The 72,089-nt window shown below is 37.3% G+C and overlaps 2 protein-coding genes and 1 long non-coding RNA gene across 4 annotated transcripts; 2 read left to right on the top strand and 1 right to left on the bottom strand.

Moving 5' to 3' along the window:
* Positions 1 to 14,891: 14,891 nt before the first annotated feature.
* On the bottom strand, positions 14,892 to 16,289 carry LOC145791546 (uncharacterized). The gene is made up of 3 exons (XM_082871905.1): positions 16,201 to 16,289; positions 15,577 to 15,655; positions 14,892 to 15,470 (listed from the first exon to the last, which is right to left on the bottom strand). The coding sequence occupies exons 1-3, from the start codon at positions 16,287 to 16,289 to the stop codon at positions 14,892 to 14,894; spliced, it is 747 nt and encodes a 248-aa protein (XP_082728031.1).
* A 7,945-nt stretch (positions 16,290 to 24,234) lies between these two features.
* On the top strand, positions 24,235 to 26,119 carry LOC145790156 (uncharacterized). Its single transcript, XR_014328802.1, has 3 exons — positions 24,235 to 24,718; positions 25,037 to 25,421; positions 25,776 to 26,119. It is a non-coding gene; the product is annotated as an uncharacterized LOC145790156 (long non-coding RNA).
* Positions 26,120 to 28,168: 2,049 nt separating this feature from the next.
* On the top strand, positions 28,169 to 58,532 carry LOC114295098 (serine/threonine-protein kinase BSK2). 2 transcript variants are annotated; one of them, XM_028239288.2, is made up of 10 exons: positions 28,169 to 28,662; positions 28,768 to 28,994; positions 34,044 to 34,179; positions 35,362 to 35,495; positions 41,425 to 41,530; positions 55,389 to 55,474; positions 55,708 to 55,896; positions 56,390 to 56,548; positions 56,891 to 57,004; positions 57,849 to 58,532. In XM_028239288.2, the coding sequence occupies exons 1-10, from the start codon at positions 28,581 to 28,583 to the stop codon at positions 58,098 to 58,100; spliced, it is 1,485 nt and encodes a 494-aa protein (XP_028095089.2). In that variant the 5' UTR covers positions 28,169 to 28,580; the 3' UTR covers positions 58,101 to 58,532. The 2 variants fall into 2 exon arrangements, with proteins under 2 accessions (XP_028095089.2, XP_028095090.2); XM_028239289.2 differs by having other exon boundaries at positions 28,247 to 28,662; positions 28,771 to 28,994.
* Positions 58,533 to 72,089: the final 13,557 nt, after the last annotated feature.

Genomic DNA, 72,089 nt, shown 5'->3' on the forward strand with positions numbered 1-72,089 from the left:
ATCCATTTCCATCCTGTTAGAGAAGATGTCCAACATAGTTCTTTTATCAAATAATTTGTCGCATATGTTGCTGCAACTGTTGCCGCCGTTGCTAAGAGCATGTTATTATTTTGTCGGGTTTGCGATGTGCTGCCTTCATCTTCAGTATCTTCATCATCATGATCATCATTCCATTCATCGTCACCACTGTTACTCATCTCCAAAATACCTACCCATTTAAAGGCTTCTTATTTACTATTACAATAATGAAATGAACACACAATAGTACAACTATATTTGAAGCAAGAGAGATGAAAAATTGGTGAACCATATGTTGAGCTTGTATATTATGCATACTAATTTTATTTATATTTTAGTTTTGTTTATGAATGTATTGTAGTTTTGTTTATGAATGTATTGTAGTTGTACACTAATTTTGTTTATGAATGTATTTGATTTATATTCATTGGTTCCATAGATTTTTTTTTTTTTTTAATAACATATAAATTAGAACCAACAACAACAACATGCAGCTGATTACACCAATCTAAGCCTGAATTTGGAACTGTTTAGTCAGATTTAATAAGTATCTTATTAACTTTTGTTATTTAAGGAACAGTAATTATGGAAAAAGAAGTGATATACAAAATTGTCATAGGTGTATTGCCAATACCATAGATTCCAAACTCTATAACTAAATAAGATATCTTCACACATAATTGGTCACCAAATTACATCTGGGCAACAAACCAATACTTGAAAAATATGAAAAATTACAAACATAACTCAGAGCTTAAAAATGCCAAAGCACATTGAAATACATAACTAATGCACTATTAGAATGCAGAGAAACTAATAAAAATTTAAAGGAAAAAGATTATACCTTGAACTTCAAAATTTGAACTAACTTGTGAAGCCAATGCTCCACATATGAACACAACGAACCTAAGCTGTGGGAGAGTCGGAGCTGTAAAAGAGAGAACTTGAGCTTTGGGAACTTTGGGCTTGGCACCAATTCGAAGATGACTTATTCACAAGTGTATCTTGAACAAATGATACCAAAAAAGAGATGAAACACCTATACATATAAATATACTTAAAGCCACTGTAGACGTCCCCGAACGCCCCGAGAGGGAAATCTCGTTTTGTTCATATGAGCTCGCTACCGTTCGTACTCAAATTGTCATGGTTCTTAATCTGATCTCACAATGTGCGATGTGAGATTTGATAAATCACCAAAGAGTCCAAATCTGGCAAATCGTTTTTGAAAACAGATTTTTTTTGAAAGAAGTGTCAAACATGGACTGCTTTGCCAGATACAGAGTCGCCACCTAAATATTTTATTTTGGGGAATTTAGGAAACCCTGACTCGTGCTAAGGCCACGTGTCCGTCATCACCAAAGTTGCCTCGGCTCGGGAACTTGGGTACGATTGGGGAAGGTCACTTCGTGAGCATCCCCGCTCACCCGATCAAAGATCGGCCTCTAATAACCATGATATCGAGTTTTGAAAACATTATGTGCTCTTATTCCGGTTATTAGCCTAGATTTACTACGTGATGCGCACAGCACACAAGTATAGACTGGATTGCCTGAATTAGAACAACACATCTCATGTTTGTTTATTTTGAAAATGGTTTGATGGTGCTACCCGCAAGTAGGCTAAGACGTGGATTTGCCACCCTCGGGTGGGCTTAGAAATCGTGATGGTTTGCCACTCTCAAGTGGGCTTAAAACTCACAGTCAATGCATTATTCCAATTTAGATAATCCAACCTTCACCCACAGGCATTCAGGAAGATATATCACATAAGCAGTTAGCCTCATGGTAAACATGCTATCATGGTAGTCACTCACACGCATGCAAGGATGCTAAAGCATAAACACTTACCGAGTACTCCGAGCCAAAACAGAAACTAGTTAGTAATCAATGCATGATCCTAGTTCATGTTAAGATGGCTAATGCAACACATGCAAAATGCAACTAGAAATAGGTTCGACTATCCTAAGAATGGCATATGAGATGCTACAGCTAAGACGTGTTCAACTTGGAATTGGAATACAATGTAGTTAGTATGATGCGCCGAGCCCGGTGCATGCAATACAGATGAATAATGCAAACATGCAAGCATAAGTATGCTAATTGAAACATGCCCTAATCTAACCATCATAAGCTGGTAAATAAAAGGGAGAAAGACGTGGGGTTGGAAGACATACATCACACACATGCACACTTATTATAATGGTGCCCTCGCTCGGAGGGTCTGAATAAATAATACAGTCCGAATAAATAATTAATTGCTCTAGCTAATTAAATATTACAAAACCCTAATTAATTAACAAATTAACTAGGAAAACGAATAAACTAGCATGCAAGCTATAAAATGGATTGCCTCAGCTCTTGTTCCGAATGACAAAAGATGCATGCATACTCTGGTCGCCTTGTCGGGAAATTCCATCGCGACGCCTCATCTCGTCTCGCCTCGCCTTTGTTTGCAATTGATCTCAGAAACTTGCACAAAGCTCCAGAAGGCTGAAACTCCACCTTAGGAAGGCCACCGACCAGTTATTAGCATGGGAGACCACCTGCCGACCACCCTTTGTGGTGGAGACCAAAGAGGGTGGTCGGCCTGCCAGAAAATCTGGTCGGCCGACCAGTTTCCACCTCTGGTTTCTGGTTTTTCTGCAACAAAGGCAAGAGAGAGAAAAGGCAATGTATTTTTAACAAATGTGTGCATGACCACTCTCCCCGTCCTTGCACAAGCTTAAAGGAGTGTAGTCCTCGATCCTCGTGCCACCAATCACGCATCTCGATGCATGATGGCCGAGAAGTCGAATTGCACGACTCAATGTGAAATGAATGCACATATAAACACAACAAGGCCTAAACTCCATCATGGGTAATCCGGAGTGTCGGCGACCGAAAATTGAGACACGTTTCGTCACTTTGAGTACGAAACACCCCTCGTTTCCCATGTTTGGACTAACACTACTCCAAACACAATGCAATGAGATGGCATACACAATGCGACTAACGTGCAACCCTAAATGCAATGCAACCTAATCATGCTGGCATGCGAGGGATGATATGCACACATGCAACCTAGCATACACAATGCTATGGACTAAAATGGCATACACAATGCACATAAGCTATATGGCATACACAATGCACACATACGAAGATGGACATACACAAAGGCATAATCAAAGCATACACAATGCGATGGTCAAACATGCAACAACATGAACCAAATGGCATACACAATGCAAGGTGGACTTAAACCAATATGAGTGGACCTCAGCCACACTCAAATCAGTGGCCATGTGATGAAAATGAGACAACCGAAATACATGTAAACATGCACGGATGCAAAGGATCGACCCTGAGGCACAACATGTAACTCTAACAAAGCATGGAAAGGGATGACATATGGCATATAATGACACAATTCCAGCTTTGAAATAGCATATAAAATGGTCCCGAAACATGCAAACGACTCACACAATGCATGTTAGATGGCTCGGATACCGAAACTAGTGAAGTGCGTTACACTAGAGGTACACCAAGCAATGCACAAATGGCAAAACCACCCCCAAACAGAGCCTAGGCAGGTCCAAGACAGTGGGAAAATGGCCTAAAATGATGGCTCAAAGTGCATGGAAATGAAGCTCATTCAATGGTCCGAAAACGAGGCATTTATGCACAACTCTCAAACGCATTTAAAGAGTGGAAAACATGACAATATGGCATGCATGTAGGCTCTGAAATATGATGTGCAATGGCCCCAAAACATGAAAACACCTCAGCATATGCATGTAATAGACCTTGAAACTCAAAGCTAAGCATGGATATTGAACTACAAGCATGCAAAATAAGCATCATTCGACCATGAGACCCAAAAACAGAGCTAAGGCAGTCCAAAACATGCATGAAATTAGTTTAAGGCAAGGCCAAAATATGCTAGGAAAGGCCTCCAAAACATCATGCAAAACAAGTTAGTGAACCATGACTTACACTACAATTATATGAAGCATGTGAAGGACTACCAAACCAGTCCAAAACAGAAACATGGCATGCCAAAATATGACCAAAAACCCACTGGAACTCAGTCAACACATGCTAGAATGAGGTGCTCCTTTGAAAGGCTATGCAAGGGTTTACTCTACACATGCAAGACAGACATTCAATATGACAAAACCACTTTTGGACAGAGGTTATGAAGGCCCTAAAACTCACTGAAAAGGGCCTGAAATGAGGCTAGGAAGCATGCAAGTAAAGGCTCCTTTGAAAGTCCTTGAAGAGGATTACTCTACACATGCATAATAGAAATTCAACATGGCAAAAAGGGCTTTGGACAGAGCCTATGAAGGTCACAAAAATCACAAAAAGTGGCCTGAAACATGGCTTTGAAACATGCAAATAGGGGCTCCTTTGTAAGGCCAACAAAGCTAGTAAACAAAACAAGGGGTGAGAGGGTCACCCCTCTCTGATTTTGAAGCTCAAAAACACATGTTAGCCACTGAAAATCCGCTGAATTTTAGTGGCTAAAAGGCCAAACCAAGGCCAACACAAATGCTCTAATGCATAGCTCAAAACAAGAGGAAATGAAGCATGCAAGGGGGTAGATGACCCCCAACAGAAAAATGGCCTTAAACAAACATGTTTAGAAGCTCAAAACAAGACTTTTTTTTAGTTTATGACAAAGCCTAAATATGCTTGCAAACTAGGCTAAGATATGGATCAAAATAATGCTCAAAAGAGGGAAAAATGATTACCCTTGGAGACCAGCAAAAACTAGCAGCCTCTGGACCCAAAAACCCAACCTTGAACCTCTGAAAATACCCTCCAAGGGTCTTAGGTTGATGATGGAAGGGTTAGGCTATGGAGTTGTGTGCAAAGGGGCCAAGGACCAAGCAATTTAGAGCTCAAGAGAGAGATATAAAGAGAGATATATTGTTTAGCCCTAACAAAAATCTGAACCCTTGCAAGTGAAGAGGGGCCTTTCCTTTATAGAGGTGAGGGGCTAAAGCTTCTCTTAGAAGCTTAGAACCTAGGTTAAACATCCTCCATACACGTGTATGGAGGATGCAGCAAATGCCTTCCAGCTGGCACAACTGGAACACACTCACTGAGACAAACAAGGAGAGAGCTGGCCGACCAGTTCAGGTGGTCGGCCGACCATTCCCCCTGGTCGGCCGACCAGGTTCAAAAGGGTCAAGCTCAAAAGGTGGTCGGCTAGCCCATATTGGTGGCCTCCCAGGTGAATGCAACTCAGTGGTGGTATGGGAGACCAGAAAATGTGGCTCAAAAGTAAGGGAGACCACCTACCTGTCAAGAAAAACCGGCCGACCGGGAAAGGTGGTCTCCAAGAAGAAAAGGTGGTCTCCCATCCTACTACCACCTTCCTAACAATGAAACTAGGGTCCATGCCAAAAATGAACCCACACCGATGAGAAATGAAGGTTCGGGGGCCAAAACGCGCAGCCAGGGGCCCTGAAAACTGACTATTAAGCATCGAAAGTGGCGTGCGACCACAAAGGTGGTCTCCCGGGTCACAGTGTCCCTCTAAGAAGAGGAAACAAGGTGTGTGCCAAAAACCGGAGCAAACGAAGGTAGTTAAGCGGTCCCGAACCGAGGCACACGGCCGACGGCTCCGAAAATCAGAAACTGGTCTCCAAACGGGAAAAATGGCCTACGACCACGAAACGTAGCCTACGGCCTTTGAGAGATGGTCTACGAGACCTCTCCCTCTCTTCAGGAAGAGAAAACAGAGAAAACAGGACTTGGTTCACAAACCGAGGCAAGGCACCAAAAGGTTCCGAAGCCCGGAGACAAGGCTCTCAGCCGAGACAAGGCTCTCAACCGAGGGCTTAGTTGGTGACGTCTGAGTCTTAAGGTCGGTTAAAAATGGGGTGTCTACAGCCATCTACCATTCGTCTTCAGCATTCAAATGAATGTGACCTGTGAGGCCCCTAAAAATCTTATTTTCTTTTAAAGTCCCTTACTTTTAAATTATTTCGTTGAAGTCCCTCATTCTCTTAATTAATTTCAATTTTAACCCTAGTTTCCGGTAATCGTCGTTTTAGCTCGGTATCTCGCCTTTTGTTGCGAATCGCCATTCACGTGACCCGAATTACTTTTCCTATCATTAATTTATTAAATTTATGACTCAAATATATGTTTTATTTCAAAATTTCAGATTTGTACCCTCTACTTTCCTTATTATTGCATTTTGGCCCTAAAAATCCTAATATTTTATTCAATAAGAGTACAACTAATATTTTATTGATTTATACATAATATCTACCATATTTTATTCAAAAGAAATCAAATTCTCACATGTGGAATGGTGGCGGGTTGTGAATAGAGGAGAAGGACCAAAAAATTATTTTTTATAGCAAATCTTGAATTTAATATTCAAGAAAATATTTGAAAACATGAAGAAATGGGGAACAATAAATGAAATGTACTCTTGTCTCCCAATTAACTAATAAATAGGATTAATTTTTCTTAATCAAAATTAATTAACACTAATCCTAATTGGATCCAATTACAAACCAACCAAACTAGATCAATTCTAGTGAAATTCAACCAAACCATTCAACCATTTTCTCTCTCCTCCTTGGCCTATAAATACAAGCCTTACTAGCTCATTTTTTTTTCACCCCATACACACACAACCCACGGCTGAAAAGAGGAGGAAAGGGAGAGCAAGTGAGTTTGAGAAAAAGAGAAGAAAAAGAGAGATACAAGTAGGAAAAAAATCTAGCTAGCTAAGGTAAACCTCATTTACCTCTTCTCTCCATGAATACCATCATGTTTTTCCCTTTCATAATGCATGTTAGAAACATATTTTATATGTTACTTGGAGTTACTACACTTGTTGGATGATGCATGGTTTGAAAAAGTGGTGTTCATCTTCTCCTTTAAAATTTTCAGCATGGTTTTTTTCTCAAGTTTGTGATTTTGTTTCCATAGCAAACCTTCATGAACTCAAGATCTATTTCAAAGGGGTATTATTTGACATACAGAGAGTGTGTGGGAGTTTTTTTAAGGGTCATGGGTGTGTTTTTGTGGCTCATTTCATTTTTCTAATGGTTGTTGCAAAGAACCGGTTAAATCAGTGGGATTTAAGGAATTCTAGAAAAATGTAGAAAAATATTCTGGACCTTAATTTTATGGCAAAATCTTCCTTAGGGAGTTATCTTTCAAGGAAAATTGGTTTCATTGAAAAAGAGTGAGTGGTTTGTGCAAAAATCTGATTTTCATAATGGTTGACGAATTTGGACAGAGCTAGAGTATTTCTGAAATAACTAAAAATATGGAAAAGATATTCCATTTTCGAAAAATGTTCTGAAAACTAGATAAAATTCTCTATGAACCATAGAAAGGCCGGATTTCAAAAAAATCTGAAATAGTTCTTTTAATCTTGATCTTTAAGTGACTCTGAATCTGGAAATTCTGTTTACTTTGATGTTTTGTGCTCTTGACTTTATGAATGTGCTTACTTATATATGATCATGTCTTGGTATGATATTATATATTTCATAGTTATGTATTTTCTTGTCCTTTGATGATGCCTACACGTATGCAAATTTATTTTCTTTCTCGCTTGTACTAACTAATTACAATGATTAATCTAACGGAAAACTTAATGGGGGGCTAAAAGGGTTTCAATCACTCGATTATTATTATGAGAAGAAATTATTGATTAGTGGGATGTGTTCCCTTTGATAATTTAAGTCTTGAGCAAGTGGTTATTTCGGAACCCTTGAATGGAGCAGTTGTATTCGGACCCTAGGTAATTCGGTGCAATGAGGGATTTTGGCAAGGTCCATCGTTACAGTCTCTTTTGAGGCTCTATGGTTGGCACTACGCGGTATATAACTGTTGGTAGGCATCCGAGGTAAGGTCTGCAACAAAGCAGCAAAAGAGGGGACATACCGAATAATCCGCGTCCAATTCTTGGAATTGAGAGGATGAAATCTCTTTGGCGGATTTCTAGACTACTAACTACTAATCATAAAATCTGTGCTATGAACTTAAATGCCATGACCCTTTCCTCAGTTTTTTGTTTGTAAATGTTGTTGTGTATTGAACTAGAAAAAAATGGATGGGGTGTGTGTACGTTTACTGGGCATTCAAAGCTCACGGTATATCATGCCAGGTGTCGAAGAGGAGCACGCAGCAGAAGACGACGAACTGGAAGCCTTTGAGGACTTTTGGCTATCCTAGAAAATTAGGATTTTCTTTTGTTGTTTTGTAAGGTCCATATGAAACTTTAAATTTTCGTTTGGATGTAATGTTAATGGTTTGAGCTTTTGTAATTAAGGATATTTGTAATTATTCTACTATTATGTATTTTTATTCCAACACCAATATAATCCCCTACGTTGCTTATGAGACCTTATGTCAATGCCACTTAAGATCTGTCAAAAGGGTAGTGCGCTACCTAAGAAAGCTGGACTTAGAAGGGAGGCTAATTTGACTCTTCCGGCGATCTAGGATCTTACTTGGTTATTGGCCATAGGACTCATTTGTGACTTTCCCTTGACTATAACCTTTAGTGTAGATTGGAGGCGTCACACCACCAACCATTCAAACGACAGCCAACTAATAAAAATTACATATGAGAATAGTAACTAAAAAAACTAGAAATCCGCTAGATATTGATTTGTGATTATGTATCAATTTAAAGCAATAAAACAATCCCAATCAAACAATCAAGACAAATCGACACACCGATTTTAACGTGGAAAAACCACAATTGAAGCACCTCCAATTGTGATAAAAAAACCACGGGCAACAGCCACAAAACAATTCACTAAGAAGATATAAAGGAATTACACAGGTATACTCTCAATTACCTAGCGAGTCCACGCCCGAATTGAACCAACCCCTATGTGTCTCTTCCAACCCCGTCTTCACCTCGGAATTATCTTGACGATGAGCCACTTTAGGATCCACCAAAGCTTCAGGCTCGAATTCTTCAAAATCCACCGAAGAACAACTTTCTCTTTTGTGTAGAACAAACAAATAATCCTTTGATGTATGCTCTTTAAACCATGAGTTGAATACTCAATCAAAACATCAAAGAAAACTAGCAAAATATCTCCAGATATAAACCTTAATATCCAAAAAGAAGATCTGGAGCAGTAATCCTAGTTTTGGACTAAAACAAATACTTATAGAAATCTGGGACTGCAAAGCTTGCTCGAGCGAGGAACCAAAAACGCATGTTTTCCATAAGCGGCTTCGCTCGAGCTAAACAACCTACGCTCGAGCGTAAAATCATCCTTCTCAGGATTTTTGCCAGACCCAGCCTTCGCTCGAGCAAGAACTCCTTCGCTTGAGTGAGCAAGGGCGGACATGCAACTTTGAATGCAATTTTGCATTTTGCTTCGGGGGCGCTACCCCTCGACCCTGCCTGGGCGCTGTCCCGGACCCACCAAGGGGCGCTGCTCCCTGGACCCCCACGAGCTAACCGAGCAGCTCGATCCCCGTCATAATCAGCGAAGTGGCAATCTTGAAAGTATTAACATCACAAACTTCTCTGCAAGTGTGGACGTCCCCAAATGTCCTAGGAGGGAATCTCGTTTTGTTCATTTGGGCTCACTACAGTTCAGGACTCAATGTCACGGTCCTGTATCTAATCTCGCAGAGTGCAATGCAAGACCAGTGAATCATCAAAGAGTCCAAATTCGGCAAATCATTTTGAAAAACTGATTTTTAGAAAGAAGTGCCAAATATGACTGTTTTGCCAGATATAGAGTCGCCACCTAAATATTTTATTTTAGGGAGATTTAGGAAATCCTGACTTGTTGCCTAAGGCCACATGTCCATCATCACCAAAGTTGCTTCGGCTCGGGAACTTGGGTACGATTGGGGAAGGTCACTTCGTGAGCACCCCCGCTCACCCGATCAAAGATCGACCTCTACTAACCATAATATCGAGTTTTTGAAAACACATGTGCACTTATTCCGGTTATTTACCCTAGAATTACTATGTGATGCACACAGCAAAACAAGTATAGACTAGATTGCCTAAGTTGGAACAAAGCATCACATATTCGTTTGTTTTTGAAAATGGATTGAAGTTTGCTACTCGCAAGTAGGCTAAAACACGGGTTTCGATGAATTATTCCAACTCAAGCAACCCGACCTTCACCCACAGGCATTCAGGCAGTTATATCACGTAAGCACATAGCCTCATGGTAAGCATGCTATCATGGCAGTCACTCACACGCATGCAAGGATGCTAAAGCATAAACACTTACCGAGTACTCCGAGCCAAAGAAAGAAGCTAATTAGAAAACATGCATGAATCCTAACTATGCTGAGATGGCTAATGCAACGCATGCAAAATGCAACTAGAATAGGCTCGGCCAAGCTAAGAATGGCATGTGGAATGCGACAACTCGATACACGTATTCAAGTTGGAACTGAAATACTTATGCAGTTAGTATGATGCGCCGAGCCCGGTGCATGCGATACAGATGAATTATGCAAACATGCGAGCATAAGTATGCTAATTGAAACATGCCCTAAACTAACCATCAAAAGCTAATAAATAAAAGGGAGAAAGACGTGAGGTTGGAAGACATTCACACAAGCACGCACACTAATTACAACATCGCCCTTTCGACGGAGGGTCCGAAAGAATAATACAAACCAAATAAATAATTAACTACTCTAGCTAATTAATTATTACAGACCCTTAATTAATTAACAAACTAATTACAAAATAAACTAAGTATGAAATTCAAAAGGCCGCCGCAGCTCTGCCTCAAAATGATTGGATGATGCATGCTCGATTCGTCTTGCTCGGAAACCCGTTGCCATGCCTCTGTTGCCTCTGTTTGCACTGTTCTGCACCTCTGATAATTATGAAAATCCTAAGGTTGCTTCTGAACCACTCCCTGGACACTTTGGGATGCCACCGGCCGAGAGAAAACACCACCGGCCATGGAAATATGGTCATCAACCAAAAATGGGACCACCGGCTGGGTATTGATAGTCGGCCGGCACTGAAAGTTGTCGATCGGCCATTTCTTCCTGCAAAACACTGGTTTTGCTGCAACAGAGGACAAACAGTGCATGGCATGGAATTTTCAAGCCAAATGTATGTACGACCATCCTTCCTATCATGCTATGAACTCAAGGGAGTATGGCTCTCGACCCTCAGGCCACCAATCACACATTTCGATGCATGATGGCCAAAGAGGTCAAGTGTGCAAATTAATATGAATGAATGCAACAAAACTAATGAATGCTACACACTCTATCATGTTGGATCAAGAGTGTCGGCGACCGAAGATTGAGGTACGTTTCGTCACTCCAAGTACGAACGTCCCTCATTCCTCATGTTTGGTTTGACACCCCAAACCAAACATAATGCAATGTATGTATGCCATATACAATGCAAAGCATGTAATCAATGCAATGCAACATGGAAATGTAAGGCAATGTAACATGAGTATGTCAAATACAATGTGATGCAACTTAACATGCAATCATCATGGCAACGCAACAAGTATGCAATACTACAATGCAACCTAGGCATGGGAATACACAAAGTCATAGGCATGCAACAATGATACCAACCATAAGGATGCGACAGCATGCAATGCGGTAAGCCTACAACAATACATAAATGCATGATCCATGGACTTACACTAAGGATGGATAGGCCTCAACCATGTCCAAATCAGTGGCCAAAGTGCCAAAGAATGATGGGCAAAACACACCCAAACATGCACAAGTGAAGGTCCAATACTTAGGCATGAAAAGAGTCGACTCTCAAGCACATTAAGAAGAGACAAATATGGACAAATCACAAGCATGACAAGCTCTGAAAATGCGTAAAGGATGATGCCAAATCAACCGAGCCATGCAAGTAAGGCATGTAACAAAGCCCAAAACTCAAGACTAACAAAGGGGTTCAAACCATGGCCATATTAACCAAGCCCCAAAGAGCCCAGATGACTTAAAATAGTCCCAGGGCAGACCAAAATAAGGCTAAAACATGCAAGGGATGAGGCCAAAACATGCTAGGAAATGGGTGCAAAAGTGAGGGACATTCAAAGCCACAAAGAGGGCACTCCACTATAACTACCTTAACCACACATGGCATGGATTATTCAAAGAAAAACAGAGCTATAATATGCCAAAAGGAGTCCCAAAACCCACTGATATGGAAGTCCAAGGACTTAAACAAAGAGGCCTGCACAATGACCTATTTTAAGGCATAAAAGAACAACTCTTCAAAGCTTTGAAAGGATGGTGAATGCAAGCATACAAGCATGGAACATGGACTAAAATAGCATGATAAATGATTCCAAATCACTGAAATGACCTAAGTAAAGCATGCTCATGATTCATACACTCAAAGCTAACAAGCTAGGATACATCGTGGCTATACAAAACATGGCAAACATGACTAAATAAACACCAAACAGAGCTTAAACATGTCACAACATGGCTAAAAGCTTCATGAAGTCAAGCCAAAACATGCAAGCATGATGGTCTAAATGCATGGTACATGTTGTGACAATAGAGCGATTACAAAGCAAGTGCATGATGCAAATAATAGGCCATCGAACCAATATGAAACAGAGGTCTAACATGATAGAATAGCACCAAATACCCTTTGAAATGGAGCCAAATAAAACTATGCAAACATGCTACCTTTATGAGCCCTAAATGTAAGCAAATGAGTCATAAGGGGAGAGGGGTGTCCCTCCTCTATACAAGACCTCAAAACCACTTCTCCACCACTAAAAATCCTCTGGATTTCAGTGGTGAGAAGGCCAAAACAAAAGGGTTACAAAGCCCAAAGATGAAGACATAAAAAGAGACCAAACAAGGCCTAAGAGGGGGTGGACGACCCCCAACACAAAAGTAACCTTAATGAAACATCTTAAGCATGAAAATACAAAACTTTTATCAGTTATACACTAAGCTCGAAACAATATGCAAATAGGTTTAAAACCTTAAGCAAAAATGGGAAATAAAAAGGTAAGCTCTCACCCTTGAAGAACACTTCAAGAACACCAACCTCAACACTTCTTTTTGATCAAAAACCAACTCAAAACTCTGAAATCAACCCCTTAAAACCTCAGCAATCAAGTTATAGTGTAACACTAGGTGTCTTAGTGCAAAACTAAGAACAAAAACCCCTTTAGAACACTAATACACACACAATTATATATATAGAGAGAGATAGAGATAGAGAGATATAGATATATAAGCTATATATCAGAGTTGTTCAACCTCTGGAAAGGGAGGAGAGGGCCTCCTCTTGTAGGAATCCAATTCCTAAGCTTCTTGGAGAAGCTAACATAAGGGAGCAAATCCCTCCATACATGTATGGAGGGGGTGTATTATGGATGCCATCTGTCAAATATCTGCCAAAAGCAGATGGAAAGGGGTCGGCTGGAAAATATGGCCGATTGACCAACAAAAATGGCCGGCCGACCAAAAACATTGCCGACCGACCAAAATATTTGGCCGGTAGCAAGAAAACATGGCCGATGGCCTCAAGCCAAGGCCGGTGAGGTGTGGGGATGGCCAACAAGCCATTCCCTGCCCTCAGAAGCAAAAACACAAGTGTTTGGTACACAACCAAGCACAAAATAAACAAGTCGAAAGGTCTTAAGGCAAGGCGCGCGACCGAAGCCTCCGAGAACTCAAGACGAACACGAACATGGATGATCATTGAGTGTTCAAACGATGACGTCCAAGTCTTGAGGACGGTAAAAAATGGGATGTCTACCGCAAGGCATAATTCGGGTTGGATTCGCATCCAAAAACTCATATCCTCACTGCAATAAAAAGTGCGAAAACAAGTACAACTGAAAGGAGTTTTGTCAGCCGGGATTGCCAAGAATAAAAACCTAACAATAACAATGACAGCCACCTAATAAAAATGAATGCCACCTACTATGGCCAACACACTAACCTACAGAAACAACAAAGAAATAAAAAACAACAAAAAACCAAAACAAGTGGAATTACAACAGCACAGAATGCCAAACACATAACACAGCAACTCTGCAGAGCAACATGACAGCAACACACGGCTTAATAGTAGATCTGCATTAGGCCAGTATGACAACACTACAATACAGCAGCAAACAACGCCAGCACAGTAGAATAGATGCAGCATATCAAACAGGACAACACAATATAGCAAACAGGAGAACACAAAAAATAAAAATAGCACAGCAATCAGATGCAGTACAATAATCAAACCAGCGAAGCACAGAGCAGCTCAGCAACTCAAACCAGGAACTCAAACCAGCAAAGGACAGACCAACAATTCAGACCAGATCAGCCACACAAGCAGAGTAACAAAGCAGGCAAGGTAGCAGACCAATATCAGATCAGGCTATATGAGAGGGAAGACAAACAAATAAGGGAATATGGGACCTTAACACAGAAGGAGGGAGATGCCATGAATCTAAAAACCAAGCATTGGCACTATCCTCCTTAAACTTGTTTACAGACAACAACCTCAATCTCACAAGAGATTCAACCTTTCTCACAATAATAGTAGATGGAGAACAACTAGATGAAAATATCCTAGCATTTCTCTCTTGCTAAAGACAGTAAACAGAGCAAGTAAACACCGATCTCTTAACAGTGGTAGCCAAAGACCATTCACCTACCATTTAACTAATCATGACAGCCACCAAATAATTGAAACTTCCAGAACATTACTCATAAATAAAAGTGCAGCATAATAAAAGTCCAACATACTCATAAATAAAATTAATAAAAGTCCAAATAAAGGTCCAACATACCAGTCCAGAAGTAAATGTCCAAATAACAGTCCAAATAAAGGTCTTAAACATGAAATAATAATAAAATTCAGGATGAATAATAAGACTGCCATGCATTCAAAAGTAATTAGTCGCGATAGCCTGTGCTGGTCTTCTCCATCTCAATCTCCAACTTCAGAAACCTCAGCCGAACATCATCCGTAGAAAGTGTCATGAAGCATTCATGACGCTTGTCTCTTAAGAACAATCTTGCAGCCCATACATACAGCTCATCATCCGGGAACACACCAGTGATGCTTTCCAACTTCGCCAAACATTCTGCAATTGAAGGATATCTTGATGAGGTTTGTGTTAAAGTTATTGAAGATGACTCAACCACATTAACTATATGATCAAGTGTCTTGTTGAGTAGAACTGCACTAGAAACTTTCTTTTTTGCCTTGCTCTTGTTTGATGAACCATCAGTGTTTGATGGAAGTTTTTTCTTTAAATCAAAAGGATGAACCATCTCCAAATCAACATCATCATGAAATTCAGCATCATGTGGGGTATGAAATTCCTCCACAGTCTCATCAATGTTAGGCATAACCCCTGAGCTAGAGGTGTATGCCCATTCTCCTGTAGCAGCTGCATTTGAGAATAGTATGTCTAGGTCTTCCGTGAATTGCAACGGCATACACCGAAATTTAGCAGCATCGGGATACCTCTGCAGCAATTACAAAGGAAAATTTAACAATTTGGCCTATTTAAAATTTGGTATGTTCAAAAAAAATAAAAATAAATAGAATATGTACATTAATCAATTCACTTACCTCCAATTTCTTGGTCCACCACTCATTAGATGCAGAGATAGCTCCAGTCAATGTATCACGACCTAAGCTTGTCTCACTCCTTAAAAGATTATTCCATAAAAGCCAATCTTTTTTTCAAAACGTCCCAATGATTTTTCATTTGTACTGGTTGGTATGCTTTTCCAGTCATAGTTTTAAACTTAGTTATTACATTTTCCCACCCGACCCTATCTAAGTGTGTACTAGGTCTGTGTCTAGCTTTCACTTGCTCAACACAAAGGTTAATAAAAATTTCATTTGATTTTGCATTCCCAATGAGCCTTAACCTATGGTACTTAAGAGGATTTTTCCTTGTTCTTCCTATTTTCATATTGTGTTTCCTCTTGGGTACTCATTCTATGAAAGAAAAAAATTCTTTAACACATACTCATTCATCATTGCTTGCATTAAAACATAAGATTAGTACAAAATAGCCATACATGGCAACGAGGATAGACATATCAACATTCATTGGGTACACAACTTAGCACAAAAAAACCTGATCTAAAAGCCACCTACAATCATTTGAAGAGTAATGCAACTGACAGAACAATACAAATTGTGAGCAAACCCACAAGAAGCTGCTTCATAAATGTTAAGGATTACTCAAGCAATTGGTTCTTGACTTTTAGTCCTACAGTCTCAATGTTTCGAATTTGATAAACCATTCTCTCATTCCTTTGTTTCTCTATCATCGTCACAGATTTTGGGTATACCACCTCCAAAATTGACAATTTCTCTTCTCACAAATGACATACAGTCTCCCTTTAGATGGCTTGTAAGACTCAGAAACCCTTATGGCAGCTCTTACACCACAATCACATTTCAAAGCCTCATACCTTTAGTCCAAGGTCTCAGCCGTAGAAAAATAGTTACTAGAGGATGACATGCCTTTGCATTAATTAGGAAGAATTGAATCCAAATTCTCTAAAATTGATTGGGAAGTTAATTGTATAATACATTTCATTTGGTCATTTTCTCATTCAACTTTTATGAAAGATGATTGAGATAATACTTGTCACACAACTGTAAGCACACACCTTACATATGAACCAAGAAAAGACCAAAACAATAACACCCATCATCAAAAATGAAGTTAAAAGAAGTTAAATAAAAGTTCATCTTCACCATACACCCATCTCTCGAATTTATTAATTTCTATACCCATTCTCACCCTTCACAGCATCTAATGAACTAAACATTAATTCCTAAACATTAGTTCATTATCATACCAGATTTGTTCAAAATATCACTATAATCAACATATAAACATTAATTCAAAATATAAACTAAAATCCATAGTGTGAAATGAGACAGGAATTCATTAATTCATTATAAACTAAAGTCATCATACTAGAACAAACAACATAGTTTGAAATGAGACAAAATATAAACATTAATTCATATCACCAATGAACTAACTAAAGTCCATAGTTTGAAATGAGATAGAGGAATTCAATAAAAATACAAAAATAATCAATAACTAGCATATGTTGTGGACTTTGGTCTTAAATTCCCATCAAGACAGTCAAACAAACACCATAACTAGCATATGCTGACATGCTGTGAACAACCAGTTTAGTTGCAAAGACAGTCAAACAAAAACAAACCCACTTATCAGCACACCCAGAATTTTTAACCATTTGGTTGGTGCCCAAAAACAAAGAACCCCAACTTGAGTCAGAGAAATGAAATTAAAGAAGCAAAATTTCTGGAAATTAACTTCTCATCAGAACAATCAAAAACAAAACATTGAACTACCCACTTAGTTACTGAACAAATTAAAACAATTGCAGTGCAAAATTATCAAGATTTCCTTCAAATTCTCGCCAACCAAATAGAAAATAAACAAAATCAAAGATAGACAAGAAGAAATACCAAAGAAAGAAAAGAAAAGAAACCTGAATTCCTAAAGAAGAGTAAGGATTCCGAGAAGGGAAAGCAGGAACCCTAGAATTTTTTTTCTTGTATTGTTTTGTTTTATTTAAACTCTTGCAAAATATGGAGGGGTATTTGGGAGGTGGGTAAGACTAGGAAAAGAAGGTAACAAAACGTGACAGAGAGCCCTTCGCAAGCCTTGTTTGTTAGAGTATCACATCATTTCATAATAATCGGATACACCATTTCACAGTAATCAGAGAGAGAAGGGAAAGAGAGAGGGAGAGAGCGCGAGAAGAGAGAGCTCAGTAACAACTTGCACACACAAAGCAACCAAAAACAAAAACCCTAAATCGATGTGTGTATATATATATCTATATATAACAAACAAAGGGCATAAAATCTTACCTTTTTGGTGTAGATCAACGGAAAAACAAGGGCACAAATTGAACGATCAACTGCGATCTTGGAGATGTTTGTGTGTTCGTCATCGGTCACTAGAGAGGGAAGGAGAAGAGGAGAGGAGAGTGTAAGAGGAGAGTAGCGTGTTAGGGCAACATAGGGGGTTTATATAATGGCATTTTCATAATTGTTAAAGTTTTGGAGGGGCATTTAAGTCATTTCAGCCTCCTGCTAGCTGCGCGCATAAGTTGTTTCAAATAAGCACCCCCCGAGCTGCTTTTGGTCCTAAAGTTGAAAATAGCTTCAAATAAGCTATAATTTGATAATTTAAGTTGCACCAAACAAAATATTATAACTTAAATTAAGTTAAAAATTGAAATAAGCAGCTTTTAAACTGCGCCAAATAGGCACATAATCATCTCTTAAAATTTATGTCAAATAACTCTAAAAAGATACACCGAAAATTAGAGAAATAATTTAATTAAATAAGTCAATAAAGCAACTTATTTATGATGTCAGAACCGTCGACAAGCATACTTTCCTGGGCCTTTTCCCAAAATAAGCCAACCTACTAACCTATTTCCCAAACTAAGCCAACCTACTAACCTATTTCCCAAACTAAGCCTAGTTTGGTCGAAATTCCCAAAATAAGCTAAAGCGTGTTTCCAAAACACGCTTTCATCATGTTTCTGGCCCAGGCACACAAAATGAATAAAATCATAAAAGCGTGGTTATAAAACACGCTTTTAATTAAGAAAATGATGTTCCTATTAGCGTTGTCATCTTTTAAAAAAATTCTGTTTTCAAAAGAAAGCGTAATTTCGAACCACACTTTTAAAGAAATCTGTTTTTAAAAGAAATCGTGGTTAGAAACCACGCTTTTAAAGAAAATTGCTTTTAAAATAAAGCGTGGTTCATAACCACGCTTTTAAACTAAGATTAGTACCCAGCTGTTGATTATTATTATTATTATTTTAATTGATTTCTCTTCAATCCACATTCTATAATTCACTCAATCATCTTTTAGATCTCTATATATAAATTATTCATATAAAATATCGTATTGATAAACCATCTTAGCTACCAAATCTTATTATTTTAATATTTAAAAATAAATTATGTAATTTTGAAATTATGTTTCTCATAAATTATTTTAAAAAAAAAATGATAAAATTGTATGTACGATTATCAGATCAATTTGATATTTACATAAATAATTTATACATAAATTTTTTAAAAAATAAACAGCATGAATTGTCTAAAGAGTAGTGATTAAGAGCTCTAAAACTAGAGTTCTGATTTAAGCTGTAATGATGTGGCATAAAAAAATAAAAAGAAAACCACAAACAAGCAAGCATAAACATCATATCAAAGATTAAGATTTTACCATTGAATCAATGATCACCGCTTATGACTTTAAAAATATAAAAGTAAAAAAAAATATGAAAAAATATAAATTACATATTTGCTTAATTTACTTGATAATTTTGTTTTTTTTAATTTTTATTTAAATATAAATTTTTAAATTAAAATTTTATTTTGTTATATAATTCAAATATAATTTAAAAAAGATCAATGATGGACAAAAATAAAAACAACAAATTAAAAATTAAAAAAAAGAAGAAAATAATGGCCTCGAGACACGCACCACTCCCAGAGAACATTTTGCGCAGTTTCAGAGAGATTTTGTCAGGGCTTTTTCCCAAACTAAGCCCCTATACTAATTTATTTCTCAAACTAAGCCTACTTTCGCGGAATTTTCGAAACTAAATATTTGTTGTTCCCTTAAATATTTGTTGCCAAGAAATATTTAAATAAAACTTCACACAACATATACAAAGTATCTAATTTGCTAATTACTACTACGAACATGAAAACAAAATAAAGGTATGACTATAACACTTTTAACACTTTAGAATGACGTAACTAGTTCAAACATAAGTATCCCACAAAAATAATTTGTGGAAACATCCAACATAACACAGTACATAAAATAACGCAACGAGTACAATACTTAACAGTTATATAGACAAATATTAGACAAACCTTTCACAAACTTATTGTCGAAAGAGTTATTTTAGCACACACAATACATAATTATGGATAAGCTAATATAATTTAGTAGACAGATAGACGCCTAATCCTTGCTCAAATCGACAATCTCAGAGTCCAAACAATCTGAGAGCTCAGGGTTAGAGAGAAGTGCAGGATCCTCCTTGACAGCCTTGATAGCCTCACCATTTGGTGTTGTTCCGTTCTTCTTGGCATCCGACTTAAGTATAGATAGTTTCATATCGCGGGCTGACCTACAACGCATTTGAGAAATCTCACATCGAAGTCTTTCACATAGGCGATCAACATTATCTGGATCTTCCTTTTGGATCTCAACTGAACGTGCTTTCGGCACCTTCTGTCGATTTTCTCGACTTAATCTTTCCATTTGCACGCGCTCTATAAATAGTGCGGGTCACTTCAGAAATGTAGCGTCTGCTAAACCATATCCTGTTTGATTAACAGATGGATCCTCCACGAAACCACCTAGATCTCGATAGTACTTGGGCATGATAAAATGTCGCTTCCCAAACCTATCATGATAAGCACAAGAGGCATCTAACAAAGCAAATGGTGTTTCAACTTCAGCATCGCCATATGACTTTATGTGCATGGTGTTGAGTGGTGGTGCATGATAAATCAAGAACTAAGATACTTTTTAGCAACTAGAAAGTTTATTGGCTATTATGTGATGCGATTTGGAAATACTGAACATTGGACATTTTTTTTTTTAAATTAGATTTTGCATAAAAGACGCAACCAAAATGGGATTGATGAGCAATGGATAAAATGTAGCCCATGATGGAAGCAAACTTTTTTTTTGTTCTGATTTACTTTTTCCATTAGATTAGTTTTCTCCTTATCTAGGTGTTTCTCTCTTAATTTGGGTTATGGCCTATAAGAAACCTACTATAATAGCTCATTTGAATGACTTATGTATGATATTTTGGTTTCTTAATTTTTTGTTTGGTATGGCTTTGGATTGTATACAAGTAGCTTTCTTTTCCCTCATAAAAAGTACTAGTTTGGCTATTACATATTTTGGTGATTGTTGGAATGACTTCCATTCCACATCAAATAATAAATGTGTTGAAGATTTAAACCAAATAGAAAATGTGCATAATGAGGATTATGAAAAAAAAAAAAAAAATACAGACAAACTAAAAGATGCCTTTTTTAAGACAATATATGCCTCTTTATTTGAAATTTTTGGCTCATATATATGTCTCCAAGATTTATAAAATTACATTTTATTTGCAAAAAAATATAAGTTACATATTCCCCCTCCCCCCTTTGTATTCCTCTCCTTTTTTATTTTATTTTTGGAATCCTCTTGGAATATAAGGACAACAAAATCATAGTATTGTGTTTCATGGTGTAGTTTTTTTGTTGTCTCATTGTTCTTTCTTGGGAGCATATATCTTAAAAATATGGTTCAGTTAGCTAGGGAAAACATGTGTGCTTATTTTTGTTGAGTACATTGGTGGAGGTAGTAAAACTAGCTGAGGAAAACATGTGAAGAATAGGCGAGCCAGACTATGTGCATGGTGGTAGTGTCTAATAAATTAAGAAGATACATCATAGATACTTTTGAGCAATTAGAAAGTTTATTGCGACATTATTTGGAGATATCAGTAGGCATTTTTCTCTGAATTAGATTTTCTTCTTTAATCCATCTGATTTTAGATTTTTTGTTTGTTTGTTCAGGTATCGATACTAGCAATTGTCAACGACTATTGAACGACTTTCAAATACTTTTATTTGGCTATATTTTAGAGCAATAATTTCAATTTTATAGTTGTTTTTAATTGATGACTTTTACATCATCCCTACAATTACTCTCTTTGAAGTATGTTTTCATCCATGTAATTTATTCAACCACATTGGGGCATGAAAAATCTAGAAACCAGCTAGATGTTGATTTTTCATTTTGTATCAATTTTAAGCAATATATAATAATCACAATCAAACAATCAAGACAAATCGACACAACGATTTTACTTGGAAAAACCATAATTGGAGCACCTCCAATTGTGATAAAAAATCACGAGCAACAGTCACAAAATAATCCACTAAGAAGATATAAAGGAATTACACAGGTATACTCTCAATTACCTAGCGAATTCACGCCCGAATTGAACCAACCCCTATGTGCCTCTTCCAACCCTGTCTTCACCTCGGAATTGTCTTGACAATGAGCCACTCCAGAATCCACTAAAGCTTCAGGCTCGTATTCTTCAGAATCCACCGAAGAACAACTGTCTCTTTTGTGTAGAACAAACAAATAATCCTTTGATGTATACTCTTTAAACCACGAGTTGAATACTCAATCAAAACATCAAAGAAAACTAGCAAAATATCTCTAGAGATAAACCTTAATATCCAAAAAGAAGATCTGGAGAAGTAATCCTAAAATCTGACAGAAACCCGTACTTATAGAAATCTAGAACTGCGAGGCTCGCTCGAGCGAGGAACAAAAAACGCGTGTTTTCCATAAGTGGCTTCGCTCGAGCCACGCACCCTTCGCTCGAGCGTACATTTATCTCTTTCAGGTTTTTTTTCCAGACGCAGCCTTTGCTCGAGCGAGCACTCATTCGCTCGAGCGAGCAAGGGCGGACAGACAACTTCGAATGCAAAAACGCGTGTTTTCCATAAGTGGCTTCGCTCGAGCCACACACCCTTCGCTCGAGCGTACATTCATCTCTTTCAGGTTTTTTGCCAGACGTAGCCTTCGCTCGAGCGAGCAAGGGCGGATAGGCAACTTCGAATGCAATTTTGCATTTTGCTTCGGGGGCGCTGCCTCTCGACCCTGCCTAGGCGCTGCCCCGGACCAGCCAAGGGGCGCTGCCCCCTGGACCCCCGCGAGCTGACCGGGCAGCCCGATCCCCGTCATAATTAGCGAAGTGGCAATCTTGAAAGCATTAACATCACAAACTTCTCTGCAAGACACAATTCGGGTTGGATTCGCATCTAATAAACTCATAGCCTCACTAAAATAATAGTGCAAAAACAAGTACAACTGAAAGGAGTTTTGTCAAACGGGATTGCCAAGAATAAAAACCTAACAGGGCATTATACATGGTTATCAAAATCGCGATTCAAATCATAGTCCTGCAATCCTAAATTGTCAAAATGATCCAAATCGTTGTAGGATCGGTGTTATAGTAGGATCGCAAGTAGGATTGTAGGTAGGATCATAAGTAGAATCACTGGATTTATGACTTTTCATCTAATTTGTATTTTTACCTAGAAAGTCGAATCTTACGATTCTCGATCCGATCCTACAATCCGATCCATGAGACCCTCTCACCGATCCTATGTAGGATCCCAATTTTAACAACCATGGCATTATATGGCCGCAATGATTTTTCTTGACAGCTGATTTTGGTAAGTTGGATTAAAAATGGATTTACTTAACCTAGGTTTGAATGTATGCTATTAAATTGATGAGGTAATGTAATTGACATGTATATATATGATTGCCAAGTCTAAAGCTCTACAAATCGTATGAGTGATAATTTTTTTTTTGGTACAAGGAACAAAATCCACTATTTAAGTGGTTATATGGGTTCGATCCCCCAAAAAAAAAAGGTTATATGGGAGTGCCTTTAGGTACGGGTTATGCACTAGTACTAAGATAAGTAAGGATATTTAAATAGAATTACCTGTGGTGACGCATTTTCCTATTCTCACCCCCATCTCCATTATACTAATCAAATATAGTTTTATATAATATATATAATTTAATTTTTTTAAAAATATAATAAGACTAAAACACTTAAATATTATACTTAAAACACTCAGTTTCATTTCTTTATTTTTCATCTTACATTTTTTAAGTCTCATTTTTTATAATTTATGAAAAATGCTAATAAAAGCCCTAAGGCTTATTATTATTATTATTATTATTATTATTATTATTATTATAGATAAGCCCTAACACTTATTGATAGTGTTGAAAAAGTGTGTAACATGTATATTAAGAGTGTATTGAAATGTGTAAAAATATTCTGCAATATATGGGAAAATGTATTGGGATTATAATTTTTTTGATCTTGTTATGGGTACTTATTAACAACCCTTAGCATGACCTATAAATTATTATCTATAATATACTATATCGTCTCTCATTTTTATTAATACTGCCATCCTTAAGATTATAAAATTACCTCGTCCGTATTTATCTCTCTCAATCTGATATGAGTGGATCCCTGCGTTGACCTGCCCCATTATCATTCTTAATTTTGAGCCTATCATTTTAAAACAAAAAGTTTATATCCAAAATTATGTAAAAATCATTTCAATTGATGATAGACCTTGACTCAAATCAAACAGTTTTGTTGGTGGAGTTCAATAGAAATTACAATATTGTTGGAGCATTCTCAACACCCAGAATTCTGTTTTTCAGACCTTTTAGTGTACTTGTATTCACACAAATGAATTTGTTGGGTTTATTTCATTTATTTTTTTTAACTCCTAATTTGTTTTAATTTTTACAGCTCTACCGTTTTAAGTGGAGCAAGTACTATGTATCTGAGATTGCCTTGTCGGTAATAAATTTAAATTCTTTTTGTATTAAATAAAATCATTATGTTGCTTTCTTTTTGTTGATATCTTTGTATATAGTAATTGTTCACTCTGAAGTTATCTTTGATTTGACTAATTTTTTTTCATTAAGTTTATGTTTGGGTCTTTTTGAAACTTCTTGTTCATTCCTAATGACAATTGGGGTACATAACAAACATTTGAAAGCAGCAGCTGCTAAGGTGGCAGTTTTAAAGAGATAGAAAAGGTACCCTATGGAAAAATATTTATGTTAATTATGTTATTCGTTGGTACCCTTTGGAAGCATTTATTTTTTTGACATATTTCCACCTTCCTTTTTGCTTTGAACATAGTGTTGGCATTCTACATTGCAAGAAAAAAGGTACTAGTGAATAAATGATATAGAGTCAGATAATGTACATTAGAAGTAATAGTTGTTTATTATTTGAGAACATTTATTTATTTATTTTTATATGGTTATTTTCTAATACTTTACATTTTTACTCTTTTCATTTTATATTTTGGGCAATCAATGAGATTGGTTTGACATTCCCTAATTATGTAGGGGTGCTGCTCTTCTCACTAATACTCCAGGTATCCCCTGCATCTTTGATCCTCATAGAAGAGCTGGCATATGTGATGATTGACATGTTGACAAGATTTATTCTCCAAATTGATAAGATTTTCTCTGGTTTTTAATCTTATTTTTGTGTTGTGTTACATGTACTCTTCTTTGAATGATGCAATCTTATCTCTTAAATTTTTTGTCATCTTATCAGTCATGTGGGCTCTCTACAACAATCTTAAATTGTTTCTGGAGATTTGTTGGAGTTGTCTTTTTAGCTGATTATGTGTTGTACTCATATGATAATTGTTCTGTTCATGCGGCGTCAACAAGTTGGTTTTCTCTTCCTCTCTCATTCTCTTCTTATCTTCTCTCATTCTCTAAGGTATGATTTTTCTTCACTGTTTTAGAGAAGTTCTTATTTGTCATTAAATTTCTTTCTCCATATAAAAACTGATTTGGAATTTGTGATGAAAAAATATGTTGGCTAATGTTTGTAAAAAATCATGTGCTTTTAGATTGAATACCATGAAACCCCCAAAAATATGTTGGCTATTGTTTGTAAAAAAAATATGATTTTTTGCTAATTTTTCATTATGACATTGCTTTTATGGGGCCATTGAATTATCTTATTAATTTTGGAAATGTTTTGTTGATATTTTAAAATTTCTTGATCATTTCTTAATGCTTCAAGAAATAATTTTATCACTGAGTCGTTGGTTTTGGTAGTTATGTGAAGTTTCCTTTGTCATGCAGACAAGAAATGCAACAGGGTTAGTTGCTCCAGCTATTGTTGTGGGTTTAGGTGCCTTAACACATACATTGGGTACTCTCGTCCCTGTGATAGGAGCAAGTGGATTAGCTACAGCTGCACCTGCTATAGGAACTATTGTCGGTAGTTTTAGATAATCTCTTAATAGTTGTCGATATGTTTAGAAAGTTAGATATGCATAGTTTTGGATGGTTTAAACTTTTTGTACAGTTTAGAACTTAAGGATATAGTTTTTGAATGTTTAGAATGTATAGACAATTGTTGAATGTTTATAATTTATGGATATAGTTTCATTTTGATGTTTTAAACAATATTTTGGTGGTTGATTGATATTTTGTGATACTTGTTTGTAATATTTGTTAGATTGTACAAAATTGGTCAAATAGAACTTGCTGAATTTATATATATATATAAAAAAAAAACTGCATATTCTACGACAGGTATAATAAGTCGTTATATTACATATTTTATGGCGCGTAATCAGCGTCGTTATTTGTCTCACCAATTAACAGCGTGTAAAAGTAGTCGTAGAAAAAGTAACAACGACGTACAAAATCTACCGTTAAATAGTTTTTAACAGCGTACTATAGCATGTCGTAAAAAAGTAACAACGACGCACAAAATTTGCCGTTAAATAGTTTTTAACGGCGTACGAAGCATGTCGTTGAAAGTGAATGACTTTCCATGACTGGTCATAATATGACGTGCGCTGCACGTCGTAGAAGGGTTTTTACGGCGTGCATTGCGCATCGTAAAAACCTTTTTTTGTTGTAGTGAAAATGGGATCCAAAAAATTTATACATTAAGTTCAAAATTAAAATATTCTTAATAAGCCTCACTCAAATGGAGTCCAACTCCAAAATGTCCAAAATTATTATTTTTAATTCAGCTAGCAACCAAAAAAAAATAAAAATTAAAAAGCGTAATGTTTAATTAGTAATTTTGCAGCTTATTATATTGTCCATTTGAAAATGATATAATAGATAAGCTTCATTATGCAAGTTTAATTAGTAACTTTTCAATTAAAAATATAAGAAGAGTAACATTTAAGTGAAATTTTGTTGCATTTAAATTATTGTTTTCATATAATTTTATATTTTTAAAAAATGTGTACTGAATTTTGGTAAACTATGAAGTAACAAAATCATTTATTTGTTTATTTTTATCTTTTTCAGTTCTTGAAATGATTCCTTAATATCTTAATCCATATAAGCAAATTTTAGTAATTATGTTCAACCAATACTAATAAATATAAAAAATAATAATAAAAAAAGTCTTTAGGAGAGTTTAAAAGAATTATTCATTCTCTCTTGCACTCATTTTTATACAGAATTTACAATTTTTATAAGATTCTTATTATCTGTTTTAAGAGAATTTAAATTTTTTATTTTCATTATTTTTGTGAACATTTGTCTGACAATCAAAAAGTAAAAACCCTAGAATTCAATTGTGAATTAAAAAATAAAAAATAAAAAACTTTGGGTTAGGGCTAGGGTTCAATTTGAAACCCTATCCCTAGAATTGTCAGACAAATTCAAGCAAAAACTTTGGGTTAGCCCTAACCCTAATTTCTAATTTTAAATTCAATTGAAAACCCTAGAATTGGGTTAGGCTAGGGTTCAATTTGCATTACAAACTTTGGGTTAGGGTTAGGGTTCAATTTCGAACCCTAGAATTGGGTTAGTGTTAGGGTTAGGGCTATGGCTACGGTTTATTCTGTGAATTCAAAACCATAATTTCAATTCACAAAGTCTATTTTACCCATATTGATATCAATTTCAATTCACAACATTTTCACATTCACAAACCTATTCTACCAATATTTTCATCAATTCACAAACTCTATTCTATCCACATTGTATTGCCATTCACATTTTCACAAACAATAAACACATATAAAATTCAAACTGAGAGAGAGATTGACAGACAGTCATACCAGTGAGAGAAAGAGAGCACACAGAGAGAGAGAGCAGAGAACTCATGGAGAGAGAGAGTGAGAGCAGAGAAATCATAAAGAGAGAGAGAGTGAGAGCAGAGGGAGAACAGAGGGAGACTGGTTCGGAAAAAAAATGAAGTATAAAAAGCATGGTTGCAAATGAGAGAGTGGGCTATTTTATATAACTTTCAAAAGTATGGTTATGAACCACGTTTCCTTTTAAAACCAAATTTTCGTTAAAAGCGTGATTTTTAATTACGCTTTCTAAAGCGCGATTCTAAAACACACTTTCAGTAAAGATGAAAACGCTAATAGAAATAACTTTTTCTTAATTATAAGACGCTTTTATGATTTTATTTATTTTATGCGCTTAAACCAAAAATATGCTGAAAGCATATTTTGGAAACCCGCTTCAATTTATTTTGAAAATTTTAGCTAAACTAAGCTTGAGAAATACGTTAGTAGGTTGACTTGTTTTGGGAAAAGGCTCTCTCGCTCTCTCTTCACGTGCTCATCATCGGCCTATCATGTCTTCTCTAAGTGCTCTAATCATCCCCAGCCCACCCCAGCCCACCCCAGTGTCTTTCCCTCCATCGGTCCTACCAGTACCTCGGTCCTACCACTCTCTCTCTCTGTCTCTCTCTCTCTCCACACCTGTATTGCTTCTCGCAGCCAGCTCAGTTATCACCCCCACCCCCACAGAAACTCCCTCATTGACCCTCCAAACCAGTCTTCCATCTCCATCTCCAAACCCACACCGCATTCTAGGTTTTCACACTCAGAGATAGCTCTACAGACTCTCTGTTTCTGTGCCTTGTCTATGTAACAATCCAAGCATGGGCTGTTTTCAGTCCAAAACAGTCAACATTCACTCCCCAGACCAAGAACCCTCTCACCCTGACTCCAAACCAGATCTAGGTAAACACAACCCATTTCTTATATGTTTTCGCATTCCATTTGTTCCTTGTATTAAATTTTTGATTTTTTTAATCTGTGAATGTTTTGCATGTGTTATTGGTGAAGAAGCTAATGGAGGAGAGCAGTTGGATCAAGATCAAGTGCCTGCATTCAAAGAGTATGGTCTTGCGGAGCTTCGTGCCGCCACCAATGGGTTCAGTAGTGAGTTGATAGTGTCGGAGAGTGGAGAGAAAGCTCCTAATGTTGTTTACAGAGGCAAGCTGAAGAACAATCGCTTTGTTGCCATCAAACGCTTCTCCAAGCAGTCTTGGCCTGACCCTCAACCCTTTGTGGTAATTTTTTTAGTCTTTTCTACTTTTTGGGTTTTGTTTGTGTTGACTCTTTCATGTTGCTTAGATTAGGGTTAATTGCATTTTTGGTTCCAAATATGAGGTTTGTCTCATTTTGGTCTTAATATTTATATTTAAATTAATATTTCAATTTGTTCCCCAACTGAATTTCGTCAAATATAATAAAAGTATTTCAATTTGATCGCCAACCAAACTTGATCAATAGATGCTGTTAAAGTTTTCTAGAGACTAAAGTGACATATATGGTATATTCTAGGGACTAAAGAGTGTAATTCGTTGAGTTTTCACATTAATGACACACATAACATATTTTAGGTGGGTTTTACATTTATTCCTGATTTTAACGACATGGAGTTAGATTAGGAAATCAAATTGAAACACTTTTTATATATTAGGGACCAAATTCACATAATTTAAACAGTAGGGACCAAATGACACAAATCTCATACTTTTGGGACTAAAAATGTAATCAACCCTTTTATATTAATAAGTTCTGACTTTTCTTTTTAGTTTATTTTATTTATTGTTACAGTGTTTCAGCTTGTTTGTTTGTTCTGAGCCTCTGTAGATATGAATCCTTTCTGTTGTATTTTTCAATAGATTTTCTATTGATGCTGAATTAAAACTATTTTGGGTTGTCTGAATTGGTTTCGTTCTATAATTGTGTGATTATTGTTGGATTTGTTGAATTGGTGTGTTGTGTTGTTGTGTTGTTTTGTTTTTTGTTTTCCTTGTACATGGGAGGCAGTAGATTGGGAGGTGGAGTTTTGCTTGTGATAAGACTTACTTGAACCCTTGACCTCCTAGTCTCCCAGTTCGTTGGTGTGTGGTTAACTGTTCCAGATTATGACATTGTGATTTTTTTAAAATCTCTGAATTGACTTTGGTTGTCAGATTTTTATGTTATTTTAATTTTTTGTTATGATATTCTTGTAGTATTGCCATTTACGTTTTGATTAGTTACATTGTCCATCACTCTGTTGGTCTGTTGGTGTGTGTCAATGCTTGTTAATTTTCTGAAATTGTTGTTGTGTTTCTGTTTCTGACTTTTATGTATTCTTAGGTCTCGTTTGGGAACAAGCTATTTTTAGTAACCTTTTGGCTTTTTACGAAAAAAATGTGCAGATAAGTAGAGAGAGTAATGTGACAACTTATAGTGACTTTTTGACTTTTGGCTAAAACATATAGTTGCCAAACAAGGCCTTAGCTTGTTTTATAAATTACATTGTTAGTCAGTAGTTAGTATTTTGAATTGCTGGTGTTGTTCTCTTTCAATTTATAGTAAATGTAAGTAATGCAATCCAAATGCAAATCAAGGATTAAATTGAGAGAGAGAAAAGACAAATGCCCCAATTAGGGATAAAATCTCTTAGGGGTAGAGAGAGAAACCATGCTCTACTTGAATCACAAGCTATTTTTAGTAACCTTTTGGCTTTTTACGAAAAAAATGTGCAGATAAGTAGAGAGAGTGATGTGACATCTTATAGTGATTTTTTGACTTTTTGGTTAAAACATATAGTTGTCAAACGAGGCCTTAGCTTGTTTTATAAATTACATTGTTAGTCAGTAGTTTGTATTTTGAATTGCTGGTGTTCTTCTCTTTCAATTTATAGTAAATGTAAGTAATGCAATCCAAATGCAAATCAAGGATTAAATTGAGAGAGAGAAAAGACAAATGCCCCAATTAGGGATAAAATCTCTTAGGGGTAGAGAGAGAAACCACGCTCTACTTGAATCGCAATGTATATTCTTTAATCAAAAACTAAGTACAATGGAATATTACATCACCTATTTATAGACTACAACTACTAGGTTATTTAACTAACACAACCTGTTTATTCTACTACATCATACTCCCCCTATTGAAGAAATTTGTACTCAAATTTAAGTAGCAACTAAGTGAGCTCAATGTAACACTATGCATTGAATCCCTAGGCGAAAAATAGGTGCTGCATCTCTATGCTCAACACAAGCATGGCTCTCGCAACTCATCCTTTCTTGAATACATGGAATTGTATCCTTAGCTAAACCATCATAGGTGCAAACTGACAACCCCCATGTTGCCCTCCATACCCTCTCGCTAAAGCTTGGACAAACCTCCATTTTCGTGAGCCCTTCATCTCTAATCAGCACATTGGTGCAGAGATGTACTCATTCAGTTGGAATGAGATCAATAGACTAGCAAAAGGATAGCTTCAGAAGAAAGGTTGAGGTATGTGACAAAAGATGAAAGGATCGATTATGCTTCCACTAGGAAAGATCCATGTGAGAGAAGCTAATTAGGGGTGAGAATTCTGCATTGCATTATTTCCTTCTCTTTAGACACAACCGTCAAATGAGCATCATTTACCAGCAGTGTACTCAACTGAAGCCAACATCTTGTAGAGGCATACAGAAGCAGGAAACACACAGCTTCAAAGAAGCTCTTTGAATACAGCTTCAAATAGTTTATTTGAAGCTTTCAAAGATATTATTGTATCTCTTTCAAGGCATAATTTGTTACTCATTTGTGACATTTCATCTCGTTGATTCTGATTTTGATTGTGATAAACATTAGCCCTTTCGAGAGAATGGATCCAACATTTCTCTCTAATAACAAAACTCTCCCAATCAGCACTCAAAAACCAACAGTAACAGTTCATCAATTTTTTTTTTCCCAAGTCAAACACAGTTTAGCCAAATCAAGCCAATTTGAACACAAATTTACAGTATTTGAACCAAATCGAACCAAAAGAAATGTTGATCGAATGTCCAAACCAGATGTAAGGGATTTGAACTAAATCAACCCAAGAGAAGGCTTTGATCTAACCTGTCGAACTCAGATTTGAAGCATTCAATACAATTCAACCCCAAATTTGGGGGATTTTGAACACAATAAGAGGCATTCAGCAACTACTGAATCAGTTTTGAGAGGATTTGAGCCGGAAAAGACTTCAATCAAATCTCTGAACATAGATCTGAATAATCGAATATCCACTTCGAACCATATCTGAGCTGAAGGAATCAAGTAAGATTTGAGGAACTTGAACACAAATTTGAATAAATCTAAGAGTTTCAAACCAGATCGACAAAATTCAAAGTTAAATTGACCTCAACCAAGCCTTTTTGAACACAGATCTGAAGAATCCCAAGAGTTTCAAATCATATCCAACAGATTTGAAGTTTCTCAAACAGATCTGAGCTATGAAGCACAGACACCTCTCTAAGGGCTTCGTACCAGTGTCGGACACGGACACGCGTCGGACACGCGGTGGACATGTGTCCGATACGCAGCAGAGAGTGTCCCATTTTTTTTAAAATTTTTTTACATCCGGACACGTTCCAGACATGTTATAGACACTTTCGGACATGCTCGGGAGTAATTTCACAATTTACAAAATTTTTTTGGGGTCGATTTGTAAATAAGTAAAAACAGATCAATATCTACCCTAATCTACTTCGATTAGAACAGAAACAGCAAAGAAAGGGTGAGAAAGAGAGGACTTGGTCGATTCGTCGTTCGTTGTTCGTCTTTGCTTCTCGTTGGTCGTCGCTCCTCGTCGGTCGTCTCTCGTCGATCGTCACTTGTGTCTTGTCGTCGCTCGTTAAGGTACAGGCTGCTCCTCTTCTTCGCTCTTCATTCTTCTTTTTCTTTCCCTCAGTCGCTGTCTCTCTCTCTCTCTCACACACACACACATAGCTCTGTCTGATCTTCTTTCCTCAGTCGTTGTCTCTCTCTCTCTCTCAGCCTTTGTTTGATTTTATTTTATCATTTCTTTTATTCTGATTTTATTTTTTCTTTTATTCTGATTTTATTTTTTCTTTTATTTTATTTTATTTTATTTTTTCTTTTATTCTGATTTTATTTTATTTTTTTCTTTTCTTATATTTTTTCTTTTCTTTTATTTTTTCTTTTATATTCTGATTTTATTTTTATTTTTCTATTATTTGAGTATATAATTTTAATAATGTATGTTTATTATTTTTTATAAGTTTAATAGTGTTATTTTGTATATTTTATTACCTTTTAATGATTTTTTTAAATAATTTTATGACATATAATAAATAAAATTAATTATATATATTGAACGTGTCCCCAACGTGTCGTGTCCCCCATTTTTTGAAAATTTGCGTGTCCGCGTGTCCCGTGTCGTGTCGCGTGTCTGTGCTTCATAGGATCTGAGGATTTGAACTAGATTTGAACCAAAGAAGGTTGGATCGCTAATCGAAATCTCATTGAGAAGTGGAATCAATAGTCGAATCTAGGTCCAAATCGAGTTGCAAAGTCAAAACCACTACAGGTTGCTTCAACGAATCTAGGGTCAAACAGCACTGAATCTTCCAGTTAAGGCTTCGATTTAGGTTCGAAATGAGACTTTGTGCAACCTTCCATCAATTAGGGTTCAAAAATGATTTCAATCAATCTATAGAAGGCACTAACTTCGAATTACATCAGCTATGGCTTTCACAAAATCGTGATTCGATCATGAGAGAATGTAGATTAGGAAGAAATTAGGATCAAGCTAAGCTCTAATACCAAATAATGCAAATCAAGGATCAAATTGAGAGAGAGAAGACAAATGCCCCAATTAGGGGTAAAACTCCTAAGGGCTAGAGAAAGAAACCAAGCTATACTCTAATCACAATGTATATTCTTTAATCAAAAACTAAGTACAATGGGGTATTACATCACCTATTTATGGACTACAACTAATAGGCTATTTAACAGACACTTAACTTAATAATTCTACTACATCAACAGGGGAGTAATAATTAGTTTTCAACGGGTTTTTGGTACATCGAAGGGTGTAGCCTGGAGGGGGGAGTCTTGCTGGCAAGACTTAAACCCATGACCTTCTAGTAAGGTGCAAGGGTTTTGACCAACTTGGCTAGCCATGGTTTGTGTTTGCTTTTCTAAGGGCTTTATTCATCATAGTTTTGGTTTTGTTGGTACCATGTTTTTATTTATTTTATGTTTCTTGCGAGCATCATGTCGGTTTTGGCTAATTACTTTGAAGTTCCCCCCCCCCCCTCCAATGGAATCATTTTCAGGTAGAAGCTGCTGGAGTTGGCAAGGTTCGGCATAACAGACTGGTGAACTTAATTGGGTGTTGTGCTGAGGGAGATGAGCGGCTATTGGTGGCAGAATACATGCCCCATGATACACTCTCTAAGCATCTCTTTCATTGTATGATTTCTCCACTCTTTCAATTGTTATTTCTTTCTAATGTGACTTAGGAAGGGGTGTCCTGTCCTAGTTGAAGTTCTACTTTTAAGTTATATGTATGTGTGTAGACTTGTGGGGCATGATTGTTTAAATTGTTCATTATGTTTTTTTTTAACAATATTTCACTTATTTTTAGTGCAATTTAGGCTCATTTTTTAATCTACTTTATAAGCATTATTTATTCATATACAAATAATAATAATAATAATTATTATTATTTTTCATAGGAGCTTATGATGCTCTATCTAATCTTGTACAACCCTCCTACAATCCAATATAGGATCTAGATTTTGACAACCTTGGTCTCTACACCCATTTTTATGTCAAGATTATGTATGAACTTATACTTGCAAGTTGCAACTATGTCATTTTTGGCCAGCAAGATGAAAAGTTTTGAAGTATAGAAATGTGACATGAAGAAATACATAATTTGGGGAAGTTCCTAATCATTTGAATTGTTAGAAGTCAGTTAAACATGGTAAACATTAGTGGTAGAGAGTGTATTAGTAAATTTTGAAATTAATATATATATATATATTTTGTGGTTCTAGGTTGCCCTATTTGTTATAAACATATTTTAGGTTTTCCCCACACACAAAAAAAGTTCTTGCTGCATGCACTGCATTATTTCTGTTTTTCTTCCTCATGTTGTTACTTCCCCCCACTGGATGAATGTTTTTGTCTGGTTGTTCCTTGATCCAATTTTTTAATATCTAGAGGAAGTTTGAAATAATTTGTTGTTCATTTTACTAATGGCACATTGCTATATGAAATTCAGTTCCTGTTATACTTCTACATCTTTTTTGGAAATCATTTTACTATTTTATGAGGGGAATTTTAGATATTAAAAAGCAATAAAAGTACTCAAATGTTACACACATGTATATGCTTATAGACATTTACATAGTTGATTCTTTACTAAAGAAGTGTATTTTTGTTTCAATATTATTTGCTGAACCATTTGGTTTCATTTGCATATTTGAAATAGAGAAACTGATGACTCTGGCTGTAGGTTGAAATTCTGTTTGCTTAATGGATTTAGATTGTTCTAGGGCTTGTTGCTTGATGTGTGTGTGTATTTTTATTTTATTTGGTTTTATTCTTTCAATAATGTGTTCCTTAAGTTTTAATTGTTTACTGTAGGGGATAAACAACCTCTACCGTGGGAAATGCGTGTGAGAGTTGCATACCATATTGCACAAGCTCTTGATCATTGCAATGCTGAAAACAGGAAAATTTATCACGATTTAAATGCTTACCGAGTTCTTTTTGATGAGGTACACATTTGAACATGATTATAAAAAATGATAACAATTTGTGAAAAAGTATTAGTCTTATGTGCACTATACTGTTGCTTTGCCTTAAACATTTTGAGATATCAATGCATGAGCTCTTGGGATTTGATGAATACTTAAAAGAGTTCGGCAATTTGGAATCAACACTTTGGAGTCGGAGGTCATCTTATTTCAAAATCTGTATTATGATAGGCTTCAATTCTGTCCAAGGCATGAATTCAATGTTGCCAAACAGTAGTATTTTCCAATTTGCTATGTTTGTAGCTCATTTAAACATCCATGTGCTATATTTACATCTTTTGTAATATTCTTGCTGTCAAATTCTTGCATTTGAAATAACTTATTGATGAAAATGCTATGATTGGGATATTGAGAGAATGTAATACTTAAAAAGTACTTTATATTGTCAGAGGCTTGTTCAACATTGCCTCTCTAAGCTGCCCATGTTTGGTTCATATAATCTAAGGGCCCCTCCACTCATTGCCAATTAGTTTTCATAATTGGGTCTTGGGTGGCTACTCGGGTCAAAATTGACCTCGGGTTGATTTATCTCATCTCGTTCATCTCTTTATCACCTCCAAATGCAATTGGGCCACATATTGGGGTTTTAAAGACTTGTTCTGTATTGCCTCTCTAACTACCCAAGCTTGGTTATAGCCCTTCTGTCCATGGCCAATTGATTTGGGTTAGATGCCTCCATGCTTCTAACATATTTATATATTGAAGTAATTGAATAAATAAATAAAAGATAAAAGTCAGCATGTTGCCTTATAAACTGAAGTTCTAAAATGAATTAAACATGAATATGCATTTGTTTAACAAATGTGGACATAGTTAGAACAATGGTGGAAAGTAAAAAATTTTCTTAAAGAAGCTAGAGCGAACAACATTCAAAAAGCAAAGTTTGATTATTTGTAGCCTGAACCTAGTGTTGTGCATAAAGACATTCAAAAAGATCTGCTGGGGGAGTAACGTGTGGAGGAGTAAAAACGAGAGGTTGACAAGACAACCATTGAGAATAGCGCAAGTGATTCTGCAGATGAGATGAAAAGAGATTGGGACTTTTAGTTCATTATGATATTTATGTGATTTGGGAAAGTTTGGGCAACATTAGTTGCATTTAAAGATTTCTGTTGGGTGATGTAATTTTCATTGTGAGGAAAGTTCGAGCAACTTTAGTTATATGACAAATTAATGGTTGTCTCTGCAATTCTAATGGGAATAGACATCCCAGGTAGTTCTGACTTATAGTGCTTTTATGGTTGGGAATATCTTTTCATTGTGAGACATCACTGGCAGTTGTCCAGTGCAATATATAATTTTTTTGAAGGCATTGAGAAAGTTTATTAAAAGTACAAAGATGCACAGCAGGAGAGAGGATTCCTTTAAAACAAAGTGAGCGGTGAATAGAGACAAAGAAAGTACTGGGGAATGTTACCCAACAAAACCACTGTTGGCTGTCCCTTAAATGATGCTTTTGGACTCTTTTATAGCCATCTCCCCCGTTCTCCCTTCTCCCTTCCCTGTTTGCTTTGCATACTGTGTAGTTTCATGTTGAAAGTCAATTGTATGCATTGTTGCTATTTTGTAATACATGTATAATATTTCATATGAGAATATGTCTGCGTATTGATTCATTAACATGTTTGGACAGGCACATGTTTTAAGTGCGGGCTTATATTTATGCAATTTTGTTTCTAAAGATTTTTGCCTCTTCTTGGAGCTTTGAAGTGATGCATTTTACTTATTTAACAGAAAAAAGGAACTTCTGAAAAATATTGGAAAAAGACGTCAGGTTGTTGTGTATCATTTATTTATATTTTATTCATTTATTTAAATTGGCAAAGAGATAGTAGAGGGAATCTGTAGAAAAATTTAATGTATAAAGAGAAATAGAGAATTGTATAGATATTGATTGTATTATTGATAGATGTATTGAATGTTACAATGATTCCTATATATAGAAGAGTAGGTGGTAGTAGGTGGTAGATGGAGTAGGTAAAGTGGAGGTGGTAGTGGTATAGTGGGTTAGGTTTAGTGGAGTAGGTGAGGTGGTAGTGGTGTAGTGGGTTAGGTTTAGTGGGTGAAGTAGGTGATAGGTTTTAACAGCCCCCCGCAAACTCAAGGGGGATAGGAACTAACTAACTTGAGTTTGGAGAGAGTAACAAAACAAGAAAAATACATAAAAATAAAAGAGGATAGGAGACACTGTATGGTCGTGTCAGACCATTGGTGAAGACACTGGATGGTGGTGTCATAACGTTGTAGAGGACACTGTATGGTGGTGTCATAACGGTGTAGAGGACACTGGATGGCGGTGTCAGACCGATGTAGAAGACAGTTTATGGGGTCATGTCGGACCGTTGTAGCAGACAATGTTGTGACAGTTGTTGTGACAGTTTACGGAGTCTTGCTGGACCCTTGTAGAAACTAACCGGAATCAATGTCGGGACAGTTTATAGAGTCTTGTCGGACCCATAAAGGAGCTAACCGGAATCAATGTCGGGACAGTTTACAGAGTCTTGTCGGACCCATGAAGGAGCTAACCGGAATCAATGTCGGGACAGTTTACAGAGTCTTGTCGGACCCATGTAGAAGACAGTTTATGGGGTCATGTCGGACCGCTGTAGAAGACTGTTTACGGGGTCATGTCGGACCGATGTAGAAGACACTGTATGAGTGTGTATATAGGCTGCCCAAAAGATATACATGTAGATATATATATCGAGCCCGCAAAAGTCGCGCCCACTTTATCAAAGGATGTGCCCGACAGAAATCATCGAGCGGCGAGCCATCAAAAGGCGCGCCAGACACGCGGCGATGCACGTGACCGACAGAACGCGTGTCGGCCTCTTCGTCAGGGTCTTTATAAACCGAAGCGGAGGCTGAGGCTTGGAAGCATAACAAACCAGTTGAAACCTCTGCATTCTCAGAGAGCTTGTCTCGAAGAGCTGCAAATCTTGAAACACTCTGTAACCAACCCTGTCTGACAGTACCAATCGGTAATCGCTGCTTCTCTGAAACACTTAGCAACCCAAAAACATGGCCTCTTCTTCCCCTCCAGCTACCCAGAACATGGCCTCTTCTTCCTGTGGTCTGCTTACTCTCTTTCCCGACCTCAACGAGTCCACAAGAGAGATAACCGGTGCGGTGGCCAGTGAACCTCAACCAAACACCTCTGTGTTTGCTCCGTTGAACTTTCCGATGCGGTCGGTGGAGCAAAAAATGGCGGTGCAAACTGATATTGAGGCCAATCAGTATACTCTGAAGTCATGTGTGGAAACCATGACTGCGGTCACAAACTTGTCGCACCGGCTGCAGAGTAGGACAAATGAGGTGCAGCAGTTAAACGCCCAACTGACTCTGCTCCAACGCATGTATAAGGATGCGCGAGCAGAGATAAGTGTGCTAAAAGCGGAAAATAAGGAACTGAAGCGGAAGGCCACCGTTATGTTCCGATTTGGAGGTCCGCCATATGCTGCAGTGGAGGAGCAGGGAGTAGTGATCGTGCCCAGTGGAGTGGGTGCGGGAAACACAGAGGCAGCACCGGCAAGGGCCGCCCAGGACGGAGGCAAGAAAAAGCGACCCGCAGCAGAGTAGAGAAGCAAAATCCCGCCTGTGGATGTGGTTGTTTTGTGTGTGTGTGTGTTTTTTTTTTTTGTTTTTTTGTTTTTTTGTTTTTTTTTTTTTTTTGGTGTAAAATGCTGATCGGGGTTGATCCCCGGCATGAAGAAATGACAAGTTTGTAAAATGTTTTTTTTTTTGTTTTTTGGGAGTGTTGTGTTGAAAAAATAAAAATAAAATGAAAGAAAACAAGGGAGAAAGAAAATAGATAAAAAAATATGTATAGATGGATTATATGAAAAATATCAGGGTGATTGTTTCAAAAATAAAGTGGGGGTATGTAAAAAGGAGGAAAAGTGATTTGGAAAAAATAAATAAAAAATAAGTGATTTTAAAATCAAATGGAGGAGAGTTTGAGTAATAGAATATAATAAAAAGATATATATATATATATATATATATATATATAAAGTAAAGAAGGTGGGGAACAACATGATAAGGGTGTATTTTAAAATGATAAATAAAAGAAAGTTGAAGACAACATGATACCGGTGTGTATGGATGTGATAATGAGAGTGAAACAAACTTGGTGAGTGTGATTAAATAAATAAAAGAAGAATGGGTGTGCTTTCCTTAGTGCTCCTCTCTCTGCCTTCAAAGTCGAGATTGGTCTCTCCAAACGAAGGCTCAACATTCAAATCATTGTAGTCCTCTGAAAAGGTTCTAACCATGTGCCACAAAATTGGCCCCACCATTATTTGCCTGATAGATAGATGGCTGGAAGCCCTTGACAACACCAGCACCACATATGGACAAATGCATACACACACAATCACAGCGCTGGCACCACCGATGAGTATGGTGGATAGCCTCCTGTGGGCCATCTCTAACACCTCATCATCTCTATAACCAGATACTGATATTAAACAGAATGTTAATATAAATATCAGCAGCCCATAATCGTATCTTGCTTTCATTCTTGGAAAAAATCTTATGAATGTCACTACTGCAGCTAGTACGAAGACGAAAAGCCCAAGTAGTATGGGCTCACATATTTCTCCAGAAAAACTAGCAATTCGATGAGCTCCAACGCCAAGAGTACCAGCAAGCAGTGTTGCAAAACCCCTATTTACACCCCTTCCAAGTGTTGCACCCACAGAGAAGTCAAAGACAACAACAATAGTAAGAACAGCCCACATTGCAGAGACACCAAAACCATCATAGAGAGGGTCATAGTAGTAGAACTAAAAGGTTGAGAAGGTGGTGTAGAGAGAAACCGAAGAGAGAGTTGCCGAGAGAGAGAGGTTGGCCTCTTCATCTCAGAGAGAGATGAGAATGGTTGATCTTTGTATGTAGAGAAGTCGCCTCTGGTGGCGGCGAACTGGAAGCTATATGTATTGATAGAGATGACAGCGGAATAGGTTGAGGTCCGGCGGGCGGCTAAGGTGAGGTTGCCGCCCGCCGGGGAAGCGAAAATACTAGGTTCTAAACCTGCTCTGATACCATGTAGAAAAATTTAATGTATAAAGAGAAATAGAGAATTGTATAGATATTGATTGTATTATTGATAGATGTATTGAATGTTACAATGATTCCTATATATAGAAGAGTAGGTGGTAGTAGGTGGTAGATGGAGTAGGTAAAGTGGAGGTGGTAGTGGTATAGTGGGTTAGGTTTAGTGGAGTAGGTGAGGTGGTAGTGGTGTAGTGGGTTAGGTTTAGTGGGTGAAGTAGGTGATAGGTTTTAACAGAATCTATTTCCAAGGTACAATGAATACATAAGGTCTTTAACAGTCAGGGTAAATTACAAACACTCCCCATGAGGTTTACTTAAATTACAAATTATCCCGTGTTTTAAAAATTACATTATGCCCCCCAAGGTTTCTAATTTCATAACAAATAAGTCTTTTTATTAATAAATCATCAAGTTAATTAACAGTTTTTAATATTAAAATTTTATTTCAATTAATAATTCAGATAATTTTATTATTGTATAGGTGAACAGTTAGAAATTTCACTTTTTCAATTAATTCTGTTAAATAAAAAATTCTGACAGGGAGGTATTTGTGATTTTTCAAACCACAGGAGTTATTCGTATTTTAAGCAAACTTCAGGGGGTGTATTTGTAATTTACCCTTTTTGTTTTTCATTGCCGATAATTTTTTCATCTGGACTACATATGTGAACCATTTTTTCCCTCACAGTTCAACCACATTCTCCGAATGTAAGGAAATGCATTCCTTCATTCCCTCATGTTTGTTTACTTATTCCATCCAGCAGTAAATATGAAATATGTTGAGTTAATGTTTTCTGGCATTTACGGTGAACTTAATTTGTTGCTATTTTAGGATGGTGATCCCCGATTATCTAGTTTTGGTCTTATGAAGAATAGCCGAGATGGGAAAAGTTATAGCACCAATCTGGCTTATACTCCACCAGAGTTTTTGCGTACTGGTATATCCATACAATATCACTTGCTATTTGGGATTATTGAATTATACTTATTTTCTGTTTATTTGTTGAAGAATCAATTTTTAGGGGATTTGCTTCTCATAATTAACTGTTAGAATTTACCATTCACACTCACCTACTACACTCCACTACTCACACTCACCTACTACACTCCACTACTCCTCACCTACTACCCAAACCCTCTCCTATATAATGCCACTCTGATTTGTAATACAAAATATAACATCAACAACAATCAATCAATAAATACATCAATTTCAACATGGTATCAGAGCAATAAGATTTAGGCCTATATTCATTTCTTTCCGGCGGGCAGCCGTCCGGCAACCATGCCTTCGCTGCCCGCTGGAATTTTTCAACACCTCCACAGAGTATGGCTCAATCCCTAGCTTACTTCCACTCCCTTCTTTTCTAACATCTTCGCAAACTCCATCTGACGGTCGATCAGTGGGTCACCGTCACAGCCCGTCACCATAAACGCTATGCTCCTCAAGAACCCAGGCCCATTCAACGCAGTCATCATCGTTGATGCCGATGCTGTGGACTTTCTCAATGGTTTCGTAGGCTGTTTCTACACACCCACCAAGTTTGTTCCACTCTTTCCAATCACGATAATAAACCCTTCCTTCTTCCCCGGAAAATTCAAAACTTCCGGCAATGAGGCCCGCCGGCATTCTCGCCGGACTCTTCCTCGTCGCCTTTAGTGTAACCATGGTTGACAGAGTTGGCACCACCACCAAGAAGCTCGTACCGGGTCGTTCCCTCGAAGCCCTTGACAACAGCACCACCACCTTTTGTTGATCCTGAATCTGATCCAATCTCTTTGTTTACCAGTGCTGATCGGTTTTGAAAAGGGTGTTGGGGATTTGGTACCCAGATCTTAAAATAACCTTGAGCTCACGCGGCGCAGAGCACTCATGCATCATAGACGGGCTATCATGCGCATACGTGACAGTAGCAGGACACGCGTGCTTGAAAAACTCGGAATAGCTCGAACCCCTACACGTCTGTGGATTATTACAACGGCAGCCCACGACAGGGCAGTTGCCCTTGCCCTCTTTTCCTTTCTTTTTATTTTTTTTTTTGAGTGTTTAGTGCTGTTTTCTTTTATTTTCTTATTCACTCTCTGTCTCTCACTTTACTTTCTTTTCTTTTCTTTATTTTTTTCCCACAACCCACTCATCACACGCACGAACCTTTACCCCCAGCAGATTCCAAGCACACCTACCCAATTTTCCTTTTTAGTTTATTTTCTGTTTTTTTTTTTTACTTTACATCATCACTCTTCACCTTTCTTTTATTTTTATATCCATTTTTTTTTTTATACTACCCCATCATGCCTCCCACTCACTGACATATTAAAATTATATCACACCACCACCGCGTGCTCGTCTGCTTTTTTGGTTTTCACTAAAGTAATGGGCCAGTTGTCTGCTCCACTTTCTTTATTTTTTTTTATCTTTCTTTTTTTATTTAAAAAAAAAAAAAAAAACAAAAAAAAAAAAACAAAAAATACAGATTTGCACAATACACTCATTTTATTCATATCAGGATCAACCCTGATCCACATTTTACACCAAAAAAAAAAAAAAAAAAAAAAAAAAATCACAACAACAGCAGCCTTGTTTTCTTTTCTGCAGACGGCCACCCACCGACCTACTCTGCCGCCGGTCTCTTCTTCTTGCCTCCGTCTTGGACGGCCCTTGACGGTGTTGCCTCCGTGTTTTCTTGTCCACCGAGCACGTTCACTCCCCCATACTGCTCCTCCACTGCAGCATATGGAGGCCCTCCAAATCGGAACATCACGGTGGCCTTCCGCTTCAGCTCCTTGTTTTCTGCCCTTAGCACGCTTATCTCTGCTCGCGCATCCTTATACATGCGTTGGAGCAGAGCCAGTTGGGCGTTTACATGCTGCACCTCATTTGTCCTACTCTGCAGCCGGTTCGACAAATTTGTGACCGCCGTCATGGTTTCCACACATGACTTCAGAGTATACTGATTGGCCTCAATATCAGTTTGCACCGCCATTTTTTGCTCCACCGACCGCATCGGAAAGTTCAATGGAGCAAAACCAGAGGTGTTTGGTTGAGGTTCACTGGCCACCGTACCAGTTATTTCTCTTGTGGGCTCGTTCAGTTCTGGAAAGAGCGTGAGCAGGTTCTGGGTAGCTGGACGGGAAGAAGAGGCCATGTTTTTGGGTTGCTAAGTGTTTCAGAGCAGGGTTTACAGAGTGTTTCAGACTGCCAAAAATTCAGAGGTTTCCAACTGGTTTGCCCAGCCTTCGCCTCAACCTTGTTTTAAATAGCCAGGGCCAGCCACGCGCATCGCGCGCCTCTTGCCGCCCGACAAACTGGCACGCCTTTTTATGGCACACCTTTTGATAAATTGGGCACGCCTTTTGATGGCACGCTTTTTGAAAAATTGGGCACACCTTTTGAGGGTGCAACTTTTACAAGGGTCCGACAAGACTCTATAAACTGTCCCGACATTTGATACCGGTTAGCTTTTTTAAGGGTCCGACAAGACTCTGTAAACTGTCCCGACATTGATTCCGGTTAGTTTCTACAAGGGTCCAGCAAGACTCCGTAAACTGTCACAACATTGTCTTCTACAACGGTCCGACATGACCCCATAAACTGTCTTCTACAACGGTCCGACATGACCCCATAAACTGTCTTCTACATCGGTTTGACACCCCCATACAGTGTCCTCTACAACGTTATGACACCACCATCCAGTGTCTTCACCAACGGTCTGACACGACCATACAGTGTCTCCTATCCTTTTTTATTTTTATGTATTTTATTATTTTGTTCCTCTCTTCAAACTCAAGTTGGTTAGTTTCTATCCTCCTTGAGTTTGCGGGGGGCTGTTAGAATTTACCATTCACACTCACCTACTACACTCCACTACTCACACTCACCTACTACACTCCACTACTCCTCACCTACTACCCAAACCCTCTCCTATATAATGCCACTCTGATTTGTAATACAAAATATAACATCAACAACAATCAATCAATAAATACATCAATTTCAACATTAACTTTTCTCGATGTAGTTTGAGCATGCTGCTTTTATGTTGTTTTAATTTTGGTGGTGATAGGGGGTGGGTGGGGGTTATAACCATTTGTTTTGTGTGTAATCTCTAGAAGATGATGACAAAAAGTAAATTTAGAGGACATTAATTTGACGTAAGGTGTCAAATTCTCTTTTATCCAAGCTCTTCTTTACATGTTACAATGGTGGGATCTTGTGGACTATGCTTAAGCATTCATGATGTCGTGTGTTATGGACCTTATGATGATAATTTGTAACATGTTAGGAGTGTAAGGATTGATTTTCCTTTATGTTACATGGACTCTTCTAAATTTGTAAAGTATCCACGTTTTGTGTAAGAGCCAGTATTTCTTCGAATCAATAGGTCAGATGGGAATGAAGTGAGTGGGACCAAGTTTTATGAATCAATTTTTGTGATGAGTCATAACCGAACACTACATAACTAAAAAAAATAAAGGGTCATAACCAAACACTACATACAGGTATAACCAAAGACTTTTTCGATTATAACCAAAATAATAATAACAATAGGTTATAACCAGCATTACAATGAGTCATAACTAACACCACAATGAGTCATAACAAAGTCATAACTAACACCACAACAGGTCATAACTAAAAACCACAATTGTCATAACTGGGGGCATATGGTACATACCTTTGTTATCAAAATCTTATGATTCACGATTCCGTTCACAATTTTTTTGCAAAATTGATACAGATCTTTGGGAATCCCTTTGTCATTATTCAAAATATGATCAAAAAACAATAGCTGGAGCTTTTAGAAACTGAAATCATTGCTAAAAACATGACTTTTATGAAAGAACAATTTTCGTGTGTTGTATTTCCTTGGTAGTGCCAACTTGAAATCAAGGATGATGCATCCATGACATAAACTTATAGTGATGATAATAACCAATACAACTACCTTACTAGAGAATCTTAGGACCAGAACATGACAATTCTTCCACTTCTTTGGAGGATTACTGGGATGCTTTGACTGAACTAATGATGGAAAAGATGGAAAAAAGAAAAGATAAAGCCATCTAGTCTTTTCGGCATATGACAACAACATATGGAGACAACATGTAGAATCTTTCACTCAGGCCTCCAGCTAAAATCCAGGTCCTACTGGAAAAACAGTATTATACAAATATTCTCAATAATTAATACTGAAAAAGTTGGCATAATCAGTGTTTTAAAAGGTGCATACCTAAGCGTGAGGTGCAATGAGGTGCAACCTTGTGCTTCGAACAGGTCAAGGCAAGGCGCACTATGCAAGGTGCAACTTAGGCGCTAAGGCGATGGCTTTTTTTTGAGGTGCGAGGCGTAGGCTTCATGGGATATATCTATTTTTCTACTCCAACTGTTGATTAAGTGCTTTTTTGTGGGCATAACTACAAGGATTCAAAACTCTTCAATATAAATGACTGAATGTGGTCAAAAGAGAGCATAAAGTGATAAAAGATTGAATGATATGCTTTATATCTTCTGTTGGATATTATATTTCTAATTTTTAGAAGATTGAATGTTATGTTTAAAGATTATTGAAAATGGTTATGATTTTTGAAATTCTATATATATTTATTATATTGAAAAGTTTGGTTATTTTATAATTTTGTTTTTCTTCTACTACTTGCACTTCGATTTGGTGAGGCCCGCGCCTCGCTTCGCACCTCGCGCTTAGGCTATAGGATATCTTATCGCCTCGGTGCACCTAGAGCCTTTTAAAACACTAGGCGTAATAATTTAGCACCGACTCATCAAGACAATAGAGATAAGGATTCCAGACAGCGTAATTGACTGCATCCACTTAGCACACGCTGGTGTCTTTAAGCTTATCTTCCTTATCAAAGACCGTAGTAGGGAATACACTTAAAAATTGAGGTGTCATTCATTAACCCATTTCAGATGGTATAACGATGTATTTATGTGTTTTAAGTGTTCATATATGCTTGATCTACTCATACTATAATAATAGTATGATTAATATTAAACATGGCTCTGATTCCAAATAGATGTGCTATAATTTACATGTCTATCAATGATTTACAGGATATGAGGCTCTACACATGCAATAATGCGACATTAGCTATAATCCTTACGCAACTTGGGTGATGGGTGACGTCCCATAGACTATATGAGCATGTAATAAGCTCAAATCAGGAGTAATACTAATCATACTGATTGCCATAGAAAGTGCAGATCAACACATATGAACTCATGAAATGTAGATACTGTTTAAATTAATTAAGCCCTAGATATATTATCTAGTTGATTGATATTGATAACTAGCAAACTAATGAGTTATCTGTTTAATTTTGTATCTGTCGTGAACTGTATCTGTAACCTCTCCATTTTTTATTGAATTTTTTTTATAATTTTTTATTTTTTAACTCTTGGACATAATCTAATAACTGATTGTGATCGAAATGAATGCTAGATATATTATAATGACAATAAACTTTCATAAGACATTAAAATACTTACAAAGGGTTATAGAGTTGGAAGCACAACATACAAAGAGAAGTGTTAAAATCCACCTACTCTCCACCTACTTCACCCACTTAAACCTACTCTACTAAACCTAACCCACTACACCACTACCACCTCACCTACTCCACTAAACCTTCACCCACTTAAACCTACTCCACTAAACCTAACCCACTACACCACTACCACCTCACCTACTCCACTAAACCTAACCCACTACACCACTACCACCTCCACTTCACCTACTCCTCACCTACTACACACTCACCCTCTCCTATATATAGGAATCATTGTAACCATAACATAAATATCAATCAATAATACAATTCTCTATTTCTCTTTATACATTAAATTTTCTACATGGTATCAGAGCAAGGTTAAGACCTTAGTATTTCTCGCTTCACCGGCGGGCGGGAACCTCGCCTTGGCCGCCCGCCGGACCTCAATCTAATCTGCTAGAATTTTCTATACATACCTTGAAATTTCTTCGAGTCCACCACCACTGCCTCTCCTCTCACTGTTGTCCTCCCATACACCACTGTCTCGATCGTCTTCATCTACAATGTTGCAGTGAAGGATCTCAAGCGTGGTTTTGTTGCATCCAACTCAAAGGATGATCCAGCCAAGGAAGCTGCAAATTTCACCTCCCAGGTTATTATTATGAATCACCCGGGTCAGATTGGTAATGGGTATGCTCCAGTTCTTGACTGCCACACCTCCCACATTGCTGTCAAGTTTGCTGAGATTGATCGTCGATCTCGCAAGGAGATTGAGAAGGAGCCCAAGTTCTTCCGTGAACATGCTCTCCTTCCTTTTACTCTTGGAGTGAGGCAGATGATTTGCTGCTGTAACAAGATGGATGCTACCACTCCTAAGTACTCAAAAGCAAGGTATGATGAAATTGTGCAGGAAGTCTCTTCCTATCTGAAGAAGGTTGGTTACAACCCTGACAAAATTCCTTTTGTCCCCATCTCTGGTTTTGAGGGTGACAACATGATTGAGAGGTCCACCAACCTCGATATGATTACACAGCCCAAGAGGCCATCAGACAAGCCTCCTCTTCTCCACATTCTTGATAACACCAACAGCAACAGTTTGACGCATTTATTAGAGAAAAGGTCCAAAGGCAGCTCCTGTCAAAGCTGATGCTCAGCAGGCTGTACCACCTATTGAAGTGCCAGCACTATCCTTGCACATGGGGGGCACCCACTCATTTCTTTATTGTTTTCTTTTACTCACCCATGTGACCCACGATGCAACCTATACTTTTTCTTTTCTTTACACTCTTGTTCCCCACTTTCTTTATTTTATATATATATATATATATATATATATATATCTCTTTTTATTATATTATATTATATTAAAAAAAAAAAAAAATCTTCATCTCTCCTCCGTTTGATTTCCAACTCCATTATTTTTATTTTTATTTATTTTCTCCAAACCACTTTCCTTATTTCCTCCATCTTTCATTTTTTGATTTCAAATATATTTTTATTATTTTTTCTTTATTTTTCTTTCACATTCTTTTTAATCTTTTTCCAATTCCCTTCATACCATATAGCTTTGCACACCAAATCATATTTTATTCATCTCAGGGATCAACCCCGATCACAATTTTACACAAAAAAAAAAAAAAAAAAAAAAACCAACAAACAAACAAACCACCACAACACACCCGCACCCACAGTGGGATTTTTCTTCTCTACTCTGCTGCAGGTCTCTTCTTCTTGCTTTTCTCTTGGGTGTCCCTTACCGGCGCTGCCTCCATACTACCCACTCCACCGAGCACGTTCACTCCCCCCTGCTCCTCCACTACAGCATATGGTGGACCTCCAAATCGGAACATCACGGTAGCCTTCCGCTTCAGCTCCTTGTTTTCCGCCTTCAGCACACTTATCTCTGCTCGTGCATCCTTATACATGCGCTGGAGCAGAGCCAATTGGCCGTTTAAATGCTGCACCTCATTTGTTCTACTCTGCAGCCGGTGCGACAAGTTTGTGACTGCCGTCATCGTCTCCACACAGGACTTCAAAGTATACTGATTGGCTTCAATGTCAGTTTGCACTGCCTTTTTTTGCTCCACAGACCGCATAGGAAAGTTCAACGGAGCAAACCCTGGGGCGCTTGGTTGAGGTTCACTGGCCCCCGCACCAGTTATCTCTCTTGTTGACTCGTTAAGGTCTGGAAAGAGAGTGAGCAGACCACGGGAAGACAAAGCCATTTTCTGGACAACAGAGTGTTACAGAGTGTCTCTCTCAGAAATCTCTCTCAGAAAACAGAGTGTTACAGAGTATCTCTCTCAGAAATCTCTCTCAGACAACAGAGTGTTACAGAGTATCTCTCTCAGAAATCTCTCTCAGAAAACAGAGTGTTACAGAGTATCTCTCTCAGAAATCTCTCTCAGAAAACGAAGAGTTTTTCTAGCAGGTTTTTGTCTCTGCTTCCAAGCCTCAGCCTCCGCTTCGGTTTATAAAGACCATGACAAATAGGCCGACACGCGTTCTGTTGATCACGTGCATCGCCGCGTGTCTGGCGCACCTTTTGATGGCACGCCTTTTTATGGATTGGGCACGCCTTTTGATGGCACGCCTTTTGAAAACATGGGCACGCCTTTTGATGGCACGCCTTTTTATGGATTGGGCACGCTTTTTGATGGCACGCCTTTTGAAAGATTGGGCACACTTTTTGAGGGTGCGACTTTATAAGGGTCCGACAAGACTCTGTAAACTGTCCCGACATTGATTCCGGTTAGCTCCTTTATGGGTCCGACAAGACTCTGTAAACTGTCCCGACATTAATTCCGGTTAGTTTCTACAAGGGTCCAGCAAGACTCCGTAAACTGTCACAACAACTGTCACAACATTGTCTGCTACAACGGTCCGACATGACCCCATAAACTGTCTTCTACATCGGTCTGACACCGCCATCCAGTGTCCTCTACACCGTTATGACACCCCCATACAGTGTCCTCTACAACGTTATGACACCACCATCCAGTGTCTTCACCAATGGTCTGACACGACCATACAGTGTCTCTTATCCTCTTTTATTTTTATGTATTTTCTTGTTTTGTTACTCTCTCCAAACTCAAGTTGGTTAGTTCCTATCCCCCTTGAGTTTGCGGGGGGCTGTTAAAATCCACCTACTCTCCACCTACTTCACCCACTTAAACCTACTCTACTAAACCTAACTACACCACTACCACCTCACCTACTCCACTAAACCTTCACCCACTTAAACCTACTCCACTAAACCTAACCCACTACACCACTACCACCTCACCTACTCCACTAAACCTAACCCACTACACCACTACCACCTCCACTTCACTTACTCCTCACCTACTACACACTCACCCTCTCCTATATATAGGAATCATTGTAACCATAACATAAATATCAATCAATAATACAATTCTCTATTTCTCTTTATACATTAAATTTTCTACAAGAAGAAATTTTAGATATTACATGAGATGACTAGGGAAAGAAGTGTGTTTCAACAAGGGTGAAACACTATCCCTTTTATAGACATGTTTCTAGATGCTAGAAGGATAAGGAAGAAAGGTTTAAAGACAGTTGGCATGTGCTAGGTGGATGCTATCGATTGCGCTATCTGGAATCGTTATCTTCATTGTCTTGATGTGTTGGTGCTAAATTATTACGCCAACTTTTCAGTATTCTTTATTGAGAATATTTGTACAATACTACTTTTCAAGTGAACCTTGGTTTTGGTTGGAGGCCACAGTGAACGATTCTTCATGTTGCCTCCATGTGCTGTTGTCAAATGCCGAAAAGACTAGATGGCTTTATCTTTTCCTTTTTTCATCTTTTCCATCATTAGGTCATTCATGGCATTCTAGTAGTCCTCCAAAGGAGTGGAAGAATTGTCATGTTCTAGGTCCAGAGATCCTCCAACAAGACAGCTCTATTGGTTATTATAATCATTATGAGCTGATGTCATGTATGCATCATCCTTGATTTCAGGTTGGCATTACACATGAACTGTTCTTTCATAAACTCTCAGCTTCTAGCAATGATTTTAGTTTCTAAAAGTTCCAGATATTGTTTTCTAATCATATTTTGAATAATGACAAAGGGTTCCCTTCCATTGGATTCAGTGGTGTGATCTTGGGATTGAGATCAATATATTGTTTATTATGTTGTTGAATGACCTCCCTAATCTCGAAAAAATATTTCCTCATATTTCCCTGATCTCATTGACAATAAAGTGTGAAATATCTTTTTGAATGCAATATTATCTTTTCCTCTAAATTGAGGATGTATAGTAGACTGCCCGGATCCCACGATTGAATTGAAAGTTGGATCTACATTGGATCTCACCTGAATCACCCCATCTATCCTCCTGGTAAATTCATCTTGGATTTCAGTTGGAAGAATTTGAATGGTAGGACCATGGTGTTCCCACCAAATTAAGAGCCAATTTGGTAATCCAGTTTGCAGAAGAGATTTGTCAAGTTTAATAAACCGAAAGTGTTTTTGGATAGGGTTTTGGTAAAGGAAAACCTTATCAGAAGCCTCAATATAATCCCAATAATTTTAGGGTTGTTCTGTGAGTTTCAAAGTTACGGATTTATTCGGATTAATTCCCCATTTAGTGGTTGTTAGATATAACTGAATTTCAAAGCACTCTTTGGTGCATTAGAAATTGGTGTACAGATAATTTCCATAGATGCAGTTTCCTAAAGGATTCCTTCATAAATATCGATAATGATCAAAGTGGGGAAGAAATTGTTGAGTGGACAAATATATTTCCTTAACTTCCTATGGATCAGACATCCGTTCGATGTTAGTCTTCAACAATTAAGACCATGTCGTCAATAAAAGTATTCTAAAAATATTTTTCATTTGCTTGTTAAAATTTACTTCCTTAAAGGCTGAGGAGATGCGGTTTTGCTGGTTGGAGAGGAATCCAAAGATGGAAAGACATCTTCTGTTAAGTCAATATGGGTTCTGGGCTTAGAGGGATTCTTGCCTCTTCCTCTTAGGAAGGTCATGCCATTATGATGATGATCCCTACAAAAATTCACGAGTGAGAAAATCGCAAATTAAATGTTTTATGTTAGTTTATAAATATCATTTTATCTAAAAAGATTAAAAAAAAGTTTTGAAGATATAAAATCTAGCTTTTGTCCCAAGTCCAGCTAACATAGATTTTTCTCACGTCACCTACATGGCAAACCAAACCAAACCAAACCAAACCAAACCAAACCAAACCAAGCCTTAAGTCACATCAAATGGGGTTGGCTACATGAATCCTTCTTCTCTACGCGGCCCTATCAAAGGCCATTTCATTAGTCAAATTAAGTAGATTCATATCTCTATTTAAAATGCTAGTCAACGTTAATCTAGGCCTACCCCGTCCCCTAACACTTCTATCTACCGTTACAGTATCGCATCTCTTCACTACTGCCTCTGTTGGTCTCCGTTGAATATGACCAAACCATCTCAAACGACTCTCTTTCAACTTATCTTCTATCGGTGCTACTCTTACCCATTCCTGAATACACTCATTCCTAATCCTGTCTTGTCTAGTCTTACCACACATCCACCTTAGCATCCTCATCTTAGCCACACTCATCTTATCTATATGTTGTTTCTTGGTTGCCCAACACTCCGTCCCATACAACATAGCTGGTCTAATAGCCGTTCTATAAAACTTACCTTTTAGTCTAGTGGGTATTCGTTTATTGCACAATACCCCAGACGCACTTCTCCACTTACACCATCCCGCCTTAATCCTATAGGCCACATCTGCATCAATATCTCCCGCTGTTGTGATAATCGACCCTAGATAACGAAAATGTTTATTCTTAGGCAATTCTTGGCTCTCAATCTTCATTTCTCCTCTGCTTTCATTGTTACTGTTACTAAATTTACATTCCATGTATTCTGTCTTAGTTCTGTTTATCCGAAATCCTTTAGATTCAAGAGCTTTTCTCCAAATCTCTAACTTTGTGTTAACTCCTTCTCTAGTCTCATCCACTAGCACAATATCATCTGCAAAAAGCATGCATCATGATACGTCATCCTGAATATTTATCGTCAACTCGTCCATAACTAAAGCAAAAAGATAAGGACTTAAGGTAGATCCTTGGTGTAACCCTACAGTGATAGGAAATTCATTTGTCTCTCCAGCTGGCGATCTAATGGTGGTCACCACCCCTTCATACATGTCCTTAATCACGTCAATGTAACCTTTTGTCACCCCTTTCTTCTCTAACACCTACATGGCAATGACCATGAAATTGAAAATTGTGAATATGTTATTCGTTTATGGATTAAATAAATGTAATTGCAGACTACTAACATATATTAGGAAATGAAAATTGTTAACCATCGTAGGAAATTTTTGCTGGAGTTTGATGTAGCCTTTGCTTGGATTATGTTTTTCTCTTTCCTTTGCTTTTTCTTGTTTGTAGAGGATGCCTCAGCCTCATCTCTTTTTTGATTTATCAATAAAATTCTGTGTTGTTGATCCAAATTATTTTTTATTTTTTTGCTGGAGTATATTGGTACATTTTGTCCTTTTTCTGTCTGGCACACCCTGAATTTCAGGGATTTTATCATGTGTTTTTGGGAAAAACATATAATAATTTCAGGGAAATAAAATACAATTTCAAAACAACAAAGTCTTTGTTTTAAATAAAAATTCCCAACACCTAAAAATTAATTAATTAATTTATGAAAAGTGATGTTTATACAATATGGAAAAATAGTGTACCATATGTAAGTAATGACATTTTATGACATAAAGGGTGTACCACATCCCCCAAACAGGGTGTACCGTATGCAAGTTATGACACTTTGTGGTGTTAATACCACAAAGTGTGTTATAACCAAATCACTTTCAGTCATAACTAAAAATACCACGATGGATCATAACCAAACAACAATTGATGAGTAACTAAAGATCTGTTTGGTCATAATCAAAATAACAACCACAATAGGTTATAATCAATCATCACAATGAGTCGTAATCAAATGATAACCAAGAGTCATAACCAAACACTACATAAGGCATAACCAAAGTCCTTTTCGATCATAACCAAGATAATAATCACAAGAGGTTATAAAAAAGTTATAACCAACACCATAGCGTGTCGTAATAAAAGACCACAAAGGTCAGAACTGGTACATACGTGATGCGTATGAGGAAGATGTTGGATGAGGAAGGAATTAAGTTAATTTGGGAACTTAGGATTTTTAGGAATTATTATGGTATTAGGTTATTATTAAGGATTTTATTAATATTTGGTTTCCTAGCTATTAGATATATTTTTCTATTTGATTAGTCTGTGTCTTATAAATATTGAGGGTTTGAGTTGTATTGGACAGCTTTGAATGGATTGAAATAATTGAGAGTTTAATTTTATTGCTTTGTGTATTTAAGTGTTGAGGGTTCTTTAAATCTCCGTGTGGTTTATTTCTCTTTCTTCAATATTTTTGTTCTTCATCAAAAAGAGAGAACAATAATCTTAGGGGTTTCTCTCTTAATCTCTTTTATTTATTACGAAACTACCCTTCTAGCTAAGACATGCCAACAGATACATTTCTGAAGGCCATTGACTTTGCAAATCTTATGAAAGTTATCTCTATTGGACAATTAAGCCAAAATTTAACACCACCAAACTCAGGCCAACTTGGTTCTTGAGCAATTGGCATGTGTGCCATGCATTCGTAGTGATGGACACATTTTTGAACCTTGCTTGATGTAAATATTCTGCAATAAACATTAAGTTAGTAAATATTGACTAATGATTTAGAAGTGGATTTAAAATTTGCTAAATTAGCCGCGTTTGAAGTATTTTATTCTGTCATTAATGCATCCTTATAACAGGATTGGATAGGCTTGTGAATGAGCCAGGTTAGGCAAAATATGAACACACCTAGCTTTAACATTTTAGTTAAGCTAGAGCCAAAGCTTAAGCTTCACTTGTATATGATCCACTTTCATTTAAACCAAGCTTGAACATCCTAATACTCAACTCAACCCAGTTTGTTTGCGGCTTTGGGAGTGTTCTTTATATCTGTAATCGATTGGCTGTGAGGCTTATAGGTCTTGGTGAAAAATGTTTGTTTTGTCATATTCTTTTGGGATTCTTCTGTTCAATGTCATCATAATTTGTAATTTTATTCCCAGTCATTTACACAATTGAGTTGATGCCATTTCTGATCTAAATACCTGAATTTTATTATGTTAGTTGAGATTGAAGAACTTGTATATCCACTCCATATGATTTGGGAGCTTACTTTATGCAGGTAGGGTCATTCCAGAGAGTGTGGTCTACAGTTATGGAACTGTTCTGCTGGATCTTTTGAGTGGGAAGCATATCCCTCCAAGCCATGTACTATAAATTCTGTTACATATGCCATCTCAGTTGTTCTCTACTCTTTCAATAGTCTTTTCAGTTTATTTCATCTTTATATTCATGTTTTGGTACTATCCTGGTGAAATTTATATGACAATATAATTAGCTTGTAAAATTGGGGAACGGGATTGGTGGCATTGAATCTTGTCGGTTTTTTGTTTTGTTCTGTTTTTTTTTTTTTTTTTGTTGTTTTGTTTTGTTTTCTCAAGGCACTGGATTTGATAAGGGGGAAAAATGCTTTGTTGCTGATGGATTCGTCCTTGGAAGGACAATATGTTGATGAAGATGCAACTGCATTGGTTGAACTTGCTTCAAAATGTCTTCAGTATGAGGCCAGAGACCGACCAGATATCAAGTTTCTTCTCACAGCAGTAGCACCCCTTCAAAAGCAGAAAGAGGTGAAACTTTGTTAATTAGTTCTGTACTGGTCTGGGAATGTAATTACTGAGTTGTTTAAAATGTTTGGGATGTTCTAAAAAAGCTAGTTTTTTGACTACATAAGCCAAAAGTCAAAAAGCCACTCAACTTTTTCACTCCAAAAAAAAAAAAAAAAAAATTTGCCAAAAAGCAACTAAGGCTTGGTTTGGCATGTTAAAAAAAAGTTAAAAAGTCAAAAAGTCACTATCCTATTTAAGTCACATCATTTTATTTAAATCACATCACCTCTCTAACACATCACTTCAAACCCAACCCAAACCCAAACCCAAACCCAAACCCAAACCCAACCGATATTTCATAAAAAGTTAAAAAGTGCACTTATTTAGATCATCTCAAACAACCCCTAAATTCCCAAACAAATAAGCTTTAGATTCAACAAAAAAAAGCCAAAAAGCCACTTACAAAGCTAACTCCTAATAACCTCAATGTTCTCATTAACATTGATATTTGTAGGTTGCATCACATGTTTTAATGGGTCTGACAAAAACTCCAGTGGTGCTGCCAACCATGCTTTCTCCTCTTGGAAAGGCTTGTGCAAGGATGGACCTGACTGCAGTTCATGATATCTTGCTTAAAACAGGTTATAAAGATGAAGAGGGTGCAGAAAATGAGGCAAGCATATTTATTCCTGTTGTGCTACTCCACAATTCGTTGATTTACTGTAAATAAAATGAAATTGCAGGTCTATGTGTTGTTCGCATGCCCATTTGTGACTTCTCTTCGCTGAAAAACTATCCTATGAAATAATAGAGACATGTTTTCTGTAGATTTACACTTTTTTGACGTCACATTTTCCCTTGTATGTCAGAAGATATATTCTCTGCCTCATGACTATTTTATTTTAGCTTGATTTGCCCTCATGTCATAACTTTATTATTGAAACTTAAATTTATTTTCATGCATTTGACTTCAATAAACCTTACATATATTTTATGGCAATGCTGTCGTATGCAGCTATCATTCCAAGAATGGACTCAGCAAGTTCAAGATATATTGAACACAAAGAAATTTGGGGATATTTCATTTAGGGACAAAGATTTCAGTAGTGCTATTGAGTATTATTCAAAGGTATGTACTTATTCTAGTTGTGGACTCATTTGCTATCATAACTTTTTAAATTTATGTTTGTTTTTCTTCTTGAATATTCTTGGAAGTATATCTATAAGTTGTGCTTAGATTCAATATTGTTTAATGTCAAATTTTAGTGTTCTTAGAAGAGTGACTTCAAAAATAAAAGATTGTTTTCTTTCTTTCTTTTCCTTTTTTGATAAGCAAAATAAAATTTGATTCAAGAAAAGGAGAAAACACAATACAGTGGGAGACAAGAGGTTCACCAAGAAAGAAAAGAAGGAAAAAGAAGAAAGAAAACCAAACTTAAAAGTAACACATTGCTTTCCAATCTCAACTAATCAAAAGTAAAGCATATCCATAAACCTCCTAATTCTTCAAACTTGACCTAAAAAATTGTTGCATTTATTTCCAACCAAATCACCCAAAACTCAACACATACAACTCTAGCGAGCTTGAGCCTTTCCATTATTACCAAAGCCTCTATAATCAATCAAAAGCATATGAATGAAAGTTGATGTTGCCACCCAATCAACCTCCACCAACTAAAATAGTTTGTTCCGTAAAGCTAACTATGGGACAATACAAAAGTAAATGATCAATGCTTTTCTCCTCCCTCTTACACATTACACGCCACCATGGAAGTAAATGACAATTAGGCCTCTTTTGAATCATGTCATTGGTACTGAGCTTCTTATGAGCCATAGTCCAAAGAAATATAGAGGTTGTACCCAAATATTGTGGTCTCTCTTCTTTCGTGTATTTCTATTCCTTTATTTCTCAAATGACATAAAGAGATTGTACCCAAATATTGATTTGGATTTTTCATTTTTATAAAATGCAGTTGGTATCGATGATGTCTGTCCCTTCTGGTACCATCTTTGTGAGGCGAGCCCTATCATACATGATGATTGGTCAGCCTGAACTTGCGCTAAGGGATGCTATGCAGGCTCAAGTGTGCTTGCCCGAGTGGCCCACTGCCTTCTACATGCAAGCTCTTGCCCTCTCTAAACTTGGAATGGAAACCGATGCCCAAGACATGCTCAACGATGGAGCCTCCTTTGAGGCAAAGAAACTCAACAGCTGGCGCAATTAGCTTAATGACTCAAATCCCAAATTCTCTGCTTCATTCGGTAAAATGAGAGATCAATACACTGCTAAAGGCAGGGAAAATAGTTTCCATACACACAAATGTATAAAGCTCTTGTAATAGCCAAATTGAGTAGATTAGTTAGTTACTGAGTAAATGCCATGTTGCGCCGGAGTAATTTTAGGCGTGGAAATTGGTTATGGAACTTGTTGATTAGGGTTTTTGGTACATAGATGGGAGCCTCCATTGATTGCTGCATCATAGAAGCATTAGGTGATGATGAGGTTTGGTATAATTCAAGCTGTGGTTATTTGTACTTGGCCCAAAATCCAGGTTGATGACAGAATTAAATTTGTTTTATGTATGCTAACATTAGAATCCGGGCTGGAATTGTATTTGTTCCAAGTGAGTTCAAAATTTTCAATTCTGTTCTTGCCATTTTTTTTTCTTTTTTTCTTTTTCATATAGCAAAATATTCATTTTAAAGTTATTTCAGTTGCGCCCTTTAATTTTCTATTTGTAACATCAGTTTTAAGGACACGGTTTTTGCTCATGGTGGGCACAAAAAGTGAAGTGTGCCTCAGATTTATTGAGTGTATGCGTTGCGCAAAAGAAAAAAAAAAAAAAAAATCAACCATGTTTGTTTCAGTTTTTTAAAAACATTTTTCAGAATACTTTCTTATTTTCGGATGTTTTTGTTTTTATTGAATCTTTTTAATATTTTAAGTATTTTTTTTTTAATTTTTAGACACACTTAGCATAAATATACTTAAAAAATATAATTTTCGTGAAATTTTTTTTAAAAAAAATTTACTATGTACAAAAAATATGAAAATTCAGTATTTTTTGTTTTTTTGTGTATTTATGAATTTTTTAAAATATTTTTTCACAAATATTTTATTTTTTAAATACATCTAAGTAAAATGTATCTAAAAAAAATACTTAAAATTTTGAAAATATTTACTAAAAATAAAAAAAAATCTAAAAAATAAAAAACTCAATTTTAAAAAATTAAAACCAAACATACTTACATTTTTATACCTATCAAAAGGTAAAGCAAACAGCTAGGCTAGGCAGATACCCTATGTGATTGCTTATTGATTTGGACACTTCTTTTGGTGCTAATTGACATTTTCGCTGAAACTTAAAACACAAGAAAATATAAAAGGAATGTAGAACACAAGCTACTTTTACAAATTTTAAATACTTCTTTATTGATTTCAGGAAACTCTGCCGGAGTTGTTAACAATTCCGTTAATCCCAAGCCCGGGTTAAAGAGGAGAGTTGTGTGTTAGGTAGTCGACAGCCAACACATAAAAAAGCTATTCGGATCTCTTATGAAAATGAATCCTACTTTGAATCGTTTAAATGCTAGGTCGTTCCCCTCAAGTGACGCGTTGTGCCTGCCTCCGGGTGTTTCAAAAAGTGAGCAAGGGGCGCCGCATCGGCGCCGCATCGGCGCCTGGGTGCGGTGAAAAATGGGCAAAGGTTTCTACGCTTTTCTGAGCGAGTGCGGGTAAAGAAGCTAGTCCAAGACTATAGGTTTAAGGTAGCCACTTGGAACATAGGAACCTTAACTGGTAAGACGATGGAATTGGTAGATGTTATGATTAGGAGGAGAGTCAGTATAGCTTGCATACAAGAAACTAAGTGGACGGGAGAGAAAGTTAGGGAAATTGAGGATACCGGTTTTAAACTATATTACAGTGGTAAGGATAGACGCGGGAATTGGGTAGGAATCATAATTGCCAAGGGTCTTGTAGAAAGTGTAGTGGCGGTCACTAGGAAAGGAGATAGGATTATGCTAGTTAAACTAGTTATTGGAGGGAATATAGTGAACATTATTAGCACATACGTCCCTCAAGTAGGGTTAGATGATCAGACTAAGAGGGATTTTTGGGAACAAATGGATGAGATCTTACAGGAGATACTCGTAGGAGAGAACCTGGTTATAGGTGGAGATTTTAATGGCCATGTGGGCATAGATAAACTAAGTTATGAAAGGGTGCATGGTGGATACGGTTTTAGTGACATAAATGAGGCTGGAGAGAGTATCTTAGATTTTGCGTTGGCTTCTGACTTGGTGGTGGCCAATACTATGTATAAGAAGAGGGAGGAGCATTTGATAACCTTTAAGAGTGGATTAGTTAAGAGTCAAATAGATTACTTCTTAGTGAGAAAAATGGACCGCCTAAAATGCAATGATTGTAAGGTGATTCTTGGAGAGAGTCTGGTCTCTCAACATAGGATTTTGGTACTAGATTTATGTTTTAGAGGGCAATACCAAGCTAAGAAGGATGGTGGGCGTCGTAGGACGAGATGGTGGGACCTAAAAGAGGATAAATTAGAAATATTTAAGAATCGAATGGATAAAGAAGGTACTTGGGACTTCGAAGGTGATGCTAACACTATGTAGAACTCGATGGCCAATTGTATGAGGAGCATCTCAAGGGAAGTGCTTGGAGAGTCGAAGGAACGGGACCTAGCTCTAGGGAAACTTGGTGGTGGAGGGAAGAGGTTCTAGCGGTAGTTAAGGCAAAAAAAGAGTACTTTAAAAAGTGACAGAAGGATAGAATTGAGGAAAACCTTAAGAGCTATAGATTGGCTAATAAGGAGGTCAAGAAAGTAGTGAGAGAGACCAAGTTGAAAGTATATGATGACCTATACACTAGACTAGATAGTAAGGAGGGAGAGAAGATGGTATACAAACTTGCTAAGATACGAGAGAGGAAAACAAGAGATTTTAATCAAGTAAAGTGCATCAAGAGTGAGGATTCTAAGGTATTGGTGAAGGATGATGAAATTAAGGAAAGATGGAAGAATTATTTTGAGAAACTATTAAATGAGGAACATGGAGGTACGACAATAAGGGAAGAAATAGCCAGTAATACGATAAACCATGACTATAGGTTCTATTGCAGGATTAGGAACTTTGAAGTAGAAATTGCACTTAAGAAGATGAAATCAAATAAGGCTTTAGGACACGATGATATCCCTATTGAAGCTTGGAAGTGTTTGGGTAAAAAGGGAGTTGGTTGGTTGACTAGGTTGTTTAGCAAAATTTTGTTGACTAGGAACATGCCAGATGAGTGGAGGAAGAGTATTTTAGTGCCAATCTATAAGAATAAAGGTGATGTCTAGAATTGTAACAACTATAGAGGAATCAAGCTAATGTGTCATATAATGAAAGTGTGGGAGAGGGTGATGGAACGCCGATTACGAGATATAACAGAGGTGTCAGAGAATCAATTTGGGTTTATGCTTGGTAGGTCAACAATGGAAACGATCTATCTTTTGAGGAGAGTAATAGAAAAGTATAAAGAAAAGAAAAGAGACATTCATATGGTGTTTATCGACCTTGAGAAAGTATATGACAGAGTGCCCCGAGATATAATATGGTGGGTGTTAGAGAAAAAAGGGGTGACAAAAGGTTACATTGACGTGATTAGGGACATGTATGAAGGGGTGGTGACCACTATTAGATAGCCAGCTGGAGAGACAAATGAATTTCCTATTACTGTAGGGTTACACCAAGGATTTACCTTAAGTCCTTATCTTTTTACTTTAGTTATGGACGAGTTGACGATAAATATTCAGGATGACGTGCCATAGTGCATGCTTTTTGCAGACGATATTGTGCTAGTGGATGAGACTAGAGAAGGAGTTAACACAAAATTAGAAATTTGGAGAAAAGCTCTTGAATCTAAAGGATTCCGGATAAGTAGAACTAAGACAGAATACATGGAGTGTAAATTTAGTAACAGTAACAATGAAAGCAGAGGAGAAGTGAAGATTGAGAATCAAGAATTGCCTAAGAGTGAATATTTTCGTTATTTAGGGTCGATTATCACAACAGTGGGAGAGATTGATGCAGATGTGGCTCATAGGAGTAAGGCGGGATGGTGTAAGTGGAGAAGTGCGTCTGGAGTATTGTGCGATAAACGAATACCCACTAGACTAAAAGGTAAGTTTTATAGAACGACTATTAGACCAGCTATGTTGTATGGGACGGAGTGTTGGGCAACCAAGAAACAACATGTAGATAAGATGAGTGTGGCTGAGATGAGGATGCTAAGGTGGATGTGTGGTACGACTAGACAAGACAGGATTAGAAATGAGTATATTCAGAAATGGGTAGGGATAGCACCGACATAAGATAAGTTGAGAGAGAATCGTTTGAGATGGTTTGGTCATATTCAACGGAGACCAACAGAGGCAGTAGTGAAGAGATGCGATGTTGTAACGGTAGATGGAAGTGTTAGGGGACGGGGTAGGCCTAGATTAACGTTGACTAGCGTTTTAAATAGAGATATGAATCTACTTAATTTGACTAATGAAATGGCCTTTGATAGGGCCGCGTGGAGAAGAAGGATTCATGTAGCCGATCCCATTTGATGGGACTTAAGGCTTGGTTTGGTTTGATTTCAGGACTTGTTTTTAATCATGTTACTAGATCCTAAAATATTTCACTTTAATCTCAATAATATATAAAGGATCAGAGGCACTCATATTTGCGACAAATACTCAATTAGGAATAATGAGGAAATTGGAATGTCTCTTTTGAGGGTATAATTTTGATTCAATTGTTTTGTAGGCATGCTCGCCTAATTTGTTTGAACCAACACACACAATCAATTTTAGCTACTTGGAGTATCTCTAACAGGAAAGGCATTTAGAGCATTCTAGACATTTTGCCTAGCCTTGTCACAAAATGGTACTCTAACCAATTTTCAGTTGGCTAACTACATTTGAAGAGGTTTAGAGTCTAGGAAAACCAATTTTAAGACTAGGAAAAAATGTTGGAGTGTACTACACTATGCAAAATGATTCATAAAACACAAAATAAATATTTTTATATAGTTGTAGTAGATATAATGCCTAGTAGTATTGGATGTTTTCATTTGTTTTTTACTAATTAAACTCTTTGCAACATATTTGTAATGAGTTTAATTTGTAATCATTACACTCGTTTGTTATCTGCTAAATGCAAATTTTTGTTTATTAGGCCGAACTCCCAATCGCATAGCACAGAGACTCGAAATTTCTATTTTCACACTAACAATTCTCTCTTTTCATTCGAAAGTTAATTTTTGAATAAAATTACATGATTTGAAAATCAATTCAATGATATAGCGAAATTTATGTAATTTTGTTTGAAAATTACATGATTTGAAAATTAAGAATTTATTTGAAATTTGATTTTCGAATTATATAATTTTGTTTGAAAATTTATGTCTGAAAAAAAAAATGTGTGAACTAAGATAATATGGTGAGTGGAAAGAAAAACATTTATGTTGAGGTATATGTAAAAATGTATGGATAGGTAAAAGAATATATAGAAGTCTTGTTAACAAATGTCCTTAAGGGTAGATGTCATGTTAAGTCATGTCGTATCGTGTCATTTTGGATTTTGCGTCTGAATTACTTTAACATTAACCCAACCATATTATTGTTTTGTGTTATCATGCTGTGTCGTTTTCGATTTATGTCCATTTCGTATTGTGTTAACGTGTCATGTCAAAAAAAATTTAGTATTAACTAAAAATAACAAGTGTATAAAAAAGTTAAATTTTTCTCTACAAGTTAAATCTAATGACATTAATCTCTATTGAACAAAATTATTCATAAAAATATTTTATTACAACTCAATTTTATTTTTCTAATTTCCAAAACAATATCCTACTATTATATTTTTTTACTAGATCAACTCAACTAGTAGACAAAAAATACATTATTTTCAACTAAAAACAAAAACAAAACTTATGTTAGCCTTAAAATCCTATTTTTGCATACTTTTCAAAAAGTTGGATAGAGTTACATAAGAGATTAAAAAATATCATGACATCCTTTAGTGAAAATATTATTAAAATGTGTAATTAATTTTTTATTAAACGGGTTATCCGTATCTATTTCATGTTATGTATATTCGAAACTAACTTTATATGTTTAATATTCGTGTTATCAAGTCATATTATATATATGTTCGTATTGAAAAATGGTCAACCCTAACCCGCTAATTACGTATACGGTTCGAGTCGTGTTGAAAATGATGGAATGAGAGTGACCACAACATAATTCGGTGGGTCTCTCCATACTCAATCATAACCCATTTGATTGGTAATGAACCTTCCAGCACGAAAGGAAAATAATTTGGAAGCAAGAGTTTGGTGGTACACACCTCTTTCCAACTTTCACCTCTTTTTCTCAAAATCACATACATTTGCAATGTATTAAATGAGCAACAATATTCAATGCATATGGATGAGAAATGAGTTTCAATTCACCGAATCCTCATGCAATTTCTACAATAATCATAGTGTAGACACCCCATTTTTGACCGACCTTAAGACTCAGACGTCACCAATTGAGCGCTCGATGATGATGCATATTGTGCTCGTTCTGAGGTTTCAGAGTCTCGGCTGCGAGCCTTGCTTCCGGACTTCGGGGCTCTTTTGTGCTTTGCCTCGGTTTGCGAACCAGGTCCTGTTTTCTCTGTTTTCTCTTCCCGAAGGGAGGGAGAGGTCTCGTAGACCATCTCTTAGTGGCCGTAGGCTACGTTTCGTGGTCATAGGCCATTTTTCTCGTTTAGAGACTAGTTTTCGGTTTTCGGAGCCGTCGGCCGTGTACCTCGGTTCGGGACCGTTTAACTACCTCCGTTTGCTCCGGTTTTTGGCACACACCTTGTTTCCTCTCCCTAGAGGGACACTGTGGCCCGAGAGACCACCTTTGTGGTCGCACGCCACTTCTGGTACCTAACAGCCTGTTTTTGGGGCCCCGGGCCGCGTATTTTGGCCCCCGAACCCTCGTTTTGCATCGGTTAGGGTTCATTTTTGGTATGGACCCTATTTTCATTGTTTGGTAGGTGGTAGTATAGTTGGAGACCAGAAATTCTTTCGAAAAATATTTTCTCTCTCCTCCAGCCGGTTTTCTTGACAGAAAGTTGATTTTTCTCACTTTTGGACCTTAATTTCTGGTCTCCCATACAAGCATTGTGTTGTACTCACCTGGGAGGCCACCAATATGGGTAGGCCGACCAGCTTTTCTTCCTGACCCTTTTGAACCTTGCTAGAAAGCTGGTTTTTCCCTCCCCTGGGTCACTTTTTCTGGTTTTTCACCATGCAATTGTATTCTACTCATCTGGGAGGCCACATTTCTGGTATGGCCGACCAGAAATTCACCTTGACCCTTTTGAACCCTGGTCAGCCGACTAGGGGAAGTGGTCGGCTGACCTCCTTGGCTGGTCGGCCAGCCTTCTGCTTTTTGGCCTTCCTGAGTGCAATACAGCTGTGTAGCACTTGACCCACTGCCCGAGATTTTAGCCCTTTGTTTGGTCTTCTTAAGTTTGTTTTGACCCTCTTGCTTAGCTTCTTAGGGAAGCTTGACTCTTTTGTCAAGCTTCTTGAGGAAGCTTGACCCTTTTGGTTAAGCTTCTTTGAGAAACTTTGACCATCTCTTGAGGCTTCTCCAAGAAGCCTTAGTTCTTCTCCTCTATAAAACCAAGCTTCCTCCTCCATTTGCAAGGGTTAGAAAAAACCAGCTGAGGCATATACATACAACTCTCCATATCTCTCTCATCCAAGCTCAAAACACCCTTGTTCTTGGTCATTTACACTACACCTCATAGCCTACCACCTCCACCATCCATTCCAGTACTTTGGGACTGATTTTCAGGGATTGAAGGTTCACCAACTTGGTCCAAAAGTTGTTGCATTGCTGTGCTACAAGGGTAAGTCTCCATTTTCCCTTTTCTTGCATTATTTTGTTTCATAGCTTAGCCCTATTTGTAAGCATTTTTAGGTTTTGTTATAAACTGTAAAGTGTTTTATTCTGAGCTCCTCTTGAAGTTTGATTAGGGATACTTTTCTGTTTGAGGTCTCCTACATCCTTGTATGCTTCATCTCTCTTTTAGGACTTATTTTGCGTGATATCTTAGCCTTACTTGCAAGCATTTTTGAGATTTTTCATGAACTAAAAAAAGTCTTATTTTGAGCCCCTATTGAAGTTTGATTAAGGGCATTTTTCTGTTTGGGGTCATCTTCCTCTTGGCATGCTTCATTTCCTCATGATTAGGGCTATGCATTAGAGCATTCGCATTGGCCTTGGTTTGGCCTCTTAGATGTGTTTTTGAGAGCTAAAATCAGAGGGGGGGGGTGACCCCTTCTCTCCTTGTCTTGTTTGTTGGCCCTTTTGACCTTTCATAGGGCCCCTTACTTGCATGTTGTGAAGTCACTTTTTAGGCCCAATTTGGTGAGTTTTAAGGTTTGCCTTAGCTCTATCTGGAGCCTCTTTGATCATATTTTGTGTCCCTCATGCATGTGTGGAACAATCCTCCTCAAGGCCTTTCAAAAGGACCTTTCATTGCATGCTTCCTTGACCCATTTCAGGGCCTTTTTGATGGGTATTAGGCTTGTCATAATTGATTTCTAGAGTTGGTTCTGCCATGTTAAGTGTTCTTGTTGTATGTGTTGAGTAACCCCTTGCATGGCCCTCCAAAGGAGCTCATCATTTTTGCATGCATTAGATGCATTTCAGTGGTTATTTGGGGTTTATTTGACATGCCATGTTACTATTTTAGGCTGGTTTGGTGATCTCTCTTATGCTTCATATACATGCCATGTAAACCATGCTTACTAGCCTAGGTTGCATGTTGTTTTAGCCCTTCATGTTAGCACTTTTGGGCCATGCTTGGAACTGATGTTGTGCTTATTTTGGACTGCCTTGGCTCTGTTTTCATGCCTCATGGCCAAATAATGCTTGCTCTGCATACTTGTGGTCCAATGCATTTGTCTAGTTTTGAGTTTCGGGGCCTCTTTCATGCATTGGGTGCCATATTTCCATGATTCGAGGCCATTGTGCATCATATTTCAGTGCTGGAAATTGCATGTTTGCATGCCATCTTTCATCCCCTGCCATGCCTTGGTAGAGTAGCATTTGATGCCTTAGGTTTGGTCCTTGGTATTTGTGCATGTGTGCACGCATTTCGGTTGTCTGATTTTCATCCAATGGCCACTGATGTGAGTGTGGCTGAGGTCCACTCATGTTAGTGTAAGTCCATCGTGCATTGTGTATGCCATTTTAGTCCATAGCCTTTACGTATGCTAGGTTGCATGTTAGAGCATTGTGTATGCCATGTTACATCACGTGCATTGTGTATGCCATCTTAGTCCATAGCATTCCGTATGCTAGGTTACATGTTAGTCACATTGTGTATGCCATCTCATTTGCATTGTGTTTGGGATTGGAGTTAGCCTAAGCACGGGAAACAAGGGACGTTCCGTACCCTAAGTGACGAAACGTGTCTCAAGTCCCGGTTGCCGACACTCCGGATTAACCATGATGGAGTCTAGGCCTTGTTGTGTTTATACGTGTATTCATTTCACATCGAGTCGTGCAATTCGACTCCTCGGCCATCATGCATCGAGATGCGTGATTGGTGGCACGAGTATCGAGGTCTACACTCCCTTGAGCTTGTGCAAGGACAGGGAGTGTGGTCGTGCACACATTCGTTGAAAATACCTTGCCATGTCTCTCTCTTGCTTTGTGTTGCAGAAAACCAGGATCCAGGGGTAGAAAGTGGTCGGCCGATCGGTTTTTCTGGCAGGCTGACCACCTTTTTTTGGTATCCACCACAAAGGGTGGTCGGCAGGTGTTTTCCAAGCCCATAACTGGTCGACAGCCTTCCCAGGGTGGAGTTTTAGCCTCTTGGAGCCTTGTGCAAATTTCTAAAATCAATTGCAAACAAAGGCGAGACGAGGCATCGCGATAGAATTTCCCGACGAGGCGACTCTAGCATGCATGCATCCATCGTCACGCAAAACAGAGCCGAGGCAGTCACATGTATGATAGTTTTATTGCTTACTTAGCTAGTTTGTTAATTAGTTAATGTTGTGTAATAATTAGCTGTAGCTGTTATCTACTCGGACTGTATTATTTATTCAGACCCTTCGAGCGAGGGCACAATTGTAATAAATGTGCGTGTGTGTGATGCATGTCTTCCAACCCCACGTCTTTCTCCCTTTTATTTACCAGCTTATGATGGCTAGATTAGGGCATGTTTCAATTAGCATACTTATGATAGCATGTCTGCATTCATTCATCTGTCTTGCATGCACTGGGCTCGACGCATCATACTAACTGCATTGTATTTCAATTCCGAGTTGAATACTTGTTAGTTGTAGCATTTCACATGCCATCTTTAGAATAGCCGAGCCTACTGTAGTTGCATTCCTGCATGTGTTGCATTACGCATTTCTGTATAGTTAGGATCATGCATGGATTTCTAATATAGCTTTTGTTTTGGCTTGGAGTACTCGGTAAGTTTTATGCTTTAGCAACCTTGCATGCGTGTGAGTGACTGCCATGATAGCATGCTTACGATGAGGCTAATTGCTTATGTGATATAACTGCCTAAATGCTTGTGGGTGAAGGTTGGGTTATTTGAATTGGAATAATACATTGGCTGTGAGTTTTAAGCCCACTAGCCAGTGGCAAAACCATGTTTCCTAAGCCCACCCGAGGGTGGCAAAATCTGCATTTTTAGCCTACTTGCGAGTAGCAAACCGCTTTAAACAAACCAAACATGAAATGTTTTGTTCCAATTCAGGCGATCTAGTCTATACTTGTATGCTGTGCGCATCACATAGTAAATCTAGGCTAATAACCAGAATAAGAACGCATAATGTTTTCAAAACTAGATATCATGGTTAGTAGAGGCCGATCTTTGATCGGGCGAGCGGGGGTGCTCACGAAGTGACCTTCCCCAATCGTACCCAAGTTCTCGAGCTGAGGCAACTTTGGTGATGACAGACACGTGGCCTTAGGCAACGAGTCAGGGTTTCCTAAATTCCTCCAAAATAAATATTTAGGTGGCGACTCTGTATCTGACAAAGTAGTCCATGTTTGGTACTTCTTTACAAAAATCTGTTTTCCAAAACGATTGGCCGGATTTGGACTCTTTGGTGATTTATCAATCTCACATTGCACATTGTGAGATCAGATTAAGAACCGTGACAACATTGAGTCCGAACTATAGTGAGCCCAATGAACAAAACAGGATTTCCCTCCCGGGGCGTTCGGGGACGTCTACACATAGCTATCCTCTACCGATAGCCCACAACAGATATTTCTAAACAGATATAACATCTCCAATATAGATAAACTTTCCAAATTTCGAGGTGAGTAATAATACATATCAAACTCCACCATTTATATCAATATCCATCCAATTTTACATTTCCAACTTCAATTTCATTTATTTATACAAAAAAATATTTAAAACATTTAGGGAAAACCCTCTAATTTTTTTTTTCCCAAAAATCCATTTTCAAGTGTGAAATCAATACTTTAGCGCTACTAATCTGCATTTCCACTCCCATAACCATTTTCCATACATCCATTTGAAAACCCCTCTTTTGATTTTAAACCAAAATCCAAGGTTTGTTCAAAATCCTCTAAAATCATGATATTGTTTATGAAAAACAAATAGCTAAGATAAAAATCGTAAAAAGAGTGTAGAATATCCTTACCTCAAAGCTAGAAGACCAATGAGAGAGTGGAGAAAACTCAAGGAAGCCGAAATCCAACTCTATTCAGATGAAAACGAAGCTCTAGATGAGCTCTACCTTTGTAACAAAGGAAGTAGGGTGGAGAAATGGGTAGATCTTAGTGTATTTGTAGAGAGAGAGAGCAAGTTCTAGAGAGAGGAGATCTAGATTTAGGGTTTTGAAATTTTTAGATAGAGAAAGCTGAAAAAGTGATATAAAAAGTAACTTTTACAAACTAATATAAGCACAGTCCACTCGAATGCAAGAAGTGACACTCGAGCATCTAGACACAAAAATAACTATTGCTCGAGTGTAAGAAGTGACGCTCGAGCGCTAAGACACAATGAAAAAGGGTATCACTGCTCGAGTGCAAGAAGTGACGCTCGAGCATAGAATACACACCCCCAGTAGTTTTGCAGACAACAGACCAACGCTCGAGCGCAAGAAAGGCCACTCGAGCCAAGACCGCTCTAGCGCAGAAAGCACTACTCGAGCATAGAATACACTCTCCCAGTAGTTTTTGTTTAGACTTGCAAAAGTACTAAGAGTTTGCAAAGACTGCTTGAGCGCAAGAAGCTACGCTCAAGCATAGAGGTCCAAATCTGGGCAACCAAAGTTTTGAAAAACAAGCTATCAAACCATTTCAAACACAACCAATACATTCCAATAGGCAAACTCAAGGAGGGAAAAGAGGAATAAGACCAGAACAACAGTACAAATCCAAGAAACCTGAATCCAGAACATCAAATGGGCCGGGTCTAAACCAAAATCACTATAGATTAGGAGCGAGAACTACATCATTCTGTCATTTGGGTTGACGTTATCGACATGTAATCGGCATGTATGCACTCCTCATTATGTGCGGCGACAATTGTGTTGGTGGACAATGGCGTCAGTTATTAATTTTGATATTGTTATTTCACTTGTTTGATAACCCAAACCCGATTGTGTTGTCAACATCGGTGTCTATTCTTATATGTAATGTTGGGTCGGTAATATTATATGTTCACATCGTACTGTTGTTGTATATGCGGTAATGTGGGTTTGGAATACATTGGGGTTTTGGTTGTGTGGTCATTGTTCTATTGTGGGTTCTGTATTTGTATATGTCAGGTGGTACGTTGTTATAACTTTGTTTTGCCAAACAAATGATTATGTTGTGTAAATTTGTTGTTTGTTGGCTACATTTTGTCATCGTGATGTGGAATGTTTGTATCATCTACGGCTTCCAACTTCTTGTTCCATGCCTCCATTGCTGCCATACTCATTCCCATCTTTAAAGCCTCAATTGATTTACCCAAAAATAAAAAGCCCTTTTGAAGGAGTAGAGAGACAAAACAAAGCAGTGAGTTCCAAGACGCGGTGATTTGTATTTGTGAAGACTACTGGTAAGTACATAGGTTGTTTCAATCATATATATATATATATATATTATTAAAAGTAATGTTTTCTATTTTATAAGGGTTTGTATTTCTTTATTACATATAGAGTTCTATACAAACTCAAACTTAATTTTAAGTATACTAACTTTACTTATTTTATATGAACTTTATTTGATAAATATTTATTTTCTATATATTTATTACATGTAGAGTTCTATACAAATTCAAACTTAATTTAAATTATACTAACTTTATCTATTTTATATAGACTTTATTTGACAAATATTTCTTTTCTATATATTTTTTTAGGGTAAATTGAGATAATCCATAAACCTAATACCAATTTTACGTTTTATATTTTTCTTCTTAATTTTTTCAAGGGTATTTGGATTTTTTTTAACACTAAATTGCTTTCTTTTTTTATTCTTTTTTCGTGCATTATTTTATATCTAATATCAATTCTATATTATTATATATTATGAATTTGTCGTTTAAATTTTATAGTGATTCTATATATGAAAGTATACTTCATTTCTTACATTATTTTATATAGAGGGCTGCTATTAGTACCTGCCTAAATACTTTGAACGCTCGTTTTCTTTGAGCCCCACCCCAAACGCTAAATTTCAATAAAATTTCTTTGAACACCCCACTTAATACCAAATTTATCCCTATTCATAATATTATCACACCCAAGGCACACCACCTAATTTTGCACACCCTCTCTCATTCTCTTTTTGATGACCGTCTATCTCCTATTGAAAAGAATACCGACGGTGATTGCATCAGTAAACACCATTGCCTTGGTGAATTGCATCGATGGTCCATCATTGAAATTCCTGTCAACTCTCAACGAAAGGAATAATCGACTCGACGGTGTCCAAAGAATATCGTCGAAAAACTCATTAGAAATTCCTATCCAACATTGTAGAAAACTCTTCAGAAATTCCTCTCAGGTAAATACCGACTTCCCATCTTATCAATAGCATTGCCTTTTTTCTTCCTATCACGTTTTTGTTTTTTGGTTTATTTCGGCGTAAAAGGGAGCTTTAAAGGGAAAAACCCTCACG

Source organism: Camellia sinensis, chromosome 5 (assembly GCF_055761805.1).
Source record: "Camellia sinensis isolate YWXY chromosome 5, ASM5576180v1, whole genome shotgun sequence".
Taxonomy (NCBI): Eukaryota; Viridiplantae; Streptophyta; class Magnoliopsida; order Ericales; family Theaceae; genus Camellia; species Camellia sinensis.

What these genes read in the sequence shown, in the direction of transcription:
- LOC145791546 (XM_082871905.1), bottom strand. Translation starts at nt 16,289, where the DNA reads ATGATAGAGAAACAAAGGAATGAGAGAATGGTTTATCAAATTCGAAAC. An exon ending in GTCAAGAACCAATTGCTTGA is followed by an intron (nt 15,656 to 16,200) that starts GTAATCCTTAAC and finishes TAATCTTTTAAG; the next exon opens with GAGTGAGACAAGCTTAGGTC. An exon ending in GGTGGACCAAGAAATTGGAG is followed by an intron (nt 15,471 to 15,576) that starts GTAAGTGAATTG and finishes TAATTGCTGCAG; the next exon opens with AGGTATCCCGATGCTGCTAA.
- LOC114295098 (XM_028239288.2), top strand. Translation starts at nt 28,581, where the DNA reads ATGGGCTGTTTTCAGTCCAAAACAGTCAACATTCACTCCCCAGACCAA. An exon ending in CTCTAAGCATCTCTTTCATT is followed by an intron (nt 34,180 to 35,361) that starts GTATGATTTCTC and finishes TGTTTACTGTAG; the next exon opens with GGGATAAACAACCTCTACCG. An exon ending in CCCTTCAAAAGCAGAAAGAG is followed by an intron (nt 55,897 to 56,389) that starts GTGAAACTTTGT and finishes TGATATTTGTAG; the next exon opens with GTTGCATCACATGTTTTAAT.